Source organism: Crotalus tigris, unplaced genomic scaffold (genome assembly GCF_016545835.1).
Source record: "Crotalus tigris isolate CLP2741 ecotype Arizona unplaced genomic scaffold, ASM1654583v1 scf7180000023944.220044, whole genome shotgun sequence".
Lineage (NCBI taxonomy): Eukaryota > Metazoa > Chordata > Lepidosauria > Squamata > Viperidae > Crotalus > Crotalus tigris.
In genome coordinates, this window is record NW_024100284.1 from 86,732 (window position 1) to 139,494 (window position 52,763).

The window sequence follows — 52,763 nt, forward strand, 5'->3', positions numbered from 1 at the left end:
TCCTGGCAAAGAAAGCCACTGTGAAGCTGACAATGGCCAGAAGACCCAGGTAGCCCAACACAATGTAAAACATCATCTCTGAGCCTTCGTTGCATTTCACTAAGATCTCACCCACTTGGGAATGCTTCTCTAATTCTGGAAAAGGGGGCTTGTTCACTAACCAAACAGCACAGATGGCAATCTGAATCAAAGAACAAGGCACAATAACCAAGATTGCTAGCCTCTTTCCCATCCATTTCCTCATCTTGTTCCCTGGTTTTGTAGCCACAAAAGCCAGAACCACAGTGATCGTTTTGGCCAGTACACAGGAAACAGCAACAGAGAAGGTGATACCAAACACAGCCTGCCTTAAAAGGCAGGTTTCCTTGCTAGGTCTTCCTATGAAGAAGAGGGAGCAAAGAAAACATAGCAGCAGAAAGGTGAGCAGGATACATGTGATGCTCCAATTGTTGGCTTTCACAATGGGAGTGTTCGAGTGTAACCTGAAGATTGCTATCACAATAAGTGTGGTCAGAGAAAGAAAAAGTGCCAAAGATGTCAGAGTTGTTCCCAGGCCATCTTTATAGGACAGGTAAGTAATTACTTTAGGAATGCATTCTTGTTGATTTGTGTTAGGATACTGTTCTTCTTGGCAAGACTCACATTCATCTGCATCTGAAGATCAGAAGCATAAATTCATTATTTGAACTTTGTACTAATATTTTTCATACTTCTTGCTCTTTATATATTATTTGATATAAAAAAAGTTAGTATTGAACTCTACAAAAGTCTTTTAAAATGATGGTCCCCAATCTTTTCAGCTTTCTGGAACAGTAACAGCACTGGCACTGGTGGGGAGAGGGAATAGTTTTGCACAAGCAATGGGTGAGCATACACAGCTCCATTTGCATGAGCAGCAGGTGCACAAAGCTCACACAAATGGAGCTTCACATGTTCATACATATGGCTGCACACCACTTGCATGGCCCAGTTCCGAATAGGCACACCTTGGGGGTTGGGGTCCCTGATTTAAAAGCACAAAGAATAGCCTTTGAGTACACTACTGAAGACCATAAACCATAATAAAGTCATTAGATGTATGTGAGAGAGAAAGCACAAAATAGAAAATTTCGGGATGTTTTCCTAGATAGATCTGAATTCTACACTTAACCATTTGTGTTGAAATCCTCCCTGAAGGACACGGAATGCAATCATAACAACAGATTTGTTTCCCCTGCTGAATTAGTTTGCTTTGTCCAGGATGGCAGCTCTCAACACAGGTAGATTTTGGCACCATCTGTTAATATTGTCTATAGAACAAGAAATAGTTTTCTCCTCTCGCTGATAATTCTGAATTACATATGTTTGGAACAGATAGATTTTAGAAATTATGAATCAGGTTATTAATATCTTAGAAAGATTCCTAATTTCACAACTATCTGACATTGGTAACTCTTTCTGCATTTTTCTTTTCCCCCAATATATTTTCTAAATTCAGCTCTCTCAACAAATTTCCTTGCTGTTCTCCAGATTACCACTCAAATGATACTGATATTAAGCGTAAGAAAATATAACAGTTCCAACCTGATGAAACGTGGGATTCCACATAACGGCACTTGCATTAATGATGAATTCTTTTCCAAGTTGAAAACTGGGATCGATTCTTCCAACTTGGACTCTCTGGAAAGATTCATTGGGAAATGTCACCAAATTGATGAGGTCATAGCCTATCGCTAAATCCCTCTTCATCGAGAAATATTTCATCTCCAACGTTATTGTTAAAGTGGACTTGTCTCAAAAATGAATTAAGCTAGAGGGAAGGAGAAAGGTGTTACTGCTGTAACAAAAAGTAACGGTCACTTGGAACATCAGTGATATGACATTTAAATTGAGATATGATGCAGTACTGAAAATTAGTGTTTTCAAAGTACATCAAGAATCAAAAAGGTTTTATCTAACTAGAACATGGATGGTTAACCATAACAGCAATATTTTTCATCTGAATCTGAAACCAGGGACTCATTCCATTCCGTCTAAACTATGTAAGATGACAGAAAGGATTTTTTTTCCTGTTCCCTGAGAAACTACAAATCTGCCTATCAAATTCATTCTCCAGAGACTCACTTCTCCCATTTTTGAATGACGTGGATAAATATTTTGTTTCAAAGAAATTAGGCTATAGTCCGTTCATCACTTTTTTATTTCTACCTCAATCATAACAAACTTACACCTTTTCTGGAGCACTCCAGCTACAAGCAATTTAGGCCTTTTTACTCATTTGGGAGAAGTAACCAGTCCTTACTCTTTATTCCTCTTCTGATAGTGGGATTAAATATCTGGTTGTTTTTGCTAATTTGAGAAGGAGCCAACCCAGAATGGAGTAAATCAGGGCTTTTCAACCTTTTCACCCATTGTACCACTTTTAGGATATGTCAACATCCGAGTACCACCAGTCGCCTAGCAAGGTGTCAAAAACTTGATGACCAAAAAAAAAAAGGAAAAAAGGGATAAAGTACAGGTAGTCCTTGACTTACAACAGTTCACTTAGTGACTGTTCAAAGTTACAATGGCATTGAAAAAGTGCCCCCCAAGCCATAGCTGAGCAAGACACCTACCTGCCCGCCCGGTGGTGCTCTTCCTCCTGTCTGAGATTTTCATTGTTGGGAGCATTTCTGTTGAGGATTGGCAGTGGGGGTGGGGGGGGGGTGTTTGGTTTTTATTTCCCTGCCCCCTCTGCTGGGACACTGTGACCATCATAAATATGAATCAGTTGCCAAGCATCTGAATGTAAATCATAAGACTCTGGAGATGCTGCAACATTCCAGCTGATCAGTGCTTCTTCAGGGCTCAGCGGAAGTGCCAGCATCAGTGCTGCTTTCCAGCTGATTGGTGCTTCCTCAGAGGTCAGTAGAAGCACCAGGATCAGTGCTGAGCTCCAGCTGGAGCCTGGAGCTGATCCTGTTGCTTCCACTGAGCCCTTACAGCCCCAAAGAAGTGTCAATCAGTTGGAAAGCGGCACTGATCCTGGCGCTTCCGCTGAGCCCTGACAGCTCTGCATCTCCAGCCATCTCTCCCTTAGGCTTGTGTGGTGCTGCCACCGATTCAGCTCATTTCCCTCCCCCGCTACCACTTTTATAGGATGGTTGTGTACCACCTGCCAGGTGCCAATTTATGACAGGTGGTACCCATATCACTGGTTGAAAAGGCCTGGATTAAATTATCCATTTTCCCTATGGTGTTAAATTTAGCATTAATTTTAAATCAGTATATCATTGGTGCATCTGGACTCTCAATTTCTAATTCACTTTAAATATTTTATAAGGTATCCCCACTCTCTCAACATTCTTCTAAAAACATTCACTTGCTTTTCTTTGCAGTTTCAAATGGTGGTTGTGTTTACTAGTTTATCTCTGTTGTTACATCATGTATGCTTCTGTTTTAGTTCTCTTTTGGTTTTCTAAATTATTTTGGTTTTAATGAATTGACCAATTTACTTGTGAGTACCTGCCAGGGAGGAACATTTTGGAGATTCCATTGGCCTTGATTCCTGCTTCCCCTCCGTTTGTTCCTCCAGGAATACAAAGCATGGAGAGAATGTGCCACAAGATAAACAGCATTGTAGATGCTATAACTCCAACCAGACATCCCCATTTCAAAGACAAAATCAGGAAGGCTCTCCAGCTTCTCTTCCCCAGTGCAATTCTTCATTTTCTGTCCATAAATTATATGGATGTTGAGTGAGCAGAAGAATGTTGATGTCCAGATTTCAGACAGGAAATAAAATGTAGACTTCAGAGGATTTATTTTCTCAAGAAAATTCTGAAATCCTGGCACATCTTTGGTATGGAGTGAGAATGATAGGGTTCCATTGAAGGATTTTTTGCTAAATTGTCTGGCAGGGTTCTGAGCAGTGAAATCCCATTCACATGTTGTGATCCATACCTTCTCCAGAGGCTTGTTACGGCCAATTTCCATTGAGTATAAAGTCAGATGTAATCCTTCCAGAGACTGGCCATTTCCATATACAAGGAACACATTGATTTTACTTTGGGAGATAACAGATTGAATTTGAAGGATTTTTTTCTCAAGTATCTCTCTTAATAAAAATAGTGACATAATTGGGATCATCTGTATCCCAGCTATGCAAATATTATTTTGTAGAAGCTTGGGTCTCAAAGTTCGAAGAAAGTTTTCACCACTTTCATCGTCTGAAACAATTAGACTAACCCAATTCCATCCAAAATATTTCAGAAGTTGAACTATCCCCATGTATTGAAAATCTTCATTGGGAATCATTCGGTAGAAAGAAGAAAACCCAATTTTCTTTCTTAATATGGGGTCAGAGGAGCCATAACTAACCTGGGGAAAACATTTCAAATCACAGAAAAACATTCAATTTTGTATAAACTCTTTTTAAATGGCTGCTAATATTAGATACAAATTTACTGGACATTCTTAAAAATCCACTTTAGTATATTGTTTGGTGAGTGGATGGACTCACTTACATTGCCCATGGGTGGTCCTTTTTTTAATTAAAAGTTTTTGCAATTTTACAATAAAATCCCTCTCCCACTACCTCCCTACCCCCCAAAAAACTCTCCCCCCCTCTTCCCAGAGCTGAATACAGGGTTAAGTAGAACTAAGATCATAGGTGGTCCTTTTGAAGATGAGAAATACCAGTTAAGTAGCTTTCATATTTATGTGGTCACTAAAAATCAACATCAACTTGATGGCACATAGTCAGACAATCAATCAATCAATCAGTGTATTTACTTTGAAATTCGTGAAAAGGATATGAAAGAAATTTGATTTCTCTAGTTTACATTTCAAGCTTGCAGTAAGCCAGGTCCTCAGTTAGAAGTAGATGTAAAATGACAGTTCAAACAATAGAAGAATTTACCTTTACAACTGAGACTTAACAGATTCTCCTTTTCTTCTATATACCTATTTCCAAACATTTACCTGAGGAATCTTGTAAGTACTTAAGATGTTGGCCATGTGAATAGAATTTTCAGAGGTGAGTCCCCCAATGTTGGCCATGACTTCCTCTTCAGTGATACAGTAATAATTGAGTGGATCCCCTTGTCTTAGAAAGAGAAGATCCAAAGTGGTCCAAGTGGTTCTCCATGAATTGTACGCATTGTCATAAATCTTGGACCGTAATGTGTTGTTGGGTAACAGATCGGGATTCTTATTGATTTCTTTAATGGCAAAAAGAAAAGCAAGGACATGCTGGTAGTTTTTAGGGATTAGACTGCCAAGAGAATTTTGAATATTAGATCTTAAGGGCTAATAATTAAGTGACTTGCAGCTTAGATCATCGCTTGCCCATAGAGCTCAACTGAATATCGTTCTCTATATGATGGGAAACTCTTTCTGAAATAAATGCTTCAGATATTCCCCTAAAGCAAAGTGAATAAATTTCTTTCTTCTGTCATTAATGCACACACTATATATCTGTCTATATATTTTAGGTTTCTTTTTTAAAATTGATACTCTTTTCTTTTGTACTTTATTATATATCTCAATGGTGTAATTCATACAAGTTATAGATGTCATAAAGAAACTATGCTCTTAAATCAGAGAGATGGGGGAGACAGACAGAGAGACAGAGAGGATCTAATCTTCCAGGTAAAGTATATAAGGATACACAAAATTTTGGATGTATACTTTGGATATACAAAATTGCTTCTCCCTTTACGCATCCAAAGTACATTATTAAATATAATATAGCCATAGACATACTTTGTCAGGGTTTCTAATGAGAATTCTTGAAAGGAATTAGGGATGTAAGAATTCCTAATTACTCTCATTCAACTTGCCCAAGGTACTATACCCAAGAAATGAAACAATATCTTGGAATTAACATTTTAAAATCTTATTATTTATTCCTTATTGTCTACCAGAGGATCTAAATTGTACAGAGAGAACTATTAGGGCTCTGAGCAAATCCATCTTCACACACAGACTATCTATATGTTTTCAGTCAAAAGTTAATAGCTGAAATCTGCCTCCCACCTCAATTTCTGCTATAAGTGTGCTTGGCATACAAAATGTCAAAACATGGAGAAAATTAGAAGACAGAATAAGAGATCTATCATTATTTAGAAATAATCATTTAGGTGGGGAAAGTAAGAATGATCATCAGACCCAAACAGAATCTTCCAAGAATGAAAAACCACTGAAGGTTTTTTAAACAAAGAATGTTATGGGTTCAGAGACACCTTAGATAAAAATGAAGAATTACTTACTAAGCTTGTGTTGGTGAAGAAAGTGGATGTTCCCTAAACTTCTGTTCACTATAATTACCAAGTGTCATGGATACAAATTCTCCAATTATAATTTCATCTGAGAGACCTGAAGGATGTGTGGAAACTTTTCGCTGATAAGGATCTTTTAGAGTCAAATGTTTCCTGAAGGAATGGTTGAGCTTTACAAGCAGAAAGATTAGAAAAAGAGCTAGGAGCTCTTGAGGCAAGCCCCACCCCAATCTTACCACCATGATAAAAAAGCACCCAGCACCTTGATCAAAAGTTCAGGAAATAAAAGTGAATAATTGTGCTGTTGTCAAATGTGGATCAAAGAGTGATATTAAAAAACAACCTTTTGGCAGGGCTTTTATGCAGTAAGCACAACTTGTCAGAGCTGAAATGGCTTTGCAGTCATCGATATTCTACCTCTCACAATTTCCTTCCATTAATCACTATCATTATGCCAGTTGTAGGGCATCAAATCCCTGTTGAGAAAGAAAATGATCTCAGCATAAACTCTGTATTATATACCATCCAAAGTGACTTTGTTTGAGTTAGATGACATTTATTTATTTGTGCCACATATTTATAACTTTTCCCATAAACAACTCAAGGGGCAAACATATACAACCTATCTTCCTCCTCCTATTTTCCCTAAACAGCAACCCTGTGAGGTGACAGGTTGATAGAGAGCAACTTGCCCAAGATCATCCAGCTGGCTTTAATGGACTAGAACTCATGGTATCCTGATTTCTAGCCTGATGCCTTAACCACTAGACCAGGCACACTGACTGAGGAATTCTGGGAGTTGAAGTCCACAAGTCATAATAGGGCCAAGTTTGAAGACCCCTGCACTAGACCATACTGGCTCTTATAAATTGAGTAAGTAAATAAATCAGCAATAAAATGCTTCTCTTCCCTCATTCTTCCACTGTGGGAATTAACAAGCCTTTCCATTTTTGCCCATATAGGATTCTTACTGCTGTCAACATATGTAATAAATTTCCATTTTTTTCCCCAAATTCTTCATCCAATAGTTCTAAAAGAAAATCTTCTGGTTTCAATTTTATACAGTGGTACCTTGATACTTATCCTTAATTGGTTCCAGTGAATACCAAACAATGAGTACCAAACAAATTTGGAATAATATAGTGAGTCACAAAGCAGCTGACACCAACAATGAGTACTGAGACAAGATTTTCACATCAAAATGTGTTGAGTATCAAATTCAATGAATTTCAAAGCAGTTGAGCGGGGTGTGGTTTTGCTAGGATGCATCTGGCCTGGGGGCAGCAGTTTGACATCCCTGCTCTCTATAATGACATTAGCTAATTTTTTCTTTTAACAACCTTGCAATCCCTTGCATCAGGGTGGAGTTGGAGCAACTGAATGGAGCTCAAGTGTTTACTGGCCAGATGCCCTGCCTGATGTCTATGCAGAGTTCGCAGCAGACAATTACTCATTGTGCCCAGAGAGAGAAATATCTGCCACTACATATACGATCAACCCACAGCCTCCTGATTATGAGAAGAGAGCTCTACCTCTAGGTCACTTCACCCCTCAATGACATTAGCTATTTAGTTGTGGCCAATTGTAGAACATCAGAGCAAGATCAAAGCCTTCCAGACAACTATTCAGCCACCATGATAGAGCAGTAGTCAGCAGCTGTATGTGTCTCTTTCAGCAATGAACAGGAAAAAAATGGTGACAGGAAGTTGCCCAGGAGTCCAGGGGGAGGGAACAGCCACACCCAATCTTAATGAGTTAAGTAGCTGGTACCTACAAAGTGGTCTCCATTCTGCATAGTTCATCCAATTGCCCTTTTATTAGAAGAGTTTTCTAATAAAACTACAGAGTTTCTTTTTCCAATATGACCATTTCAGCAAAGCGATGGGCAGAAGAAATAAGTATTTTTTATGAATTAGGAGGTTGTGAGAGGAGAAGGGAGAATTTATCTCTTCCTCCTTTTAACCAGCATTGCTTTCTTTGGATAGGAAAAGCAAGACTCGGTTCTCCAAATCTGTTATGATCCCAAGATCATTTCTTTCTTGCTTGATGAGGAGTAGCCAAGAGATGGGTTTGGACCATATAATTTCTTCAACTGGAAAAATAGTTGAATAGCTTTGAGAAAGAGGTTTGCCTACCTCATAGTTATCAGAATTAATTAATTAATTAAACTTGTTTTTGGGGAAAGCACAGAACATTTAAACACTTAACAATTTAATTTTAATATTAACAACAACTTCATGAGGCTCAGTAGGTTGCATTATGAATCACTCCAATGATAATTATTGTAATCTACAACTTTAGTTATGCATAAAACCAACAGAGACTCTCTTTCATTGTTGCAGGCAAAGTGCTGTGATGAAGATATGCCTGCACATCACATTGGAGCCAAATTCCTTTGGCATTCAAAAGGACTCACATACTTTGCCATGTGTTTCTACTCTCTGTCCTTATCCTCCAGGCTTCTTTCAGCAAGACCTTTAACCCCATGTGTGGTGACAAAAGACATTTTAAGCTTAATTTCCCTGCCCTCTCCAATGATATAATCATTGGAGAATTTGTGTCTACTATATATCCTGAATTGCCTTTACTCCACTTTGTGGAACACCCAGAAGGATCCTTGCGTGGAAAGCAAGTACTCATTGGAAAGAAACCTTTCAGGTTTTTTTTTAATGTGATTGAATTCAAGAGATTCACTTTAAAATTTTTCCACTGTAGATGAGAATCAAAACTGGTTTAGGCATGATTCTTATTTATAAATCTCTCTTAGTCAGGTGCTAGAATATAGCTGTTGAATGTAGCCTTGTAGATTCCTGGTTTTTCATGTGGCTGTTGCTACACAAGAATTAATCTGATCATAAAAAAAACTCCTAAGTTTAATTTTAACAATATTGTTCCTCTATTTTTTATTTGTATGCAAAAAGAAAAAGAATCCTTGTTAAAAATATCTAGCATGATATTTTATTAAAATTTATAAATATATATCTATGATTCTCATAATATATAATGACATCATTAGGATTTTATCATTTATTCCTTATTTGCAAACACTTCTATATACCAAGACTTTTATTTTAAATAGATTATGGTTGCTTGAGATTTCTATTTATCATGCAGTATGTCTCCTTAGTACTTTAAGGCATAGAAAGGTGGGTCATTTTTAAATATATGAGTGTGATCAAATGTTACAGTACATTGTGAGTATTTGGATTGTCTTAACAGTTGGCACAATTCATCAGTTTCTGCCCTCCAATTCCATTGCTATGCTACACATAAGAAATAATCCTTTTAATTGCATTAAAACCCTGTTTTAAACTTCTCAAAGTATGATGCATAGATGACCACATGATCCTCAAGTGATATTCAGACATTCCAACAAAGCTCCTCATTCCATGCTTTCCTCACCTCTGGAATATCTTAACTACTGAAATTTAAGAATGAAGGTTTTATTCTTTTTCAAAGAAGTGCTTCAGAACATAGGTGCACTCTTCACTTCTCTAATACTCATTAAAGCAGACAAATACATCATTTTAGGTAAAGAGAAAAGCATTATCAAGAAGTCTATCTAAATCCAATCCTTGTCACATTCTAAGATTGTAGAACTAACTGAAACTCTTCTTGCAGGCCGTTGCCTAAAAACCTACAGCATATCCTAGCCTTCAGTTTTGCCATTCAGGAGATCAACATGAATGAGAACTTGTTACCCAACATCACCTTGGTCTCCAAGGTCTATGACAATGGTTTTCAAGCACTGAAAGCCTCTGAGAACCTTTTGACTCTTTTCTTTGTTGAAGGCCGTTGTCCCCTCAATTACAGGAGGGGAAAGGAGCAAAACATCATGGCTGTCATTGGTGATCTCCCTTCCCAGAACACCATACAGATGGCCAACATATTAAATGCCTACAAAATTCCACAGGTAGGTATCCGGGCTCACATAAATGCACAAGAAAGGAAAGAGTGGTGGTTAAAAGTGGAGAGAACCCCTCAAAAACAGCTGCAATATTGGGGAACTGATTTGGGGTAGTTTTTACTTATTTATTTATCTTTCCAGAGAAATGTAAGGTATCAATTACTATTACAACCACAGTAATTCTTAATAAGCACAAACATATTTAGTTTGTAAGAATTGGTGTAGGTATCATTGTTTCTGTCTTCTTCTTCTTCTTCTTCTTCTTCTTCTTCTTCTTCTTCTTCTTCTTCTTCTTCTTCTTCTTCTTCTTCTTCTTCTTCTTCTTCTTCTTCTTCTTTATTCTTTGGGTGTTGAGAGAGATACAAAATTCTGGTTCTTGCACTTCTGGTGTGCTCAACCATTGTTAATTGATGCTGTAATAATATGTCTGATATTGTCTCTCCATCTTCTGGGTGTGCCTCAAGTTCTTTTACTTTCTCCTCTTTCTGTAAATGCCACAACAATGTTAAATACATTTATCAGTAAAGCACTAGTTATCTTAACCTTATAATATAAAATGCTAGATGAATACTCTCAGATACTGTCAGGTCCTTAATGAATAAGACTCCTCTCTTGTTACTCATTCCTCTCTCCTCTCTATTTCTGGTTAGCACAATCAAAGACTGAGATGATTTTTGTCCAAAAAGTGTTGAATGGAATGCTAATGATGGTCTGGTTGCAAAAGCTCTGAGGAAAGATTTGTTGAGCTCCAGATTTGGTATTTGTCTCACCCATCAAGATTTTCTATGGAAAAACAGTGTCCCAAAGAAATGTACTTTTCCATTTTTTGATGCAATATTTAGTCTAAAAGTACATCGTTATTATTCCTTCTCTGCATCTTAGTTATGGCTCTTTTGACCTTGCATTGAGTGATAAAATGCAGTTTCCTTCTTTCTTCTGGATGACTCCTAATGAAAACCTTCACTATGTTGGGATTATTCAGCTCTTGAAACATTTTGGATGGAATTGGATTGGCCTTCTCATCCCAGAAGACACCACTGGAGAGAGATTTTTCAGAATTCTGAGGCCAAAATTAATTCAGAGTGATATTTGCATTTCTTTCATTCAATTTATTCCAAGACTGATAAATTATGAGCCCAGTACCTTCCGGAAGAATAATCTAAATAACATAGCACTTTTCCTATGGTATAGTAAAATCAATGTAATACTTGTTTATGGAGACATGCAATCTATAGAAGGCTTACGAGTAATTCTTGAATGGTATGAAATTAGTAACAGTCTCCCATTAGAGCGGGTTTGGATCATAAGTGCTTTGTGGGATGTCACTTCCGTCTTTGAGCCCCAGAAATTCACAGCATTGTCCTTCAATGGCAGCTTGTCTTTCGCCCTTCACACAAATATGGTACCAGGCGTTCAAGAGTTCCTTGAGAACCTAAATCCATTTCACTCTAAAATGTATTTCCTACCTCAGTTCTGGGGTGCTGCATTTACCTGTTCATTTCCAACGTACAATATATATGCACAAGGCAAAGGAAGCTGCACTGGGACGGAGGATCTGGGGAGTCTCCCTGGAACTGTCTTTGAAATGGAGATGTCTGGTCAGAGCTACAATATTTACGATGCTGTGTATTCTGTAGCCCAAGGTCTCTATACCATGTATTCACCCAGAACCAGGAAGAAGACAATGGACAAAGGAGAGAAGTGGAATTTTCTGAAAGTCCAACCTTGGCAGGTGAATTATGGTGCCTCCTAATGTAATGGAAATGTAGCTTTAATCGCATATTGATTTCAATTTTTACAACATTCATTAACAGTGTATTTTTACTCCAGTCCCATCTGCATTTATCTGAAAGTTTCTGGTTGAACAAAACATAATTTTGTTTAGATTACAGAAGATTACTTGCCGAGCCCGAGGGTGGGGTCAAATGCATCATCAGTTTCGTGTCTCTATACCCCCATAAAAGACCTAAGTCCCGCTCCCTTGACTTTTCTTTGGTACCAATTCGCCTTGACCATTAGTAGTTCATATTGCTATTTATAGGTATAATGAAATAAACTTGTACGACTTATGAACTCAATTTTGGTTCCTGATTTCTTGCACCTGACAGGTAGGCATGCAACAAGTAACAATACCAGGTTCTTCATTTAGCTATTCCATTAGAGTAGAAGAATTATATATCTAATATATATTTTAAATTGCTCTTTATAATTTTTAGTTGTCTAGACACTTGGTGGTAACCTCTGAAAGTGCTTATTCCTTGTTGCAATTTTGATTTTTTTTTTACAGATATTATTTTAGCTATATGGAAGTAATTTTTTCCCCAGAGGCCTTTTGCTCTGTTTCCAATCTTCAATCCAAAAAATTCTCAAATCCAGTAAAAGATTACCTTTTTTGCAGCATTTTGTGGCTGAGTAGAGAAAACAATTTACTGCAGTAGAGAGAAGAAAGAATTTCTGCAAAATAATAATAATGGAATGAAGTTGGAGGCAGGGTTATGATAGAATGAGAATACTTACCTTTCTCTAAGATATGTTTGGTGTAAACTGATTTAATCTGCAAAAGCCATAAAGGAACTTCTTAATCATGTTTTCTGGGACAGGATTCCAATAAATATGTTTTGTTATGATATCCATTAGATATAATGCGCAGCCACAAAGAGTCAAGCCATTTTCCAAAGCACATGAAAGCAGAACAAAAAGCAATGGTTGGAAATTAATCAAGGAGAAAACCAACTAAACCTAAGGGGAAATTTCCTGACAGTTAGAATAATTGATCAGTGGAACGGCTTTCCTTCCGAAGTTGTGGGTGCTCCGACACTGGAGGTTTTTAAGAAATTGGGCAGGCATTTGTCTGAAATGATCTAAGGTCTTCTGCTTGAGCAATAGGTTGGAGTAGAAGACCTTCAAGGTCGTTTCCAATTCTATTATTCTAATATTCTGCTTTTCTGTTATATTTCTTAGCAATAATTTTTGTCTCTCATGAAATGCAAAATTTGGAAGAGCAATCTATCTGACAAAATCTGTATTAATTACTTAAACTTAAAAAATGTGAACATATTCATGCAAAGTGGAATTATGCCTTTCAACACAAAAAATATTAACTAAAATGTTTGGAAGTTCATTAAAAATCAAGCTCAGCATCATTTGGTAAATCACAGCATGGAACTGTAAATCCTATTGCCTACTATCAGCACTAATTTCTCACTTATCTCTCTTACCTTTTAGCTTTGTTTATTTCTGACAAAACTCCATTTCAACAATAGTGCTGGGGAAGAAATAGTTTTCAATGAGAATGGAAACCTGGCAGCAGCATACGATATCATCAACTTGATTACTTTCCCCAATCGATCCTTTCAGAAGGTCCAAGTTGGACATATTGAACCTCAGAGTTCTCAGAAGGAAGACCTCACCATTAATACAACTGCCATTGTATGGAATCCCAAATTTAAGCAGGTGAATTTTAAAAAAACAACTAAAATGGTGATATTTTCTCAATTTCTGGAATTTTAAACAAGTCAACTCAGAGCGGTTCCAAGGTCATTTGAAATCTTCCTAATGATGTTAGAACAATTTTGTATCCTGGAAAAATGAAGCAATTCTCAATTCTACATTATACTTTCAGATTGTGGGGAAAGAGAGCTTTGCTGGCTGGGGTTATGGACCATCTGGGTCCAGAGGACTTTCCCACTAATGGGTTTATCTGACTGTTTAGTCGATGGTTGAATCAGTTTGAGAACCAAAGCATGAAAACGGTCAGCATATCTATTCACCACTTCAGCCTAACCTACACATCCCATCTCCCTGGAGTTTTGCAGGGCATGTTTCTGTTGCCACTCACAGTTTTTGCTTCCCATAGCCAATTCAAAAACCTGGGGAGAGCTGCTGGCAATTTTGATACAGTGGTTTTTTCAAGTGATGTGCTTTGAAAAAGTATAGTACAGGGGTAGGCAACCTTGGCTCTTTTATGACTCATAGACTTCAACTCTCAGAACTCCTGAGTCAGCTGTGCTATGTATACAGCTATGCTGACTCAGGAATTCTGGGAGTTGAAGTCCATGAGTCATAAAAGAGCCAAGGTTGCCTTCCCCTGGTATAGTAAATTTACTATAGTGAATAGCTTTTCAGCAGGCACTGATACTATGCATTTTGAAATACAGGCAAGATTGGACTAATGTGCTATCCCATTTTATTGCTCATCACAGAATAGGAGAGATTAATTGGACATCTACCAAAGCTGACCATCGCCCCAAGTCTTGCGCTCACCACACCTGCATTTACTTCCCTGATTGACATAATTTGTTCTTGTATGGTAGCCTCTGCGGTGGTAATGCCCCCTTGCACATCTCAGAAGCTGCATTCTACTGCTTGTGAAATACTTTGGATATACTGTATGTCAGGCTGTGCCATGTGGTTGGTCTTATACCTTCCTTCTTCCTTTCTCTCCCCACCGTGTTGCACAGACATCTTGTGACAAATGATTGTGGGCACCCATTCTGCTTGAATTGTTCATGTAGGTACCTGCTCTCCAGCTGTTTGTCTTGCTGGGTACTACAGTGGCTTTTCACCTTGCCATATAGTGTTCTGATGCAACATTGTTTGTGTGACAGTGGATGGTTGCTTTGAAATTCAGAATCTGTAGAGTGTTGGTAGCCTTGTGATAAACTGTGGTTTCTAGGTATCCCAAAGATGCTTGGATGAGAAGCAAAACATCTTCAAAGAAAAACAACAAGTCCTGTTGTCTCATAAAAAAGCATATTTGGGATAAGTATGACCTGGTGACTTAGAATCTCCATAGACATTTAGCTGTAGTTTCTAGGCATCCATCTTCTGTGTTTACAAATGGTAATTGCCTAGCTGTTTCTTCCTCCATTGTGAACTATACTTTAAGGAAGATGGAGTGCATCTGTAAGTGCATTTCTCTTGATGATGACAAATATCTCATCCATATAGTGGCACCAGAATTTAGGTGTGTAGTTCTGAAATGAATGGTGTTATAATTCATGCAGGACTGTTTCTGTAATGACTCTCTCATGGTTCCGACAGAGTCATGAATAAAGCAGAACTCCGAGGCTTGAAACTTTCTCTAAGAACATGTTTATTAGTTACAAAGTATTGGCATGCTCAAGTGTGAAACCAAGTCTGGATGCATACATAACAATTCCCCAGTAAAAAGTTAGCAATCCCACCCATAAAGCTATGCAAGCAACTACATTCCCCAATGCAGCTATTTGGTGGGCTTTTTCCAAAATGCCCAGCCTGCAGGCTCGGGAACAACTGATGACCTTGGTTTCCACAGGACAAAAGATTATTATGACTAGAGAAACACCTGGGCAACACCCTCCTCCCTCCATTCTATGTAGCAATGAGCAGGAAAATGGCTATAACCTTGCTCAGTCGCAGTGCTGACAGACTCCTGATATTGATCAGACAAGGAGACCAGAACTCATTGGTGGCCACACACTGCAATGAACAAGGACACACATTCAATTTTCAGCTATTAAGATTGTTTGACAAGCAGGCACAAAAACAGCCAGGGAAGTGATTGAAACCTGGGAAACAGGCCCCTGGTCAGTCAATAGGAGTGCTGATTTACATCTAGCCTAGTAGTTAGAAGGTGAGGACTGGGCAGCACAAGCAAATGACAGCTAATGACTTAAAAGCCAGTCATCAACATCTAAAAAGCCACTTACCACAGGCACTATAAATACCACACACAGAACAGCACATACTATGCTAGAGAGAAGTTCCCTGAAGATGGGTTCTAGCACAAGTCCGAAAGCTCAGAATACAAAATCTCAGGTCCCAGGTACCAAGAGCAACATTATCCTGGGACATATAAATTGGCCTTCATTCGTGAGTAAATTTACTATACATGGAGAATCAGGATACCACTGTTGAATGGCAATGCAACACAGATAATTGAAAAAGGTTAGCAAATGCTAGGCAGGAATATATTTGCCATCAGATCAACGAATGGAGGAAGACTAAATATGGATGTCATTACCAACTAAAGTTGTCAGAAATTCAACAACATTTTCCATATAAGTTTATTTCTTATTATTATTCAAATTAAAATAGCTCATTAAATTTGTGAGAGATTCTTTTATGACCCTCTTCAGGACATTTCAAATTCCTTTATGTATGATGTAGGTGTTGTGAAGGGTTTTCTATCCAAATTTTCAATAGCAGTTAGAAGATGTTCACCTCTACCCTGACTGAATCTAGCAATCAGTTCTAGGAATTTAAAAATTTGCATTAATGGAAATTACAAGAATATGATTGCTTTAGGATTTATTTACAGCGAATAACTGCTGACTGATTGAGTAAAAAATAGATTATAACCAATTTTAATTATTTTCTTTTGCCATTCCTATTAGACACCACCTTCTGCCACCTGTGTAGAAAGTTGCTATCCTGGGTACCGGAAATTAATTAAGGAGGGGAAACAGGTTTGCTGCTATGACTGTGTCCAATGTTCAGAGGGGAGCATTTCCACCATGATGAGTAAGAAAAAAGGTCTATAGTATATTTCTTTAAAAATACATTATTCTCTAATCAAGTTCAGTTCCTGAGTATAGTTTTAAAGAAAATGATAGATTGATTTGGATCTCTCATCTGTCTTGTTCTCTTTCTCCTTTTTTAAGTATAAACTTTTCTTTATTTTCTTTATTTCTTTATTTTCTTCAGGAAACGTGGTTATTGAATACAAAAATAAACTTTAAGAAAGATTTTCCTAAAGCATAATTTTTAAAAGAGATTTATTCTCTTTATATGAAGCCAATTCTACTTATCAGATTCAAGAGGTAGCATGGAAACCTGCTCAGAATACAACTATATTTTTATATGAGAAGATTCCAAAACGTTTCAGCAAGGAATAATTGTTAAAACTTAATATCAATTCAATGTGTAGACTTTTTAAAGATCTTATTTATGATTTTTAGATTCCAAGCAATGTGAGAAGTGCCCAGAAAAACAATATCCAAATGAGAAACACCATCAATGTATTCCCAAAATTATCACCTACTTATCTTACAAAGAATCCCTGGGAGGAATCCTGACTAGCTTTGTTGTTTCTTTTGCTGTAATCACAGTTGTGGTGCTGGGGACATTTATCCGCCACCAAAACAATCCCATTGTCAAAACCAACAATTGGCATATCACGTGCACCCTGCTTTACTCACTCCTGCTATGTTTTCTCTGCTCCTTTCTCTTCCTCGGATGCCCAGGGACAGTCACATGTCTACTCTGCCAAGCAGTTTTTGGAGTTGTCTTCTCCACTGCAGTATCTTGTGTGTTAGCCAAAACCATCACTGTGGTTCTGGCCTTCATGGCCACAAAGCCAGGGAACCGCATGAGGTGGTGGGTAGGGAAAAGGCTGTCTGTCTCAGTCATTGTTTTTTCCTCACTTATTCAAACAAGCATCTGTGCTGTGTGGTTGACCCTTTCTCCTCCTTTCCCAGAGTTGGACATGCATTCCCAATTGGATGAGATCTTAGTGCAATGCAACGAAGGCTCAGAGATCATGTTTTATGTTGTGCTGGGCTACATGTGGCTTTTGGCCCTCATCAGCTTCATAGTGGCCTTCTTTGCCCGGAAGTTACCCGACAGTTTCAATGAAGCCAAACTCATCACCTTCAGCATGCTGGTCTTTTGCAGTGTTTGGGTCTCCTTTGTGCCCACCTACTTAAGCACTAAGGGGAAATCCATGGTGGCTGTGGAGGTCTTCTCTATCTTGGCCTCAAGTGGTGTCTTATTAGGTTGCATTTTTATGCCCAAGTGCTACATTATCATGCTGAGACCAGAGCTGAATACCAGAGAGCAGCTAGTTAGGAAAAAGACTAGTGTGGTTTCAAGTGCCGCATAAATGCTGACCTAATTCCAAATTTAGTTGAAGAGAACATAATACATGATTGGCCAAAGAATTTTATTCAGGAATAGATGTCTTCTTCCATTTTTTTAAAAAGCAATAACATTTAGATTTGTATACAGCTCCATCGCAATTTCAGCACTCTCTGCATGGTTTACCATGTAAGCATTACTTGCATATTGCTCCAAACAATTTGGGTCCTCATTTACCAACCTTGGAAGTTTGGAAGGCTAAGTCAACCTTGAGCTTGTCAGGATCAAGCTACAGGCTGTAGGCAGATGTTGCATGCAATACTGTCTTCCAACACTATGCCACAAAGGCTCTTAATGTAAGAAACATCATATATATGTGATAGCAGGGGAAAAAGTGTGCAATACTTCTTCTGGATGAAGACGTCTTTGTCTTTGAACAATAAATTGGGAACTACATTCAGAAATATAGTGGCTAGGATATCCAAAATTAATCTTATTTATTTAATAAGATTTTGTCTTCTTTATATTGAATTACAATAAAATGATAATATGATTTATAGTCATGTATTTATGTATCTTTCTAACACATTTTTGTTTTAATATCATATTTTAAATTTCAGGATATAGGGATCAGATTCAAAATTTTGGAAAATGCAAACACCTCAGAATGTTATGCTCTGCTATAAAACATGATGAGTTAGACCATCCAAATTACTTCTCTACTTGTGGAAACATTTTCTGCCTGGGTATTTTAACAAAATAGTGATTTGTTATTAGCAATTTTACTTCAGCTTACAATATTTATGCAATTTTATTATATTGTCAACACATGTTCTTTGCCATCTTGTCGCTTATTTTATTTATTTTTTATTGAATTTATAAAGCTACCCACCACACATGGAAGAGAAATCTCAGTGATGCACAACTAATTTTAGGGATGAAGAATGTTCCATAATCAGGATAACACAGCAGAGAAGTTACATTTCATAGGAACCACTAAATACATGTCCCTATCTGATGGGCGCCACAGCATGCATCCTCTAGTCCATCTGATGAGGTGACCTGATGTAATCAGGGAGAGGCGGTCCATAAAATAGCCTGGCCCCATGTCACGAAGGAGTCATGTTTATTGCTTATTCTTTTTTTATTGTATTCCTCCTAGCATTACATTGTTTGAGTTGGGTGACCTTATAAATTTAATAAACAAATACATCAACAAAGAAAAGATGTTGATAGGATCCTCACAGAGGATGTGGCTTTCTTTCATTTCAATAGAAAAATAGATATTGAGAATCAAAAGTATAATATGCTTGATGAGGAAAAAAAGTGATAATTAAAACAAAAATAGACCATCTGCACATCTCATCTTGAGGCAGGTAAATGAGGGATAAGGCCAACTGTGATTTCTCTATAGCACAGAAACTTACAAAGGTAGATTTCAGATGCCCATAAATGAGGTTCTGAATGTACGCAATTGATTATGGGCCAACCTCAGTGAAAAGAAAAGGAAATATAAGTCTATTGTTAAGTATATAATGGAAGGGGGAAGGGTTTTCTATTCACAGATTGGCATAATTTAACTATCAGGCAATGTCCATGCCAAGAAAGCCACCATGACATTGATGATCCCAGCACAATGATCTCTGAGACATCTCTTACATAGTCGTATGAGTTATCTATCTGGGCATGGATATCAGATGTGGAAAAGAGTGCAAGCTGACTCTTCAAAGCACAATTGTTGATGTGATGGAATGAACAGATCATGAAGACTAAAATAGAAATAGAAATACAAGAATATGATTGCTTTAGGATTTATTTACAGAGAATGACTGCTGACTGATTGAGTAAATCATTAGACAACACCTTGTGCCACCTGTGTAGAAAGTTGTAGAATTAATTCTGTGTAAGAATTAAACAACTTCCACCTCCATTAAAGGACTCCACCAATATTCTAGCCTGAATGACTGAAGAAGGAACCAATTCTTCAAGATTTCTAGAAAGTCCACATGGTTGGGACCCTCTGAATTTGAAAAGAAGCTTCACAGTACAGAAGACATATGTCCAGACTTTTAGACTTTGTCCATGCCAAGAAAGCATGGAGTGCAAGCTGACTCTTCAAAGCACAATTGTTGATGTGAAGGAATGAATAGATCATGAAGACTAAAATAGAAATAGAAATTACAAGAATATGATTGCTTTAGGATTTATTTACAGAGAATGACTGCTGACTGATTGAGTAAAAGATTATAGCCAATTTTAATTATTTTCTTTTGCCATTCCCATTAGACAACACCTTGTGCCACCTGTGTAGAAAGTTGTAGAATTAATTCTATGTAAGAATTAAACAACTTCCACCTCCATTAAAGGACTCCACCAATATTCTAGCCTGAATGACTGAAGAAGGAACCAATTCTTCAAGATTTCTAGAAAGTCCACATGGTTGGGACCATCTGAATTTGAAAAGAAGCTTCACAGTACAAAAGACATATGTCCAGGATCCCACTCGGTATCATTCTTTCACAAAATGGATCCAGAATTTCCCAACCTGCCAGAAGTGTGACACCACTGAAAACAGGCAGCCCTGCACATTACTATGTATCATGTAGTAGTTTAAAAATGACAAGCAACATTTGATCAAGAGCATCCTGTCATATTGCATTACAGTCTGGTTTGGAAGCATTACTGCTTCAGACTGGAAGGCTGTGCAGAGAATGGTGAGGATGGCAGAAAAGATTATTGGCAGTCTCCTTCCTTCAATCCAGGACATAGCATATAAGCATTGCTTGAGCAGGGTCCGCAATATTGTCTGGAACACTACACATCCACTTCATAACCTGTTTTCCTTGTTACCTTCTGGGAGGAGGCTTTTGGGTATCCAAAACAGAACATCCAGATTAAGTCTTACTTTTGTTCCATATAGTATCAACCTTGTGAACTCTCAGCCTTCCTCTATATATATCATGTGTATATAGGTGTTATGCATGTGTATGGATAGATATATACTTTCTTTTGAGAGCAGGCAACAGAATTTCAGTTTTAATGTGGGCCAGTATACTCATAATAAAAAATGACAAATACAATTGCACTGCAAATCAGACACAGCTTCCACATGCTTTTGAAGGGCAGTTCCAAGTAAGTCCATTGCAATAGACCAACTCATAATGAGCATTGGATCCCAAATCAGCAATAAGTATAAATGGCACACCAGAAAAGTTTATGCAAAATTATCCTGCCTCACCCGCCTTTTTCTCAAAAAGAAGACCTAAACCGTATAAGCAACAGCCTCTTATCTTTCTGGATTTTCTTTTATTTTTGTGGGATTAGATTAATTTTAATAGCAGTCATCTCCTAGTGTCAACAGAAAGCAAAATATGTCAATCGATAAACTTCCTGTACACAAGACTGAACTTAATTTCTTTAATAGAGCCACCAACTATCTGCTTTGCAAAGAATCTTGGCCAATTTCCATTATTATTAATTTGATCAATAATTTTCATTTAATCATTGAAACAAAAAAAATTGAAGCTCCTTTTTAAATTTATTTTTATTTTTTGTTTCTGCACTATTGTATTTTCCTTTCTTTTTTCTTAATGTTAGTTTTTATGTTAGTTTAAAGTTTTTAATAATATATATATTAAACAAAATGAAGAACGTATCTTTATTCAGCAAAAAGCACACAATTAGCCTTCAGCTATTCTCAATTTTTTCATCTAACAAATGAGCCAATCTTACCTTAGAATCTTTCAGAGATTGTCTGCATTACGTCTACCCTGGCATTGTGCCTTTATTTTGAAGCTACGAATCTTAGCTTCTTCTTATGCAGTATCAATCATTTCTTTTCCTTACCATTTGCTCCTTTTTATTTAATTCAGGATGTATTATAATAATATAGCATTCGGGAAGGAAAATACAACTCAATAAACCAAAAGCAGAGGTTAAGATGGAGAAAATCTCCACGGCTACCATCAATTTGCCCTTGGTGCTCAAGTAGGTGGGGATGAAGGAAATCCAAACACTGCAAAACAGCAACATGCTGAAAGTGATGAACTTGGCTTCATTGAAACTGTCAGGCAATTTCCTGGCAAAGAAAGCCACTGTGAAGCTGACAATGGCCAGAAGACCCATGTAGCCCAAGACAATGTAAAACATCATCTCTGAGCCTTCGTTGCATTTCACTAAGATCTCACCCACTTGGGAATGCTTCTCTAATTCTGGAAAAGGGGGCTTGTTCACTAACCAAACAGCACAGATGACAATATGAATCAAAGAACAAGGCACAATAACCAAAATTGCTAGCCTCTTTCCTACCCATTTCCTCATCTTGTTCCCTGGTTTTGTAGCCACAAAAGCCAGAACCACAGTGATCGTTTTGGCCAGTACACAGGAAACAGCAACAGAGAAGGTGATACCAAACACAGCGTGCCTTAAAAGGCAGGTTTCCTTGCTAGGTCTTCCTATGAAGAAGAGGGAGCAAAGAAAACATAGCAGCAGAGAGGTGAGTAGGATACATGTGATGCTCCAATTGTTGGCTTTCACAATGGGAGTATTCGAGTGTAACCTAAAGATTGCCATAACAATAAGTGTGGTCAGAGAAAGAAAAAGTGCCAAAGATGTCAGAGCTGTTCCCAAGCCATCTTTATAGGACAGGTAAGCCATTACTTTGGGAATGCATTCTTGTTGATTTGTGTTAGGATACTGTTCTTCGTGGCAAGACTCACATTCATCTGCATCTGAAGATCAGAAGCATAAATTCAGTATTTGAACTTTGTACCAATATTTTTCATACTTCTTGCTCTTTATATATTATTTGATGTAGAAAAGTTAGTATTGAACTCTACAAAAGTCTTTTAAAATGATGATCCCCAATCTTTTCAGCTTTCTGGAACAGTAACAGTACCAGCAGTGGTGGGGAGAGGGAATAGTTTTGCACAAGCAATGGGTGAGCACACTCAGCTCCATTTGCATGAGCAGCAGGTGCATAAAGCTTACACAAATGGAGCTTCACATGTTCATACATATGCCTGCACACCACTTGCATGGCCCAGTTCTGAATAGGCACACCTTGGGGGTTGGGGTCCCTGATTTAAAAGCACAAATCAATATAAGAATAGCCTTTGAATACACTACTGAAGATCATAAACCATAATAAAGTCATTAGATGTATATGAGGGAGAAAGCACAAAATAGAAAATTTCTGGATGTTTTCCTAGATAGTTCTGAATTCTACACTTACCCATTTGTGTTGAGATCCTCCCTGAAGGAGGATCCTAAATTGAGATATGATGCAGTACTGAAAATTAGTGTTTTCGAAGTACATCAAGAATCGAAAAGGTTTTATTCAGCCAGAACATGGATGGTTAACTATAACAGCAATATTTTTCATCTGAATCTGAAACAAGACACTCATTCCAGGCTGTCTAAACTATGTAAGATGACAGAAAGGATTTTTTTTCCTTTTCTCTGAGAAAAGTCTGCCTATCAAATTCATTCTCCAGAGACTCACTTCTCCCATTTTTGAATGACGTGGATAAATATTTTGTTTCAAAGAAATTAGGCTATAGTCCGTTCATCACTTTTTTATTTCTACCTAAATAATAACTAACTTACATCTTTTCTGGAGCACTCCAGCTACAAGCAATTTAGGCCTTTTTACTCATTTGGGAGAAGTGGTCAATCCTTACTGTTTATTCCTCTTCTGATAGTGGGATTAAATATCTGGTTGTTTTTGCTAATTTGAGAAGGAACCAACCCAGAATGGATTAAATCAGGGCTTTTCAACCTTTTCACCCATTGTACCACTTTTACGATATGCCAGTAACCGAGTACCACCAGTCGCCTAGTAAGGTGTCAAAAACTTGATGATCAAAAAGAAAAGAATAAAAAGGAAAAAAGTGATAAAGTACAGGTAGTCCTCGATTTACAACAGTTCACTTACTGACTGTTCAAAGTTACAATGGCACTGAAAAAACTGCCCCCCAAGCCACAGCCGAGCAAGACACCTGCCTGCCCAACTGGTGGAGCTCTTCCTCCTGTCTGAGGTTTTCATTGTTGTGAGCATTTCTGTTGAGGATTGGCAGCAGGGGTGGGGTGGGGGTGTGTTTGGTTTTTATCCCCCCACCCTCTGCTGGGTGGTTGCAGCAGGTTTTGGTCACTTCACATGACCCTGGGACATTGTGACCACCATAAATATGAATCAGTTGCCAAGCATCTGAATGTAAATCACAAGACCCTGGAGATGCTGCAACATTCCAGCTGATCTGTGCTTCTTCTGGGCTCAGCAGAAGTGCCAGGATCAGTGCTGCTTTCCAGCTGATTGATGCTTCTTCAGGGCTCAACAGAAGCACCAGGATCAGTGCCGAGCTCCAGCTGGAGCCTGCACTGATCCTGGTGCATCCACTAAGCCCTGACAGCCCCAAAGAAGTGCCAATCAGCTGGAAAGCAGCACTGATCCTGGCGCTTCCACTGAGCCCTGACAGCTCTGCCGCTCCAGCCATCTCTCACTCAGGCTTGTGCGGTGCTTCCACCAGTTCAGCTCATTCCCTTCCCCTGCTACCACTTTTATAGGATGGTCATGTACCACCTGCCAGGTGCCAATGTACTACAGGTGGTATCCATATCACTGGTTGAAAAGCCCTGGATTAAATTATCCATTTTCCCTATGGTGTTAAATTTAGCATCAATTTTAAATCAGTATCTCATTGGTGCATCTGGACTCTCAATTTCTAATTCACTTTAAATATTTTATAAGGTATCTCCATTCTCTCAACATTCTTCTAAAAACATTCACTTGCTTTTCTTTGCAGTTTCAAACGCTGGTTGTGTTTTCTTGTTTATCTCTGTTGTTACATCATGTATGCTTCTGTTTTAGTTCTCTTTTAGTTTTCTAAATTATTTTGGTTTTAATGAATTGACCAATTTACTTGTGAGTACCTGCCAGGGAGGAACATTTTGGAGATTCCATTGGCCTTGATTTCTGCTTTCCCTCCGTTTGTTCCTCCAGGAATACAAAGCATGGAGAGAATGTGCCACAAGATAAACAGCATTGTAGATGCTATAACTCCAACCAGACATCCCCATTTCAAAGACAAAATCAGGAAGGTTCTCCAGCTTCTCTTCCCCAGTGCAATTCTTCATTTTCTGTCCATAAACTATATGGATGTTGAGTGAGCAGAAGAATGTTGATGTCCAGAATTCAGACAGGAAATAAAATGTAGACTTCAGAGGATTTATTTTCTCAAGAAAATTCTGAAATCCTGGCACATCTTTGGTATGGAATGAGAATGATAGGGTTCCATTGAAGGATTTTTTGCTAAATTGTCTGGCAGGGTTCTGAGCAGTGAAATCCCATTCACATGTTGTGATCCACACCTTCTCCAGAGGCTTGTTATGGCCAATTTCCATTGAGTATAAAACCATCTGTAATCCTTCCAGAGACTGGACATTTCCATGTACAAGGAACACATTGATTTTACTTTGGGAGATAACAGATTGAATTTGAAGGATTTTTTTCTCAAGTATCTCTCTTAATAAAAATAGTGACATAATTGGGATCATCTGTATCCCAGCTATGCAAATATTATTCTGTAGAAGCTTGGGTCTCAAAGTTCGAAGAAAGTTTTCACCACTTTCATCGTCTGAAACAATTAGACTAACCCAATTCCATTCAAAATATTTCAGAAGTTGAACTATTCCCATGTATTGAAAAGCTTCATTGGGAATCATTCGGTAGAAAGAAGAAAAACCAATTTTCTTTCTTAATATGGGGTCAGAGGAGCCATAACTAACCTGGGGAAAAACATTTTAAATCACAGAAAAACATTCAATTTTGTATACACTCTTTTTAAATGGCTGCTAATATTAGAAACAAATTTACTGGACATTCTTAAAAATCCACTTTAGTATATTGTTTGGTGAGTGGATGGACTCACTTACATTGCCCATGCGTGGTCCTTTTGAAGATGAGAAATACCAGTTAAGTAGCTTTCATATTTATGTGGTCACTAAGAATCAACATCAACTTGATGGCACATAGTCAGACAATCAATCAATCAATCAGTGTATTTAGTTTGAAATTCGGTGAAAAGGATATGAATGAAATTTGATTTCTCTAGTTTACATTTCAAGCTTGCAGTAAGCCAGGTCCTCAATTAGAAGTAGATGTAAAATGACATTTCAAACAATAGAAGAATTTACCTTTACCACTGAGACTTAACAGTTATTCTCCTTTTCCTTCTATATACCTATTTCCAAACATTTACCTGAGGAATCTTGTAAGTACTTAAGATGTTGGCCATGTGAATAGAATTTTCAGAGGTGAGTCCCCCAATGTTGGCCATGACTTCCTCTTCAGTGATACAGTAATAATTGAGTGGATCCCCTTGTCTTAGAAAGAGAAGATCCAAAGTGGTCCAAGTGGTTCTCCATGAATTGTACGCATTGTCATAAATCTGGGACCGTAATGTGTTGTTGGGTAATAGTGCGGGATTCTTATTGATTTCTTTGATGGCAAAAATAAAAGCAAGGACATGCTGGTAGTTTTTAGGGATTAGACTGCCAAGAGAATTTTGAATGTTAGATCTTAAGGGCTAATAATTAAGTGACTTGCAGCTTAGATCATCGCTTGCCCATAGAGCTCAACTGAATATCGTTCTCTATATGATGGGAAACTCTTTCTGAAATAAATAGTTCAGATATTCCCCTAAAGCAAAGTAAATAAGTTTCTTTCTTCTGTCATTAATGCACACACTATATATCTGTCTATATATTTTAGGTTTCTTTTTTAAAATTGATACTCTTTTCTTTTGCATTTTACTATATATCTCAATGGTGTAATTCATACAAGTTATAGATGTCATAAAGAAACTATGCTCTTAAATCAGAGAGATGGGGGAGACAGACAGAGAGACAGAGAGGATCTAATCTTCTAGGTAAAGTATATAAGGATACACAAAATTTTGGATGTATACTTTGGATATACAAAATTGCTTCTCCCTTTACGCATCCAAAGTACATTATTAAATATAATATAGCCATAGACATACTTTGTCAGGGTTTCTAATGAGAATTCTTGAAAGGAATTAGGGATGTAAGAATTCCTAATTATTCTCATTCAACTTGCCCAAGGTACTATACCCTACAAATGAAACAATATCTTAGAATTAACATTTTTTAATCTTATTATATATTCCTTATTGTCTACCAGGGGATCTAAATTGTACAGAGAGAACTATTAGGGCTCTGAGCAAATCCATCTTCACACACAGGCTATCTATATGTTTTCAGTCAAAAGTTAATAGCTGAAACCTGCCCCCCACCTCAATTTCTGCTATAAGTGTGCTTGGCATACAAAATGTCAAGACATGGAGAAAATTAGAAGGCAGAATAAGAGATCTATCATTATTTAGAAATAGTCATTTAGGTGGGGAAAGTAAGAATGATCATCAGACCCAAACAGAATCTTCCAAGAATGAAAAACCACTGAAGGTTTTTTAAGGAAAGAATGTTATGGGGTCAGAGACACCTTAGATAAAAATGAAGAATCACTTACTAAGCTTGTGGTGGTGAAGAAAGTGGATGTTCCCTAAACTTCTGTTCCCTATAATTACCAAGTATCATGGATACAAATTCTCCAATTATAATTTCATCTGGGAGATCTGAAGGATGTGTGGAAACTTTTCGCTGATAAGGATCTTTTAGGTTGAAATGTTTTCTGAAGGAATGGTTGAGCTTTACAAGAAGGAAGATTAGAAAAAGAGCTAGGAGCTCTTGAGGCAAGCCCCACCCCAATCTTACCACCATGATAAACAAGAACCCAGCACCTATCACCCAAAGTCACTTTGTTTGAGTTAGGTGACATTTATTTATTTGTGCCACATATTTATACCTTTTCTCATAAACAGCTCAAGGGGCAAACATATACAACCTATCTTCCTCCTCCTATTTTCCCTAAACAGCAACCCTGTGAGGTGATAGGCTGATAGCGAGCAACTTGCCCATGATCATCCAGCTGGCTTTAATGGACTAGAACTCATGGTATCCTGATTTCTAGCCTGATGCCTTAACCACTAGACCAGGGGTCTTCAAACTTGGCCCTTTTATGACTTGTGGACTTCAACTCCCAGAATTCCTCAGCCAGGCACACTGATTGAGGAATTCTGGGAGTTGAAGTCCACAAGTCATAACAGGGCCAAGCTTGAAGAACCCTGCACTAGACCATACTGGCTCTTATAAATTGAGTAAGTAAACAAATCAGCAATAAAATGCTTCTCTTCCCTCATTCTTCCACTGTGGGAATTGACAAGCCTTTCCATTTTTGTCCATATAGGATTCTTACTGCTGTTAACATATGTATTAAATTTCCATTTTCTTTTCCAAATTTTTCATCCAATAGTTCTAAAATAAAATCTTCTGGTTTCAATTTTATACAGTGGTACCTTGGTACTTATCCTTAATTGGTTCCAGTGAATACCAAACAATAAGTAAAAAACAAATTTAAAATAATATAGTGACTCACAAAGGAGCTGACACCAACATGTTTTACCTCAATGAGTACTGAGACAAGATTTTCACATCAAAATGTGTTGAGTATCAAATTCAATGAATTTCAAAGCAGTTGAGTGGGGTGCGGTTTTGCTAGGATGCATCTGGCCCAGGGCCGGCAGTTTGACATCCCTGCTCTATATAATGACATTAGCTATTTTTTTCTTTTAACAACTTTGCAATCCCTTGCATCAGGGTGGAGTTGGGGCAACTAAATGGAGCTCAAGTGTTTACTGGCCAGATGCCCTTCCTGATGTCTATGCAGAGTTCTCAGCAGACAATTACTCATTGTGCCCAGAGAGAGAAATATCTGCTACTACACATAGGATCAAACCCACAGCCTCCTGATTATGAGAAGAGAGCTCTACCTCTAAGTCACTTCACCCCACCCCTCAATGACATTAGCTATTTAGTTGTGGCCAAATTGTAGAACATCTTTACATCTCTCCTGTGCTTCTACTTTACCTTTTGGTAAGATGCTGAAATCTTCCATTCTAACATGTTAAAGACAAAAGGAGTGTTTAAGTGACAAAGTGGAAATATGTGTCAGTATAGTTGCATTCTCCAAAAATGAAAAGAACAGAAGAAGAGATAATTATTCTTTATACTTCTTCAAAAAAATCAAACTAACAACTGGCAAATACAGTGGTACCCTAGTACTCATTGTTAATTTGTTCAGGGAAGCATGATGAGGACTAAAAATGATGAGTACCAAACAATGTTTTCTCATAAGGAATAATGGCAGCCAATGCTTAGAAGTTCAAGCTTGTGCATGAAACAAACAATGAATACCACCACAAAATTTTCATTTTTCATGTTGAAATGTATTGACCACCAAATTTGATGAGTTTGAAAGCAGTTGAGTACCAAGGTACCACTATATACTTTACTTCCTTCATTCATTCATGGAAACTAATTCCTAAGAGAAGGGAGTGGTCAAACTAGCACTTTGCTGCTACGCAAAAAATTATACAACTATATCTGCATGGTCACTAAGATTTTGAGTGATAAAACTATGCTGGGTTATTTTAATGTTATTATTTCTATTGTATTTAATGCATGATTTATTACGTGTATGCCATTTTTTAAAGCCACTGAAATTTCTGGGTTTCTTTTTTCAATTAAAGCAATGTAAGAGTTTGGAATAATATAAAGCAACGTGCCTACCTAATATACCTCTTTGGTTGCCATTTTAAGAAATTTTTTTTTTTTAGAAAAACAATGACTATAAGACCAAACTGATGGACCTATTGAAATATGGTTTAGTCATAGTGAACCTAATTTCAAGCTGAAAGAAGAATTGCCATTCCTCATCCTTCACAGAGGATGGTGAGTTTTGATAGAGGACCAAGCCTCTTCTTTTCCACTGCTTCAGGCAACGATGCATGAGATCCCTCTCTCAAAACTCACCACCTCTTTCAAAGTGCATCAAGATCAAAGCCTTCCAGACAACTATTCAGCCACCATGATAGAGCAGTAGTCAGCAGCTGTATCTGTCTCTTTCAGCAATGAACAGGAAGAAATTTTGACAGGAAGTTGCCCAGGAGTCCAGGGGGAGGGAACATCCACAACCAATTTTAATGAGTTAAGTAGCTGGTGCCTACAAAGTGGTCTCCATTCTCCACAGTTCATCCAATTGGCCTTTTATTAGAACAGAGTTCTAATAAAACTACAGAGTTTCTTTTTCCAATATGACCATTTCAGCAAAGCGATGGGCAGAAGAAATAAGTATTTTTTATGAATTAGGAGGTTGTGAGAGGAGAAGGGAGAATTTATCTGGCTATTAAACTATCTCTTCCTCCTTTTAACCAGCATTGCTTTCTTTCGATAGGGAAAGCAGGACTCAGCTCCCCAAATCTGTTATGATCCCAAGATCATTTCTTTCTTTCTTTCTTGATGAGGGGTAGCCAAGAGATGCGTTTGGACCATAACATTTCATCAACTGGAAAAATAGTTGAATAGCTTTGAGAAAGGGGTTTGCCTACCTCATAATTGTCAGAATTAATTAATTAATTAAACTTGTTTTTTGGGAAAGCACAGAACACTTAAACACTTAACAATTTAATTTTACTATTAGCAACAACTTCATGAGGCTCAGTAGGTTGCATTATGAATCACTCAGATGATAATTATTGTAATTTAATACTTTAGTTATGCATAAAACCAACAGAGACTCTCTTTCATTGTTGCAGGCAAAGTGCTGTGATGAAGATGTGCTTGCACTGCTGTGATTGGAGCCAAATTCCTTTGGCATTCAAAAGGACTCAGATACATTGCCATGTGTTTCTACTCTCTGTCCTTTTCCTCCAGGCTTCTTTCAGCAAGACATTTAACCCCATGTGTGGTGACAAAGACATTTTAAGCTTAATTTCCCTGCCCTCTCCAATGATATAATCATTGGAGAATTTGTGTCTACTATATATCCTGAATTGCCTTTACTCCACTTTATGGAACACCCAGAAGGATCCTTGCGTGGAAAGCAAGTACTCTTTTGAAAGAAACCTTTCAGGTTTTTTTTTAATGTGATTGAATTCAAGAGATTCACATTAAAATTTTTCCACTGTAGATGAGAATCAAAACTGCTTTAGGCATGATTCTTATTTATAAATCTCTCTTAGTCAGGTGCTAGAATATAGCTGTTGAATGTAGCCTTGTAGATTCCTGGTTTTTCATGTGGCTGTTGCTACACAAGAATTAATCTGATCATTAAAAAATTCCTAAGTTTAATTTTAACAATATTGTTCCTCTATTTGTTTATTTTGTATGCAAAAAGAAAAAGAATCCTTGTTAAAAATATCTAGCATGATATCTTAATAAAATTTATAAATATATATCTATGATTCTCATAATCCAAATTTCTTTTTCTGACAAAGAATTAAAGAATTAAATTGGGAGACTAAGATGGCCATTTCGAGCTCATTCTGCTCTCTTCAGTTAGCCACACCCTTTATGGGATTTGAACCTGGGCAGTTTACATACTAGGCAGTGATTTAACCACCAAGCCACAGGCTCTCCTCCCTCTTTGCCAGCTCATAATATATAATGACATCATTAGGATTTTATCATTTATTCCTTATTTGCAAACACTTCTATATACCAAGACTTTTATTTTAAATAGATTATGGTTGCTTGAGATTTCTATTTATCATGCTGTATGTCTCCTTAGTACTTTAAGGCATAGAAAGGTGGGTCATTTTAAAATGTATGGGTGTGATCAAATGTTACAGTACATTTTGAGTATTTGGATTGTCTTAACAGTTGGGACAATTCATCAGTTTTTGCCCTCCAATTTCATTGCTATGCTACACATAAGAAATAATCCTTTTAATTGCATTAAAACCCTGTTTTAAACTTCTCAAAGTATGATGCCCAGATGCCCACATGATCCTCAAGTGACATTCAGACATTCCAACAAAGCTCCTCATTCCATGCTTTCCTCATCTCTGGAATATCTTAACTACTGAAATTTAAGAATGAAGGTTTTATTCTTTTTAAAACAATGCTTCAGAATATGGGTGCATTCTTCACTTCTCTAATACTCATTAAAGCAGACAAATATATCATTTTAGGCAAAGAGAAAAGCACTATCAAAGAAGTCTATCTAAATCCAATCCTTGTCACTTTCTAAGATTGTAGAACTAACTGAAACTCTTCTTGCAGGCCGTTGCCTAAAAACCTACAGCATATCCTAGCCTTCAGTTTTGCCATTCAGGAGATCAACGTGAATGAGAACTTGTTACCCAACATCACCTTGGTCTCCAAGGTCTATGACAATGGTTTTCAAGCACTGAAAGCCTCTGAGAACCTTTTGACTCTTTTCTTTGTTGAAGGCCGTTGTCCCCTCAATTACAGGAGGGGAAAGGAGCAAAACATCATGGCTGTCATTGGTGATCTCCCTTCCCAGAACACCATACAGATGGCCAACGTATTAAATGCTTACAAAATTCCACAGGTAGGTATCCGGGCTCACATAAATGCACAAGAAAGGAAAGAGTGGTGGTTAAAAGTGGAGAGAACCCCTCAAAAACAGCTGCAATATTGGGGAGCTGATTTGGGGTAGTTTTATTTATTTATTTTCCCAGAGAAATGTAATGTATCAATTAATTCTTAATAAGCACAAACGTCATATTTTGTTTGTAAGAAATGGTGTAGGTATCATTGTTTCTGTCTTCTTCTTCTTCTTCTTCTTCTTCTTCTTCTTCTTCTTCTTCTTCTTCTTCTTCTTCTTCTTCTTCTTCTTCTTCTTCTTCTTCTTCTTCTTTGGGTGTTGAGAGAGATACAAAATTCTGGTTCTTGCTCTTCTGGTGGACTCAACCATTGCTAATTGATGCTGTAATAGTGTGTCTGATGTTGTCTCTCCATCTTCTTTGACTTTCTCCCCTCTCTGTAAATGCCACAACAATGTTAAATACATTTATCAGTAAAGCACTAGTTATCTTAACCTTATAATATAAAATGCCAGATGAATACTCTCAGATACTGTCAGGTCCTTAATGAATAAGGCTCCTCTCTTGTTACTCATTCCTCTCTCCTCTCTATTTCTGGTTAGCACAATCAAAAACTGAGATGATTTTTGTCTAAAAAGTGTTGAATGGAATGCTAATGATGGTCTGGTTGCAAAAGCTCTGAGGAAAGATTTGTTGAGCCTCAGGTTTAGTATTTGTCTTTCCCATTAAGATTTTCTATGGAAAAACAGTATCCAAAAGAAATGTACTTACTTCCATTTTTTGATGTGTCTGCAGAAGCAATACTTAGTCTAAAAGTACATCATTATTATTCACTCTTTGCAGCTCAGTTATGGCTCTTTTGACCTTGCATTGAGTGATAAAATGCAGTTTCCTTCTTTCTTCTGGATGACTCCTAATGAAAACCTTCACTATGTTGGGATTATTCAGCTCTTGAAACATTTTGGATGGAATTGGATCGGCCTTCTCATCCCAGAAGACACCACTGGAGAGAGATTTTTCAGAATTCTGAGGCCAAAATTAATTCAGAGAGATATTTGCATTTCTTTTATTCAATTTATTCCAAGACTGATAAATTACGAACCCAGTATATTCCGGAAGAATAATCTAAATAGCATAGGATGTTCCTTATTGAATAGTAAACCCAATGTAATAGTTGTTTATGGGGACATGCAATCTATAGAAGGCTTACGAGTAATTCTTGAATGGTATGAAATTAATAGAAGGCTCCCCATAGAGAGGGTTTGGATCATAAGTGCTCTGTGGGATGTGACTTCCGTCTTTGTGCCCCAGAAATTCACAGCGTTGTCCTTCAATGGCAGTTTGTCTTTTGCCCTACACACAAATATGGTACCAGGTTTTCAAAAGTTCCTTGAGAACCTAAATCCATTTCATTCTAAAATGTATTTCCTATCTATGTTCTGGGGTGCTGCATTTACCTGTTCATTTCCAATGTACAAAATGTATGCATCAGGCAAAGGAAACTGCACTGGGAAAGAGGATCTGCAGAGTCTCCCTGGAACTGTCTTTGAAATGGAGATGTCTGGCCAGAGCTACAATATTTACAATGCTGTGTATGCTGTAGCACATAGTCTCCATGCTATGTATTCATCCAGAGCCAGGCAGAAGAGAATGGGCAATGGAGAGAAGTGGAATTTTCTGAAAGTCCAACCTTGGCAAGTGAGTTATAGTGCCTTCTACTTTAATGGGAATGTAGCCATAATAACATATTAATTTCAATTTTTACAAAATTCACTAACAATATATTTTTACTCCAATCCCATCTGCATTTACCTGAAAGTGTCTGATTGAACAAAACATGATTTCGTTTAGGTAATGTAGGAGATTATTACTAGGCTGAGCTCGAGGATGGGGTCAAAAGCATCATGAGTCTGGCATCTCTCTATCCCTATAAGAGACCTAAGTCCAGCCCTCTTTAAAATCCATTCATTCTTTTCTGGCACCAATTCACCTTGGCCATTAATAGTTCAGAGTCTCGTGTATAGATAGCAGGAAATAAAATTGTAGTACTGTTCTGGTTCCTCATCTCTTGCATCTCACAGGTTGGCATAGAACAAATAACATTATCAGATTCTTCATTAAGCTATTCCTCTAGAGTAGAAGAATTACATATCTAAAAATTTAAAATTGCTGTTTATAATTTTTAGTTGTCTAGACGCTTGGTGGTAATCTCTGAAATTGCTTATTCCTTATTTCTTGTCGCCATATTGTTATATTTTTAGGTATTGTTCTATATTTTAGGTATCACATTAGATATATGGAAGTAATTTTTCTCCCAGGGGCTTTCTGCTCCCTTTCCAATCTTCAGTTCCCAAAATTCTCAAATCCAGAAAAAGACTACCTTTTTTGTAGCACTTTCTGGTTGAGTAGCAGAAGAAAAATTCACTAAAGTAAAGAGAAGGAGGAATTTCTATACAATAGTAATAATAATAATAATAATAATAATAATAATAATAATAATAATAATAACAACAACAACAACAACAACAACAATAATAATAATCCCCCAGTGAGGCACTACATTGACGTGGTTGTGGAGCTTGTGTACTCTGAGGAAGATGAGAGCTATGCCAGAGGTTCAACCTCACTGGACAGGTCTCATCAGAGGAGTCAGACAAAGAGTGTCTCTTCTATAAAAAATATGGTGAGACGTAAATTTCAGAATGCCATACCGGCTCGGATGTTGCCCGGGTTAACAAGGTCCACGCTAGATATTGGAGTTCCTGGATATCTGGTGAAAAATTGGTTACAGGACTTAGGATTGTTGGCTGAGCAACCAGGGCCAGCAGCTGCAGAACTACTGGAAGAAAAGGTGTTTACCCGTCGCAGATACACAGTGATGGAAAACAAAGAAATAATGATCTGTTACTACAGATCAAGTCCAACAAGAAGAGGATATCAAAAACGAATGCACCAGTTCTGGAAAAAACAACATCCAGAATCAGAAATAACAGAACAGAGACTAGCAACTCAATGCAGATTTATAATATGAAATAAAGTATTCACAGAAACAGAATTGGACGAACTGCAAAGGCCTGAGCAGGGGGTTGGACTAGATGACCTCCAAGTTCCCTTCCAACTTTATTATTATTATTATTGATCATCGCACAGTCAGCCAGATGTTCAGACTGGATTTGGCATTTTGTCTACCTATCGAGTCCTTACCCAGGACCTGGGATAGGCAGATGTGGATGTTTGATGGTATTACAGGTATCGTCGCAGGATGGAAGCAGTTCCTAATAAGGCCGCCTTTTGCAATTGACTAATAGCAAATTTGTCAATGCCAATGGTGTTCAAGTGGTGCTCCAGTTGTTTTGGGATTGCACCCAAGGAGCCTATGACTATTGGTACTACCCTTGCTTGCTTTTGCCACAGTCTTTCTATTTCTATTTGTAGGTCTTTGTATTTTGTTATCTTCTCCAGTTCTTTCTCGTCTATTCTGCTGTCTCCAGGCACTGCCACATCCACTATCCAGACTTTTTTGTCTTTCTTATCGACAATTGTTAAGTCTGGGGTGTTATGTTGCAGGTGCTTGTCTGTTTGAATTCTGAAGTCCCAGAGCAGTTTAATTTTATCATTTTCTATGACTTTCTCTATTTTATGATCCCACCAGTTTTTGCTTACAGGCAAATGATATTTTTTTCAGATCTTCCAATGCACCATTGTTGCTACTTTGTCATGCCGCTGCTTGTAATCAGTTTGTGCAATCTTCTTGCAACAGCTTACCAAGTGGTCCACTGTTTCTTCAGCTTCTTTGCATAGGCGGCACTTACTGTCTGTTGCTGTCTTCTCAATTTTGACTTTGTATGCATTTGTCCTTAAGGCTTGATCTTGTGCAGCCAGAATTAGTCTGTGCGATGATCGATAATAATAATAATAATAATAATAATAATAATAATAATAATAATAATAATAATAATAATAATAATAATAATGGAATAAAGTTGGAGACAGGGGTAGTATAGGATGAAAATACTTGTCTTTCTCTAAGATATGCTTGGTGTAGATATTTTCAGTCCCACAATGGAACTTTTTAATCATGTTTTCTGGGACAGAATTCCCAAAAATATGGTGACATCCATTATATATAATGTGCTGCCACAAACCTATTCTCCAAAGCATCTGAAGGCAGAATAAGAAGTAATGGATGGAAAATAATCAAGGAGAGAAGCAACCTAAAACTAAGGAGTAATTTCCTGACATTTAGAACAATTAATCAGTGAAATGATTTGCTTCCATAAGTTGTGGATGCTCCAACATTGGAGGTTTTTAAAAAGATATTGAACAACCATTTGTCTGAAATGATATAGGACAGGGGTCTCCAACCTGTGGTCCATGACCCGGTACTGGCCTGCGGTCTCTGAGTCACCCAACTGCAGGAATGGTTGGCGAATGTGGGAGCGCTAGGGCTCCTGCCAGTGTCACGCAGGTGCTAGTGGCCTTTTGTGCATGCATGCAAGTGTTAGCCACCCATTTGTGCATGCGCATGGGCACTAGCAGCCCATTTGCAGCCCCTAGCATCCTGCTTGCACAGGCGTGCAGATGGCATGAAACAGCACGGCTGCAGGTGTGTGGGTCCTAGTGCCGCTGTCATGCACGTGCTTGTTTGTCCATGCCTACGCACACTCACACATTTCTCTGCTCCTCCTTTCCCTCTGGGCTGCCAACCCGGAAAGTTTGGGGAGGTCTAGTATAGGACAGGCATTTGTCTGAAATGATCTAGGGCAGTGGTGGCGAACCTATGGCACATGTGTCGCACTCAGAGCCCTCTCTGTTGGCACACACGCTGCCAATGCCAGCAGCAGGTCCATCAGACCGCCACCACCACCCAGAGCAGGACCCCCACCCAGCACAAAGCAGGCGAAGAAGCCAACTTGCAAGCTGAAGTAGAAGTGGTAGAACAGAGGTCACAAACCATTGTCGATTGGTGGACTGGAAGAAAAGGGAGGGGGAAGTATTTTACATGCATGCGTGCATGCATGGGGCCGTGAGCATGCATGTGCTACAAATAGGTGTGGCTAGTGCCTGCATGATATTCACTAGCCCTGCCTCATTCTTGCATGGTGCAGCACTTTGTATCTGTACCCCGCAGCGCGGCAGAGGCCATTTTTGCACCATGCCCCACGGTGACCCATTTTTGCGCCACTGGTTTTTGAATGGCAGAGGTGGCACTCAGAAGCGTCTACCTGCCCCCCCCCCAGGGCACCACAATGCTGATGCGCCCCTGGAACTTTGCGATAAATAAGTGGGTTTGGGGTTTCGATTTAGGCTCTTGGTCTCTAAAAGGTTCGCCATCATTGATCTAGGGTCTCCAACTTGAGAAAGAGGTTGGAGTAGAAGACCTTCAAGGTCCTTTCCAATTCTGTTATTCTAATATTCTGTTTTTCTATTATATTTCTTAGCAATAATTTTTGTCTCATGAAATGCAAAATTTGGAAGAGCAATCTATCTGACAAAATCTGTATTAATTACTTAAACTTAAAAAATATGAACATATTCCTGCAAAGTAGAATTATGCCTTTGAACATAAAAAAATATTAACTCAAATGTTCATTAAAAATCAAGCTCAGCACCATTTGGTAAATCACAGCATGGAACTGTAAATCCTATTGCCTACTATTAGCATAATTTCTCACTTATCTCTCTTATCTTTTAGCTTCGTTTATTTCTGACAAAACTCCATTTCAACAATAGTGCTGGGGAAGAAATAGCTTTCAATGAGAATGGAAATCTGGCAGCAGCATACGATATCATCAACTTGATTACTTTCCCCAATCGATCCTTTAAGAAGATCCAAGTTGGACATATTGAACCTCAGAGTTCTCAGAAGGAAGACCTCACCATTAATACAACTGACATTGTATGGAATCCCAAATTTAAGCAGGTGAATTTTAAAAAAACAACTAAAATGGTGATATTTCCTCAATTTCTGGAATTTTAAAGAAGTAAACTGAGAATGGTTCCAAAGTCATTTGAAATCTTCCTAATGATGTTAGAACAATTTTGTATCCTGGAAAAATGAAACAATTCTCAATTCTACATTATACTTTCAGATTGTGGGGAAAGAGAGCTTTGCTGGCTGGGGTTATGGACCATCTGGGTCCAGAGGACTTTCCCACTAATGGGTTTATCTGACTGTTTAGTTGATGGTTGAATCAGTTTCAGAACCAAAGCATGAAAACGGTCAGCATATCTATTCACCACTTCAGCCTAACCTACACATCCCATCTCCCTGGAGTTTTGCAGGGCATGTTTCTCTTGCCACTCACAGTTTTTCCTTCCCATAGCCAATTCAAACATCTGGGGACAGCTGCTGGCCATTTTGATACAGTGGTTTTTTCAAGTGATGTGCTTTGGAAAAGTATAGTAAATTTCCTGCTTTAGAGAAGTGAATAGCTTTTCAGCAGGCACTGATGCTTATGCATTTTGAAATACAGGCAAGATTGAACTAATGTGCTATCCCATTGTATTGCTCATCACAGAATAGGAGAGATTAATTGGACATCTACTAAAACTGACCATCACCCCAAGTCTTGCACTCACCACACCTGCATTTGCTTCCTTGATTGGTATAATTTGTTCTAGTATGGTAGCCTCTGTGGTGGGAATGCCCCCTTGCACATCTCAGAAGCTTCATTCTACTGCTTATGAAATGCTTTGGATATACTGTATGTCAGGCTGTGCCATGTGGTCGGTCTTATACCTTCTTTCTTCCTTTTTCTCCCCATTGTGTTGCACAGAAATCTTATGACAAATGATTGTGGGCACCCATTCTGATTGAATTGTTCATGTAGCTACCTGCTCTCCAGCTGTTTGTCTTGCTGGTTACTCCAGTGGCTTTTCACCTTGCCTTATAGTATTATGATGCAACTCTTTTTGTGTGACAGTGGATGGTTGCTGTTAAAATTCAAAATTGTGGAACATTGGTGGCCTTGTGATAAACTGTGGTTTCTAGGTATCCCAAAGATGCTTTTTCATGCAGCAACTGGACTTTCTTGTTTTTCTTTGAAGACATTTCACTTCTCATCCAAGAGCTGAAGTAGCCTCTTGGATGAGAAGTGAAACATCTTCAAAGAAAAATAGCATAGTCCAGTTGCCTTGTAAAAAAGAATTTTTGGGATTACTATGACCTGGATAACGAGAATCTCCATAGACATTTAGCTCTAGTTTCTAGGCTTCCATCTTCTGTGTTTACAAGTACATCTAAAAATCATAATTGCCTAGTTGTTTTTCCTTCATTGTGAACTGTATATTAGGGAGGATGGATTTCAGTATGGTATGAAAATCTGTAAGTGTATTTCTCTTGATGAGGACAAATATCTCATCCACATAGCAGTACCAGAATTTAGATATGTAGTTATGAAATATATGGTGTTCTAGTTCATGCAGGACTGTTTCTCCTGCATGAATTCCTGACATTCATCAGATGAGGAGCCCCAAACTCATTGGTAGCCTCACACTGCAATGGACAAGGATACACATTCAATTTTCAACTTTTAGGATTGTTGGACGAGCAGGCACAAAAATAGCCAGGGAAGTGATTGAAGCCTGGGAACGGTCCCCTGATCATTCATTAGGAATGATGATTTACATTTAGCCTAGTACTTAAAAGGTGAGGGCTGGGCAGCACACGCTAATGACTTAAAAGCCAGCCATCAACATCTAAAAAGCCACTTACCACAGGCACTATAAATACCACACACAGAACAGCACATACTGTGTTAGAGAGAAGTTCCTAGAAAATGGGTTCCAACACAAGTCCAAAAGCTTGGAATACAACCTCGGGTCCCAAAGAATGACCCAGATTAGATCCTGCAATATTATCCTGGGACACACATATTGGCCTTCATTTGTGACTACATTTATTATACATGGAGAATTAGGACACCATTCTCCAATGGCAATGCAACACAGAGATAATTGAAAAAGGACAGCAAATGCTACGAAGGAATATATTTGCCATCAGCTCAAGGAAGTGAGGAAGACTAAATATGGATGTCATTACCAATCAAAATTCTTAGAAATTCAACATTTCTCATATAAGTTTATTTCTTATTATTTGTCAAATTAAGACAGGTCATTAAGTTTGTGAGAGATTCTTCCATGACCCTCTTCAGGACTTTTCAAATTCTCTTATGTATGATGTAGGAATTGTGAAGGGATTTTTATCCAAATTTTCAATAGCATTTAGAAGATTGTTCAGATGTTTACTTCTACTCTGACTGAATCTAGAAATCAGTTCTAGGAATTCAAAATTTTGCATTAAAAAACTTACAAGAAAATGATTGCTTTAGGATTTATTTACAGAGAATGACTGCTGACTGATTGAGTAAAAACCAGATTATAATTCTTCTTAATTATTTATTCTTTCCATTCCCATTAGACACCACCTTCTGCCACCTGTGTAGACAGTTGCTATCCTGGGTACCGGAAATTAATTAAGGAGGGGAAACAGGTTTGCTGCTATGACTGTGTCCAATGTTCAGAGGGAAGCATTTCCACCATGGTTGGTAAGAAAAAAAGATCTACGGTAATACTGTATCTCTTTAAAAGTATATTTTTCTCTAATCAAGTTTGGGTTTTTTAATATAATTTTAAATACAAGAATAGATTGATTGGGATCTCTCACCTGCCTTGTTTTCTTTCTTCCTTTTTTAAATAGAAGCTTTTCTTTATTTCGGTGTGTAATCTCTTCTTCAAGAAACATGGCATATTAAATAAACTTTTAAAAAGATTTTCGTAAGGCAAAATTTTTGAAAGAGGTTTATTTTCTTTATATGAAGCCAATTCTACTTATCAGATTCAAGTGGTAATATGGAAACTTGCTCAGAATACAACCATACTTTTATGTGTGAAGATTCCAAAAACTGTTTCAGCAAGGAATAATTGTTAAAACCTAATATCAATTCAATGTGTAGAATTTTTAAAGATCTTATTTATGGTTTTTAGATTCCAAGCAATGTGAGAGGTGCCCAGAAGAACAATATCCAAATGACAAACACCATCAATGTATTCCCAAAATTATCGCCTACTTATCCTACAAAGAATTCCTGGGAGAAATCCTGACTAGCATTGCTGTTTCTTTTGCTGTAATCACAATTGTAGTGATGGGGACATTTCTCCGCCACCAAAACACTCCCATTGTCAAAGCCAACAATTGGGATATCACCTGCACTTTGCTTTTCTCACTCCTGCTGTGTTTTCTTTGCTCTTTCTTCTTTCTCGGATGCCCAGGGATAGTCACATGTCTCCTCCGGCAAGCAGTTTTTGGAGTTGTCTTCTCCATCGCGGTATCTTGTGTGTTAGCCAAAACCATCACTGTGGTTCTGGCCTTCATAGCCACAAAGCCAGGGAACCGCATGAGGTGGTGGGTAGGGAAAAGCCTGTCTGTCTCAGTCATTGTTTTTTGCTCACTTATTCAAACAAGCATCTGTGTTGTGTGGTTGACCATTTCTCCTCCTTTCCCAGAATTGGACATGCATTCCCAATTGGATGAGATCTTAGTGCAATGCAACGAAGGCTCAGAGATCATGTTTTATGTTGTGCTGGGCTACATGTGGCTTTTGGCCCTCATCAGCTTCGTGGTGGCCTTCTTTGCCCGGAAGTTGCCTGACAGTTTCAATGAAGCCAAACTCATCACCTTCAGCATGCTGGTCTTCTGCAGTGTTTGGGTCTCCTTTGTGCCCACCTACTTAAGCACTAAGGGGAAATCCATGGTGGCTGTGGAGGTCTTCTCTATCTTGGCCTCAAGTGGTGGTTTATTAGGTTGCATTTTTATGCCCAAGTGCTATATTATCATGCTGAGACCAGAGCTGAATGCCAGAGAGCAGCTAGTTAGGAAAAAGACTAGTGTGGTTTCAAGTGCAGCGTTAATGCTGCCCTAATTCCTAATTTGGCTGAAGACAACATAACAGATGATTGGTCAAAGAATTTTATTCAGGAATAGATGTCTTCTTCCATTTTTGAAAGGAATAACATTTAGACTTGTATACAGCTCCATAGCAATTTCAGCACTCTCGGCACGGTTTACCATGTAAGCATTACTTGCACATTGCCCCCAACAATCTGGGTCCTTATTTACCAACCTCAGAAGGTTGGAAAGCTGAGCGAACCTTGCGCCTCGTCAAGATCAAACTCCAGGCTGTAGGCAGACTTTGTATGCAATACTGTCTTCTAACACTATGCTACCAGGGCTCTTAATGTAAGAAACTTCACAAACACACAATAACAAGGAAAAAATGTGCACTATTTTTTCTGGATGAAGACGTCTTTTTCTTTGATCCATAAATTGAAAGCTACATTTAGAAATATAGTGGCTAGGATATCCACAATTAATCTTATATATTAAATAAGATTTTATCTTCTTTATATTGAATTACAATAAAATGCTAATATGATTTATAGTTATGTATTTATGTATCTTTCCAACACATTTTCGTTTTAATATCATAATTTAAATTTCAGGGTATGGGGATCAGATTCAAAATTTTGGAAAATGCCAACACCTCAGAATGTTATGCTCTGATATAAAACATGATGAGTCAGACCATCCAAATTACTTCTCTACTGGCGGAAACATTTTCTGCCCGGGTATTTCAACAAAATAGTGATTTGTTATTAGCAATTTTACTTCAACTTACAATATTTACGCAATTTTATTAAATTGTCAACACACTTTCTTTGCTATCTTGTCCCTTATTTTATTTATTTTTTATTGAATTTATAAAGCTACCCACCACACATGGAAGGGAAATCTCAGTGATGCAAATCATATGAACAGTAAATATAAAAACAGAAATGCAAATCCTAGGTGAAGGGAGAGTAAAACTAGCCATCTCAGCAATAGAGCCATCTACACATGTCTCCCATTCCCTGAGAGCCCCAGGTCCGATGACATAATCAACTCTTGAGGGCCTTCAGGAATTAAACAGGATAGAGCTCATCTAATTTTAGGGATGAAGAATGTTCCATAAGCCGGATAACACATCAGAGAAGTTACATTTCATAGGAACCACTAAATACATGTCCCTATCTGATGGTCCCACAGCATGCATCCTCTAGCACAATGGTTCTTAACTGTTTTGAACGAATCGCCCCCTTGAGCCAATGATGAAATTGTCATCGCCCCTCTCCCCCAACATAACCTCTCAATCACCACATAGGAAATAATTCTTCAATTTATGCAAACACTTGTTTTGTTTTCTTTAAAATTGTCATCAGGACATATCAATGCAAATAATTTATTTCCAGTCTTTTTCCCATATCTCAACTGTATGAAAAAATTTGGTGCCACCCATCACTTTATTCCCAAACTTCGTGATACATGTATTTCATTATTATCTTATTTAATTTCACTTGTAATTCAATCATTAAATATTACTGTTTTTCTTTTCAGGCATTTCACTTTCTTGCAATTGAATTTTGTTTTCAGTGGTCATTACATTTAAGTGTCTTGAATAAATAAGATAATAATGAAATACATGTATCACGAAGTTTGGGAATAAAGTGAAGGGTGGCACCAAATTCTTCAATAATTCTGAATGTATGCAATTGATTATGTGCCAGTCTCAGTGAAAAGAAAAGGAAATATAACTCTATTGTTAAATATATAATGGAAGAGGGAAGGGTTTTCCATTCACAGATTGGCATAATTTAACTATCAGTCAATGTCCATGCCAAGAAAGCCATCATGACATTGATGATCCCAATTAGACACTTCTTCTAATTAGACATAATCGTATGAGCTATCTATCTGGGCATGGATATCAGATGTGGAAAAGAGTGCAAGTTGACTCTTCAAAGCACAATTGTTGATGTGAAGGAATGAACAGATCATGAAGACTAAAATAGTTTTCTACTGACTTACTTCATTTGTGACCAAGGAAAGAGAAAGACTTAAGGAAGCCAAAAATGCACTCAAAAGTTCTTCAAAGGACAATCTTACTATTTCTTTGAAAATACAACAAACACCGGCAGTTTTATTGAAGAAAAAAAAACTGGCATGCTTCATCGCTCATCCTATCAGGTGACTTCAGAGGAATGGAAGCTGACTGGCACTTCTTGGCTACTTGACTAAATGCTTATTTCAAACCCCAGGCTTCTGAGTCAATCTCCAATTCACGAAATGTGTTAAACCTATGTTTAAAAGCAGTTCCATCAGCAGAGGACTTGTGAGAAGGCAGGTGCATATGACAGTGCAGGATAGAGAGATCTGGCTTGTATAATCCCACCATTACCATGCCTGTCCATTGTTTAGACAGTATGGATTTATCTGTGTCCTCCTCTACACTGGGGGAAAGGTATGCAGGTTCAGAGATGGGAAGAGAACACTTTCACTGAGCTGACAAGGAGCATTCTAGGACCCTGTCACCACTGCATGCAAACAGGGATCTTGAACTTTCTACCAAAATATCCATCATTCTCCAGATTGTCCCATCCTGCTCTAAAAAATCTTTGCCCAACTTCAGGAGTCTTCCCTTGAAAAGTAGTAATCAAAGTCTCAATATAATTCTTAATGCTTTGTCACATGAATAGAACAAGGTATCTAATCCTGTTAGTATTTAAATCTGTATTCATTTAGCAAACTTATATAGCTTCCCATCCATACACAAATATATCTGAGCAGCTAATAAAGTATATATAAAAGCAAAATATAAACACCATTGGAAACATCATTTAAAAATCAATTGAGTCTCTTACAAGGCATGTAAGAATTAAACAACTTCCACCTCCATTAAAGGACTCCACCAATATTCTAGCCCCAATGACTGAAGAAGGAACCAAGTCTTCAAGATTTCTAGAAAGTCCACATGGTTGGGACCATCTGAATTTTGGAAAGAAGCTTCACAGTACAGAAGACATATGTCCAGGATCCCACTCGGTATCATTCTTTCACAAAATGGATCCAGAATTTCCCAACCTGCCAGAACTGTGACACCACTGAAAACAGGCAGCCCTGCACATTACTATGTACCATGTAGCAGTTTAAAAATGACAACCAACATTTGATCAAGAGCATCCTGTCATTACAGTCTGGTTTGGAAGCATTACTGGTTCAGACTGAAAGGCTGTGCAGAGAACGGTGAGGATGGCAGAAAAGATTATTGGCAGTTTCCTTCCTTCAATCCAGGACATAGCATATAAGCATTGCTTGAGCAGGGTCCGCAATATTGTCTGGGACACTACACATCCATTTCATAACCTGTTTTCCTTGTTACCTTCTGGGAGGAGGATTCTGGGTAACCAAAACAGAACATCCAGATTCAGTCTCACTTTTGTTCCATATAGTATCAACCTTGTGAACTCTCAACCTTCCTCTTTCCACTATATGGGAAAAAAAGTGGGGCAAAAAAGTATTTAGTCAGCCACCAATTGTGCAAGTTCTCCCACTTAAAAAGATGAGAGAGGCCTGTAATTGTCATCATAGGTAGACCTCAACTATGAGAGACAAAATGAGAAAACAAATCCAGACAATCACATTGTCTGATTTGGAAAGAATTTATTTGCAAATTATGGTGGAAAATAAGTATTTGGTCACCTACAAACAAGCAAGATTTCTGGCTCTCACAGACCTGTAACTTCTTCTTTAAGAGGCTCCTCTGTCCTCCACTCATTACCTGTATTAATGGCACCTGTTTGAACTTGTTATCAGTATAAAAGACACCTGTCCACAACCTCAAACAGTCACACTCCAAACTCCACTATGGTGAAGACCAAAGAGCTGTCGAAGGACACCAGAAACAAAATTGTAGACCTGCACCAGGCTGGGAAGACTGAATCTGCAATAGGCAAGCAGCTTGGTGTGAAGAAATCAACTGTGGGAGCAATAATTAGAAAATGGAAGACATACAATACCACTGATAATTTCCCTCGATCTGGGGCTCCATGCAAAATCTCATCCCATGGGGTCAAGATGATCACAAGAACGGTGAGCAAAGATCCCAGAACCACACGGGGGGACCTAGTGAATGACCTGCAGAGAGCTGGGACCAACGTAACAAAGGCAACTATCAGTAACACACTACGCCGCCAGGGACTCAGATTCTGCAGTGCCAGACGTGTCCCCCTGCTTCAGCCAGTACATGTCTGGGCCCATCTGAAGTTTGCTAGAGAGCATTTGGATGATCCAGAAGAGGATTGTGAAAATGTCCTATGGTCAGATGAAACCAAAGTAGAACTCTTTGGTAGAAACACAACTCGTCGTGTTTGGAGGAGAGAGAATGCTGAGTTACATCCAAAGAACACCATACCTACTGTGAAGCATGGGGGTGGCAATATCACGCTTTGGGGCTGTTTCTCTGCAAAGGAACTAGGACGACTGATCCATGTACAGGAAAGAATGAATGGGGCCATGTATCGTGAGATTTTGAGTGCAAACCTCCTTCCATCAGCAAGGGCATTGAAGATGAAACATGGCTGGGTCTTTCAGCATGACAATGATCCCAAACACACCGCCCGATCAATGAAGGAGTGGCTTCATAAGAAGCATTTCAAGGTCCTGGAGTGGCCTAGCCAGTCTCCAGACCCCACCCCATAGAAAACCTTTGGAAGGAGTTAAAAGTCCATGTTGCCCAGCGACAGCCCCAAAACATCACTGCTCTAGAGGAGATCTGCATGAAGGAATGGGCCAAAATACCACAACAGTGTGTGCCAACCTTGTGAAGACTTACAGAAAACGTTTGACCTCTGTCATTGCCAACAAAGGATATATAACAAAGTATTGAGATGAATTTTTGATATTGACCAAATACTTATTTTCCACCATAATTTGTAAATAAATTCTTTCCAAATCAGACAATGTGATTGTCTGGATTTGTTTTCTCATTTTGTCTCTCATAGTTGAGGTCTATCTATGATGACAATTACAGGCCTCTCTCATCTTTTTAAGTGGGAGAACTTGCACAATTGCCCCACTGTATATCATGTGTATATATGATATACAGTAGGGCAATACTTTTTTGCCCCACTGTATATAATGTGTATATATGTGTTATGCATGTGTATGGATAGATATATACTTTCTTTTGAGAGCAGGCAATAGAATTTCAGTTTTAATGTGGTCCAGTATACTCATACTAAAAAATGACAAATACAAGTGCATTCCAAACCAGACACAGCTTCCAAATGCTTTTGAAGGGCAGTTCCAAGTAAGTCCATTGCAATAGACCAACTGATAATGAGCATTGGATCCCAAATCAGCAATAAGTATAAATGGCACACTAGAAAACTTTTTGCAAAATTCTCCTGCCTCACCCGCCTTTTTCTCAAAAAGAAGACCTGAACCATATAAGCAACAGCCTCTTATCTTTCTGGAGCTTCTTTTATTTTTGTGGGATTAGATTAATTTTAATAGCAGTCACCTCCTAGTGTCACAGAAAGCAAAATATCTCAATCGATAAACTTCCTGTATACAAGACTGAACTTAATTTCTTTAATAGAGCTACCAACTATCTGCTTTGCAAAGAATCTTGGCCAATTTCCATTATTCTTAATTTGATCAATAATTTTCATTTAATCATTGAAACAAAAAAAAACTTGAAGGTCCTTTTTAAATTTATTTTTATTTTTTGTTTCTGCACTATTGTATTTTCTTTTCTTTTTTCTTAATGTTAGTTTTTATGTTAGTTTAAAGCTTTTAATAATATATATATTAAACAAAATGAAGAACGTATCTTTATTCAGCAAAAAGCACACAATTAGCCTTCAACCATTCTCAATTTTTCAGCTAAGAAATAAGCCAATCTCACCTTAGAACAGTGGCTCTCAACCTCTGGGTCGGGACCCCATTGGAGGTCGAACGACCATTTCATGTGGGCCACCAAACAAGGCTGTCCGCCATTTTTCCCCCTTTTCTTTGGCCACGCCCCTGGCACCCGGTGATGTATAAGTGGTTGGGGGTCACCACAACATGGGGAACTGTATTATGGAGTCGTGGCATTAGAAAGGTTGAGAACCACTGCCTTAGAATCTTTCAGAGATTGTCTGCATTACGTCTACCCTGGCATTGTGCCTTTATTTTGAAGCTAGGAATCTTAGCTTCTTCTTATGCAGTATCAATCATTCCTTTTCCTTACCATTTGCTCCTTTTTATTTAATTCAGGATGTATTATAATAATATAGCATTTGGGAAGGAAAATACAACTCAATAAACCAAAAGCAGAGGTTAAGATGGAGAAAATCTCCATGGCTACCATCAATTTGCCCTTGGTGCTCAAGTAGGTGGGGATGAAGGAAATCCAAACACTGCAAAACACCAACATGCTGAAAGTGATGAACTTGGCTTCATTGAAACTGTCAGGCAATTTCCTGGCAAAGAAAGCCACTGTGAAGCTGACAATGGCCAGAAGACCCAGGTAGCCCAACACAATGTAAAACATCATCTCTGAGCCTTCGCTGCATTTCACTAAGATCTCACCCACTTGGGAATGCTTCTCTAATTCTGGAAAAGGGGGCTTGTTCACTAACCAAACAGCACAGATGGCAATCTGAATCAAAGAACAAGGCACAATAACCAGGATTGCTAGCCTCTTTCCCATCCATTTCCTCATCTTGTTCCCTGGTTTTATAGCCACAAAAGCCAGAACCACAGTGATCGTTTTGGCCAGTACACAGGAAACAGCAACAGAGAAGGTGATACCAAACACAGCCTGCCTTAAAAGGCAGGTTTCCTTGCTAGGTCTTCCTATGAAGAAGAGGGAGCAAAGAAAACATAGCAGCAGAGAGGTGAGCAGGATACATGTGATGCTCCAATTGTTGGCTTTCACAATGGGAGTGTTCGAGTGTAACCTGAAGATTGCCATCACAATAAGTGTGGTCAGAGAAAGAAAAAGTGCCAAAGATGTCAGAGCTGTTGCCAGGCCATCTTTATAGGACAGGTAAGTCATTACTTTGGGAATGCATTCTTGTTGATTTGTGTTAGGATATTGTTCTTCTTGGCAAGACTCACATTCATCTGCATCTGAAGATCACAAGCATAAATTCAGTATTTGAACTTTGTACTAATATTTTTCATACTTCCTGCTCTTTATATATTATTTGATGTAGAAAAGTTAGTATTAAACTCTACAAAAGTCTTTTAAAATGATGGTCCCCAATCTTTTCAGCTTTCTGGAACAGTAACAGCATCGGCAGTGGTGGGGAGAGGGAATAGTTTTGCACAAGCAATGGGTGAGCACACACAGCTCCATTTGCATGAGCAGCAGGTGCACAAAGCTCACACAAATGGAGCTTCACATGTTCATACATATGCCTGCACACCACTTGCATGGCCCAGTTCTGAACAGGCACACCTTGGGGGTTGGGGTCCCTGATTTAAAAGCACAAATCAATATAAGAATAGCCTTTGAATACACTATTGAAGATCATAAACCATAATAAAGTCATTAGATGTATGTGAGGGAGAAAGCACAAAATAGAAAATTTCTGGATGTTTTCCTAGATAGATCTGAATTCTATACTTACCCATTTGTGTTGAGATCCTCCCTGAAGCACACGGAATGCAATCATAACAACAGATTTGTTTCCCCTGCTGAATTAGTTTGCTTTGTCCATGATGGCAGCTCTCAACACAGGTAGATTTTGGCACCATCTGTTAATATTGTCCAGAAAAAAAGAGTCTACAGAACAAGAAATAGTTTTCTCCTCTCGCTGATAATTCTGAATTACATACGTTTGGAACAGATAGATTTTAGAAATTATGAATCAGGTTATTAATATCTTAGACAGATTCCTAATTTCACAGTTATCTGACGTTGGTAACTCTTTCTGCATTTTTCTTTTTCCCCAATATATTTTCTAAATTCAGCTCTCTCAACAAATTTCCTTGTTGTTCTCCAGATTACCTCTCAAATGATACTGATATTAAGCGTAAGAAAATATAACAGTTCCAACTTGATGAAATGTGGGATTCCACATAACGGCACTTGCATTAATGATGAATTCTTTTCCAAGTTGAAAACTGGGATCGATTCTTCCAACTTGGACTCTCTGGAAAGATTCATTGGGAAATGTCACCAAATTGATGAGGTCATAGCCTATCGCTAAATCCCTCTTCATCGAGAAATATTTCCTCTCCAACGTTATTGTTAAAGTGGACTTGTCTCAAAAATGAATTAAGGTAGAGGGAAGGAGAAATAGGTTACTGCTCTAAGGAAAAGTAACGGTCACTTGGAACATCAATGATATGACATTTAAATTGAGATGATGCAGTACTGAAAATTAGTGTTTTCGAAGTACATCAGGCCATGTCCACCCTCTCTTAAAACATTCCCTACTTCCCTCCTCTTTCTCACCTTCCATCCTACTCTCTTCCCCTCCCCCTCTCCTCTCACTGCCCTACTTCCTCTCTACACTTTCTCACCTCTCATCCCTATCAAACCCATGAACGCAGCATAAGGGGAGTGCCCAGGCCGTACCCCTATAAGCAACCATTATCTATATTACACTTACCCCCCCACATTTCCTCCCTCCCACCCCCAACGCCCCTCCCTTCACTTCCCAGAGCAGAATACAGGGTTAATAATAAGAAAATTTGTAATAATAAGAAAAAAAGAAAAGAAAAAGAAAAAAAGAAAAAAAGGTTGAGAACCGCTGGTTTAGATGGAATGGAATGAGTCCTTGGTTTCAGATTCAGATGAAAAATATTGCTGTTATGGTTAAACATCCATGTTCTAGTTAAATAAAACCTTTTCTCTTAATAAAAATAGTGACATAATTGGGATCATCTGTATCCCAGCTATGCAAATATTATTTTGTAGAAGCTTGGGTCTCAGAGTTCGAAGAAAGTTTTCACCACTTTCATCGTCTGAAACAATTAGACTAACCCAATTCCATCCAAAATATTTCAGAAGTTGAACTATCCCCATGTATTGAAAAGCTTCATTGGGAATCATTCGGTAGAAAGAAGAAAAACCAATTTTTTCTCTTAACATGGGGTCAAAGGAGCCATAACTAACCTGGGGAAAAACATTTTAAATCACAGAAAAACATTCAATTTTGTATAGACTCTTTTTAAATGGCTGCTAATAGTAGATACAAATTTACTGGACATTCTTAAAAATCCACTTTAGTATATTGTTTTGTAAGTGGATGGACTCACTTACATTGCCCATGGGTGGTCCTTTTGAAGATGAGAAATACCAATTAAGTAGCTTTCATATTTATGTGGTCACTAAGAATCAACATCAACTTGATGGCACATAGTCAGACAATCAATCAATCAATCAATCAGTGTATTTAGTTTGAAATTCATGGAAAGGATATGAAAGAAATTTGATTTCTCTAGTTTACATTTCAAGCTTGCAGTAAGCCAGGTCCTCAGTTAGAAGTAGATGTAAAATGACAGTTCAAACAATAGAAGAATTTACCTTTACCACTGAGACTTAACAGTTATTCTCCTTTTCCTTCTATACCTATTTCCAAACATTTACCTGAGGAATCTTGTAAGTACTTAAGATGTTGGCCATGTGAATAGAATTTTCAGAGGTGAGTCCCCCAATGTTGGCCATGACTTCCTCTTCAGTGATACAGTAATAATTGAGTGGATCCCCTTGTCTTAGAAAGAGAAGATCCAAAGTGGTCCAAGTGGTTCTCCATGAATTGTACGCATTGTCATAAATCTGGGACCGTAATGTGTTGTTGGGTAATAGTGCGGGATTCTTATTGATTTCTTTGATGGCAAAAATAAAAGCAAGGACATGCTGGTAGTTTTTAGGGATTAGACTGCCAAGAGAATTTTGAATGTTAGATCTTAAGGGCTAATAATTAAGTGACTTGCAGCTTAGATCATCGCTTGCCCATAGAGCTCAACTGAATATCGTTCTCTATATGATGGGAAACTCTTTCTGAAATAAATAGTTCAGATATTCCCCTAAAGCAAAGTGAATAAGTTTCTTTCTTCTGTCATTAATGCACACACTATATATCTGTCTATATATTTTAGGTTTCTTTTTTAAAATTGATACTCTTTTCTTTTGCATTTTACTATATATCTCAATGGTGTAATTCATACAAGTTATAGATGTCATAAAGAAACTATGCTCTTAAATCAGAGAGATGGGGGAGACAGACAGAGAGACAGAGAGGATCTAATCTTCCAGGTAAAGTATATAAGGATACACAAAATTTTGGATGTATACTTTGGATATACAAAATTGCTTCTCTCTTTACTCATCCAAAGTGCATTATTAAATATAATATAGCCATAGACATACTTTTTTTATTGAAAGTTTTTGAATTTTACAAAACAAATCCCTT

The 52,763-nt window shown here is 38.0% G+C and overlaps 2 protein-coding genes across 2 annotated transcripts in view; one reads left to right on the top strand and one right to left on the bottom strand.

Moving 5' to 3' along the window:
* Nucleotides 1–1,276, bottom strand: part of LOC120298516 (vomeronasal type-2 receptor 26-like) — a 1,527-nt gene extending 251 nt beyond the window's left edge. Inside the window, exons 1-2 of the mRNA XM_039322317.1 lie at nucleotides 1,153–1,276; nucleotides 1–660 (exon numbers count right to left, since the gene is read on the bottom strand). The exon at nucleotides 1–660 is cut by the window's left edge and continues 251 nt beyond it. Coding sequence (XP_039178251.1) covers nucleotides 1–660; nucleotides 1,153–1,276 — 784 coding nt within the window. The remainder of the gene's footprint in view (nucleotides 661–1,152) is intronic.
* A 30,954-nt stretch (nucleotides 1,277–32,230) lies between these two features.
* On the top strand, nucleotides 32,231–42,394 carry LOC120298517 (vomeronasal type-2 receptor 26-like; the record flags this gene model as incomplete). Its single annotated transcript, XM_039322319.1, has 4 exons — nucleotides 32,231–32,476; nucleotides 38,167–38,394; nucleotides 40,894–41,020; nucleotides 41,460–42,394. Coding segments are annotated over 4 exons (1,536 nt in total), but the record flags the coding sequence as incomplete, so codon positions are not given.
* Between the last annotated feature and the right edge of the window lie 10,369 nt (nucleotides 42,395–52,763).